Source organism: Oryctolagus cuniculus, unplaced genomic scaffold (assembly GCF_964237555.1).
Source record: "Oryctolagus cuniculus unplaced genomic scaffold, mOryCun1.1 SCAFFOLD_68, whole genome shotgun sequence".
Classification (NCBI taxonomy): domain Eukaryota; kingdom Metazoa; phylum Chordata; class Mammalia; order Lagomorpha; family Leporidae; genus Oryctolagus; species Oryctolagus cuniculus.
Window position 1 is genome coordinate 642,310 of NW_027208392.1, and position 70,075 is coordinate 712,384.

The following is a 70,075-nucleotide window of genomic DNA, read 5'->3' on the forward strand; positions in this document are numbered from 1 at the left end:
CATTATATAAATGCTACTATTCACCAGAGTAATTCAGGCAATATACAATATCAGTAATTGGTTTTTGCTATATAAAATGTGAAAAGGAAAAGGGAAGGAGGATGGCTTTAATATGGTTAAAATTCCTTTTTAAAAGCTCCAATCAACTGAATGTAATTACTTCCTGCTGTTAGTAACCTCAATTAACCCTATTGTTCCACAGTTGAAACCTGAAAAATTTACTTGAGCATTTAACTTGGAAAGCAACGCTAGTCCCAGTGATGGTACTGGACACTAACGTACATGAAGATAATTATATCCTCATTTCAGATTCAGTAAGCACTCTGTTGGAAAAACATCTTTTATTGCTTTATTAACTCTTGTTCCTCACAGTCAATTTTATCAGAGGCCTTTGTGGAAATTTACAATAGATTTTTTTAAAAAATTTTTAAAATTTATTTGACAGATAGTGAGAGAGACAGAAAGGTCTTCCTTCCATTGGTTCACCCCCCAAATGGCCACTATAGTGGGCGCTGTGCCAATCTGAATGAAGCCAGGAGCCAGGTGCTTCTTGTTTCCCATGTGGGTGCAGGGCCCAAGCACTTGGACCATCCTCCACTGCCTTCCTGGGCCACAGCAGAGAGCTGGACTGGAAGAGGAGCAACCAGGACTAGAACTCGGCACCCATATGGGATGCCAGTGCTGCAGGTGGAGGATTAACCAAGTGAGCCATGGTGCTGGCCCCTATGATAGATTTTTTTGAGAGATCAGGGAGCCCCAGGGTCTCTGCTCTACCACTGGGCTGAGGCAGAGCTGAAGCTCCTGCTTTTTCTTTTTCTTTTTTTTCTTTTTTTTTTTTTTTGACAGTCAGAGTGGACAGTGAGAGAGAGACAGAGAGAAAGGTCTTCCTTTGCCGTTGGTTCACCCTCCAATGGCCGCCGCGGCCGGCGCACCGCACTGATCCGATGGCAGGAGCCAGGAGCCAGGTGCTTTTCCTGGTCTCCCATGGGGTGCAGGGCCCAAGCACCTGGGCCATCCTCCACTGCACTCCCTGGCCACAGCAGAGAGCTGGCCTGGAAGAGGGGCAACCGGGACAGAATCCAGCACCCCGACCGGGACTAGAACCCGGTGTGCCGGCGCCGCAAGGTGGAGGATTAGCCTAGTGAAGCTCCTGCTTTTTCTAAATTGACAAGGACTCCTAACCTGTCTCCTTGGGCATCAACAGCCACAGACACAGTTGCTGGAAGGTTTAAGGGATTTAAATGTTTACTCCATCCCATTTACCAGAACTCTCACAAAACCTCTACTGTTAGAAATCCACTGATGCTGTGGCAGATTGGATAAAGCAGCCACCTGCAGTGAGTGCCAGCATCCCATGTGGGTGCCCATTGGGGCTGGTCCTGGGTGCTCCAATTGTGATCCAGGTCTCTGCTGTGGCCTGGGGGAGCAGTGGAGGATGGCTCAGGCCCTTGGGCCCTTGGGCCCTTACATTGGGTGTTGTGGGGGGGGGAACCCAGAGAAAGCTCCTGGCTCCTGGATTCAAACCAGCCCAGCTCTGGCCATTGCAGCCATCTGAGAAGTAAACCAGTAGATGAAGGACCTGATGGAACAAGGAACAAGGACACAAGCCTCAGCCATTCTCCTGCATTGAACAAAAGAGATAAACATTGGAATGTACTCTTTGCCCTAGAAACACAATTGGAGGGCCTGCGCTGTGGCATAGCAGGTAAAGCTGCTGTCTGCAGTGCAGGAATCTCTTATGGGTGCCGGTTTGAGTCCTGGCTGCTCCATTTCTAATCCAGCTCTCTGCTATGCCTGGGAAAGCAGTGGAAGACAGCCCAAGTCCTTGGGGCCCTGCACCCATGTGGGAGACCCAGAAGAAGCTCCTGGCTCCTGGCTTCAGATCGATGTACCTCTCTCTGGCCATTGTGGCCATCTGGGGAGTGAACCAGAGGATGGAAGCCTTCTCTCTCCCTCTCTGCCTCTCCTTCTCTCTCTGCTTAACTCTGACTTTCAAGTCAATAAATAAATCTTTAAAAAAAAAAAAAAAACCTCAATTGGGTCTCACACTCTGCTGTCTTCATACTCCACCCCTTACAGCCACCTGAAAGACCAGTTCCAGGAATTCCCCTCTGCTTGCTGCCCCCTACCTCACCCCCATCCCCAGCCTTCCCTGGGGGTCAGGGCCTTCTGTCAGGTGTTCCATCATGGGTACGTGGACAGTTGCAGTTGGTTACCCATCTCTACGGATTTATTTTCCCTGAATAAATTCGGTCCAGCTATAAATTCATACACTACCTCCTCTCTATTCTGTGCCTCTTTTCCTAACAGGACACCCCCCCCCCACCTCTGCCTCTCTAACTCTGCTTTTCAAATAAAATAAACATTTAAAAATCCCACTTAACAACCACCTTCTCTTAAATTTAACACATATGCAGGCCATGCAATATTACAATAGAACACCATTTTTTTCTTAGTCATAAGATTGTAACTATATCCTGCCCAATCAGCCACGATGCAACTCAAGGTGATTTTGGATGAAAATTAAATTGAACCACTCATATTTCACCCAAGAGGAAGAAATCCTCATACAAACAACCAAATGAGTACTCTTCCAAAAAATATCCAAATTTCCTCACAGGGAGGCTGAAGTAAAAAATCTTAGAATCCATCTCCTACACATCAGTACCACAAAAAATGACCTAAACCAGGTCCAAATGCCATGAGCCCAAAGAGCAGAAACAGAAATTGCAGGTATGCCCCTGGTTCAACTTACCCAGTCTCAGAGCTGTTGACTCTGGACACAAAGGGGAGCCATTGACTCCCCCCAAGGTAGCTAATGTCCAGCAGGAACAGAAAGGAAAGTCCTGGAGAGAAAGTGCTCTCAGAAGCTGCGGGGATGTCCCCAGAGTCCCAGCCAAAATGTTAGCTCAAAAGCAGCTCTGGGGTAGAGGTACAAGTGATCATTGCTGTCCTTACTAATGTGAAAGGGTTAAGCCACTTGAAAAATACATTCCAGGGGCCAGCACTGTGGCTCAGTGGGCTAATGCCCTGGTCTGAAGTGCCAGCATCCCATATGGCCACTGGTTCTAGTCCCGGCTGCTCCTCTTCCCATCCAGCTCTGTGTTATGGCTTGGGAAAGCAGTAGAAGATGGCCCAAGTCCTTGGGCCCCTAACCTGTGTGGGAGAACCTGGAAGAAGCTCCTGGCTCCTGGCTTCAGATTGGTGCAGCTCCAGCTATTATGGCCAATTGAGGAGTGAATCATCGGATGGAAGGCCTCTCCCTCTCTCTCTCTCTCTGCCTCTCCTCTCTGTGTAACTCTGACTTTCCAATAAATAAATACAATCTTTAAACAACAACAACAACAAAAATACATCGCTGACTTCTGGGCTAGCTCACCAGTGTCGTTTCCAGACACATAATCCAGCTCTGGATGCTCACCGCTTCAATTCGCCATAGCTGAGTGCTGGCCAGAGGAAAGGATGTATTTCCAGAAGGCAGCTGCAGTCTTGGGAAAGAAAGTCCTCCCAATCCAAAGAAGCCTTTTTCTACCAAACCGCGCAGCACAGAGGATGTTTAAAGGGACAGGGGTAATTGGAGCACCAGGCTTGAAATAAAACAATGAGTCTATTCAATTGACAATTATGCAGATTTTCAGGCTTTGTTCAGAGGAAGGTCCCACCAGCCAGTCAGGGGAGTCCAGGGTGTCAGGAGGGAGGTGCTTTCTACCTCAGTTGGGGGAGGGTTCTCTGTCAGCTGGGTCAAAAGCCTGCCCTTCCAAATCATCTCCTTTTTTCAGTAGGCTTCCAAAACTCTTCTGCAAATATTACTCACAAGATTAGGGGAAGGTAGGATGCCTTCATTAGGACTACCATGCTGTTGGAGGAGGGTGATCAGGGTTTATAAAGAGGTTGTAATGCAGGGGGTGCTGGTGTAAGGACTAGAATGACCTAATGGGGAGTTCTTGTAAGAGTGGACAAGATGCTTGCTTCTCCCCAGAACCTGTCTATTAGCAAGACAGAAGTGGTGATCCCACTCCCCCAGTTTCTAGTTTCATCATGAGAATAGCAAGGAAGCAATGATCAGCCCTTCTGAGCTTCTAGTTTTATCAGGAGAATAGAAAGAATTTGCCTATCCTACTATTCAGCTGGATTTTTGTTTTAACAAGAACAAGCTAGACAGGATTATTGATGGGTTTTGTCCCCAGCCTCTGACTAATTGTTAGCTGTTACTATTCTGCTCACCCAAATTGTGGTTAAAAAACTCCACTCCATTTTTCAGGTCTCCCTCTCTTGGAGACCCCCTAGTGGCTGCTGTGGCAAGAGGTTTCTCATGTAAATAAATCTTGCTTTGCTCACTGCGTGTCCACATTAAATTCCTTGTGAGACACGCACCCCAGGCACCTTCCTTCATCACCATTTTCCCCCATTACTTTGGTGTGGTGAAGTCATGGAAGAGTTGACAGTCTGGTTTCAGATGTCATGGCTTGTTGCTAGATCAATGACAAGGCTGAAGTTCTCTGATTCCTCCTGGTGGTCAGCATCTGAGTCCTTCAGCTCTGCCTCAGCCTAATGGTAGAACAGAGACCTGAGGCTTCCCTGCTCTCTTAAAAACCTACTGTAAATTTCCACAGATGCCCCTATGAAGTTGATTGTGAGGAGCAGAAGTTAACAATAGGATTGCTTTCTTTCTTTCTTTCTTTCTTTCTTTCTTTCTTTCTTTCTTTCTTTCTTTCTTTCTTTTTGACAAGCAGAGTTAGTGAGAGAGAGAGACTGGGAGAAAAGTCTTCCCTTTTCCATTGGTTCACCCTCCAAGTGGCTACTCCAACTAGCACGTGGTGGCCAGTGCGCTGTGCCAATCCTAAGCCAGGAGCCAGATTCTTCCTCCTGGTCTCCCATGTGGGTGCAGGACCCAAACACTTGGGCCATTCTCCACTGCCTTCCCAGGCCACAGCAGAGAGCTGGACTGGAAGAGGAGCAACTGGGACAGAATCTGGTGTCCCGACTGGGACTAGAACCTGGGGTGCTGGTGCCACAGGTGGAGGATTAGCCTAGTGAGCTGAGGCACTGGTCAATAATGGGATTTCTAAGAGCTGGGTGTCTACTTCTCACTGTTTCTACACACACACACACACACACACTCCTCTCCTAGACAAAATCTTTCCCAGGTACAAAATTAGGTAATGTTATCAGACTCAGTAGCCTTCTTTGCACCAAGTGAACAGTGTTTTCTGGGTGTGTGTTTATTGGAGGGGAAGACTAGAACCACCTATGAAGTTATTGGGATAAGGCAGGACTTTGTAGTATAAAATATTGGGCTGTTTCCCAAGGCCTGCTTCTGTAGGCAGCCCATAAAGAAGTCATCGACAAGTCAAGGTCCGTCTTGGCTTGTGGAATTCCTGGGATAAAAAAGTCACGTGCTCCCATGTTGAAGGAGAATGATCAAACAAGAACATTCTGCTAAAATTAACTATGTTATGACTGTGTTGCAGAAAGCCCGATAAGTTGCTTGTGTATGGTGTTATCCTCTGTGTTGCCTTGACCTATAGCTGCTTATGTATAAATATCACTGAGACACTGGAATAAACGAGCCTTGTCTTGGCTCCGTTCCCTGCACCCTTGTCCCTCTTTTCATTCCCACTGCCCCCTTCAGGTTCTGTTTGACTGGTGCTGCTGGCCTGCACATGCTTCTAAGACTACTGCATAACTTCTGCAGAGCACGTGTTTTGTTTCCCATGGCTGCTTTCACACACATAGGCTAACTTCTATCTTCCTATCTAAAAATATTATTGAAGAACATGAAAGCCTTGGATAGAATACCCTTAGAAACAAAAGCTGAAGGAATTGTCTGATTATATGGGAAAAATTAAACACATTATGGAAATGCCACTGGAGAAGAAGCTAAGGGTCCTTGTATTTGTGCAAGAAAGAACTCAGGTGTGAGACAGAGAGCAGTGGAAAGCAAAGTAGCAAAGTTTATCAGGGTTGGGACGTACGTAAGAACAGATGGGCACCTCTCCAGACAAACCAGAGAGAGTGCCTAGTTCACATTTAGGCTGGGACTTTTAAGGGGCTGGGTCTTGCCTTTCTACCTTTTTGCTGTCTCCTTCTTCTCCAGAACAAAGGACTTCTTGGGTGTAAATACAAAAAATTCCTTTCTGAGTTTCCCACTGAAGTCAGACAGGGGAAGCCTGGCTAGCTTAGCCAAGGGGTTTCTCTCTAGGGTGCCTGCCTTAGAGGAAGGATGCCTGCCTTAGAGGAAGGATGCTTATCAGGCCAGGTAGAAGGGGCAGGGCCCCCTGGAAGGTTATCAGGGTCTGAGGGCAGGACTTTGAAATGCAGATACTGGACAGCACCTGCAATGTTATTGGGTGACTTTGAAATGCGAATGCTGGACTGCTGTAGATGTCCCTTTCCTTAGGCCCTTGTCACACACATAGGTTAATTTCTGACTTCTTACCTAACAAAAAGACAGAAGAATCAAGTTATCCTAGTGAAGTAGGCATAACCTTAGGTTTCTAAATAAAACAGTTTTAATGTCAGGTCACAACAGTCAGAACCAAGGAGGAAGAAATAACTTACAGGAGATGCCTAGAAATTTGACAAAGAAAATCATCAATTAAGTAGAAGCTACTAAAAGGGAAATTGCATTAAAAATAGATTTCAAAATGAAACATTAAGACTTATATGTGTATATATATACATATATGTATATATAAAGTATATATATATGACTTATTACAGATATATATACATACATATACACATATATGTATCTTATTACAGATATATACATATATATATACCTGTAACTAAATAAATTTATTGCTTTAGCATGTTGCCCAAATCCATAGTTCTGTCTTTGTACTTATATAACATGAGAAACTCATAGAAATAATTTCCTTCTAATCTCAGCCAAAGCAACCTCACACAAAGTTATCTGCTACAAATCTGTAACATTCTTATATTCCCTTATATTCCTTAAGTTATTTGTTCTGCTTTGTTCCTCTCTCTCCTTGCCAAACACCAGTTTTATGTCATGTTAGGACAAAGATCACTTGCATTCTTTGTGCAAGGTGTCCAGTGTGTAAGAAATCTTCCTAGCCAAATGAATCAGTTTACAGGTATTTATTGGGATTCCCCTCCTGGGAAAGGTTCACCAGTTCCAACAGAGTGGGGGCCAGGGAAGTCACACTTCAGAGGTTGGGAGGGCTCCTTTTATAGATACAGGGCATGGGGGTTAAAGGTTGAGGTGCCTCTGATCCTCATTGGTTGACCTTTAGGTGCACGTGGGACCTTGGCAAGGACTTTTTGTTCCTGGAAGTGTGGGACTTCTCTCTTGTGGATCCCAAAGCTACCACTTTGTTATTTGGAACACATCTTGGGTGCCAAGACACATTATCATTCTCATTTTTTCTCTTCCCTATCTATTGGTTCCTTAATTTGCATTTTGAAATAATCCTAAAAAGCCTCTAAACTAAGAGCAAAGTATTTTAATAAAAGAACACGTAGAATTTCAAATTATTCTAAAGTAGTCTAAAATGGTTTGTCTTATATCAATGATTTATGTAAACAAAAAAGTCCATTGTCTTTTACAATTTTTAAAAAGCAAACAGTACAGGGGCCGGTGCTGTGGCACAGCAGGTTAATGCCCTGGCCTGAAGCACTGGCATCCCATATGAGCACCGGTTTGAGACCTGGCTGCTCCACTTCTAATCTAGCTCTCTGCCCCAGGGTCAGCTCATACCCAGCAACCACAATATGAGAGCCTCACTCCCTTAGGAAGAGCTGTGGCAAGAGGACTGGGTTGTGGATTTAGTGACCTGTTTCCTAACTGAGGGGAATTACATTATCCAGGAGGAAAAACAAGGGATAGGGGATCCCACAAATCATGGGTTCTCCCCCAAATTTCATGCATGAAATCTGGATTCTCCCTGAGAACCTGTGCATCCTAACCACACAATTTGGAAAAATACAGAGCTCTAGGGCTGAGCCAAAGTCACCATATTCAGGAATGAGAAGATATCCAGTGTCCCATGCCAGATACCATCTTGCAAGCAGGAAGCAGCTAACCCCACAAACTCACCATATTCCAGATTCCAGGCATCCTTCTGATGGTTTTTGTAGTGAGAGAACTTCACAGATGACAAAGAATGAGCCTCGTGGAACCACTATAAGCAGCAGACTGGAGAAGCTGTATTTAGCAGCATGAAGAAAAAGACCCCATGTTGCTCTTCATTGTTGATCCAGTGTGTCTGATTGGACAGTTTGCTAAGCCAATGAGAAGGCATCATGTCAGAGAAGATGCAGCCAATCAGAGTCACACCTACTAGATTTCTGTGACAGTTGGGGAGAAGGGGTGCCATTCATCCAGGCTGTGGCTGGTGGGGGTAGTGAGGGTTGAGTATTGGGCTCAGGTCTGGAGGTGCTCACCCTCCTTGGGCCTCGCTCTCCTAAGAGCAGGGGCTGCTGTCACCTTCATGATGACTCAACCACATGAGAGTGGGGATCTCTCCCACCCTCCAATGTCTGTGATTCTGCTGGGATCTTATGACCTGGAGCTTCCAATAAACTCCTTTACAAGAGATGAAATTTACTCAAAATTTAATGAATTCTGAGGTTTTCATTTTCTTCATTTTTTTGACTTAATTTTGGTTTAGGTCATTTTGCTTTTTTAATGATTTGAAAAATATTTAAATATGCTCTATAGATGTTTTCTAGTCTGTATTTTGTCCTTTAAAATGGCTATTTTTTCCTGCTGCTACATGGAAAGCCACTTGATATATATTGATCTTATATTCACTAATATCACTTAATTCTCTTGTCAGTTTATAGTTTGTTTTGGATTACCTCTGTAGATTGTAGAGTCAACCACATATATTGAAAATTTTGTTGTTTAATTGGGTGTAGAAGGGACATTCCTCAATACAATCAAGGCAATTGATGAAAAACCCACAGGCAGTATCATAGCAAATGGGGAAAGGTTGGAAGCATTTCCACTTGTGAGAGGCCAGAGCCATGCCATGACAGGCTTCTCACAAGGCAAAAAAACTGACTAGGCCCAGGATGCCCCTGGTGTGAGAAGATGAAACCTGACACCGGGCAGTCCTTGGTCCTGTCTGCAGGACAGGTGGAGGCAACCAATAAGGTGGGCCATCCTTGCTCCTGCAGGCCCAGGGGAAGGAAGGAATGCAGATGTAATACTTGTTTGCCTGGGAACTATAAAAGCCCTGAGAACAAAGAGAAGGGGGTCTTGGTCTCCCAGCACTGCATTGCATGGGAGGCTGGGGCCCCAGCATGCTGGACCTACAAATAAAGTCCCTTCATTCTTTGCATTATGGTGAGTCTGACTGGTTCTTTCTATCTGGGCAATCTGGAACACAACACACTGAGATCTGATACCAGACAGCAATGCCCACTCTCACCATTGCTATTCAATATAGTACTGGAAGTTTTTGTCAGAGCCATTTGGCAAGAAAAAGAAATTACAGGGATACCAATTGGGAAGGAAGAACTCAAACTATCCCTCTAGCAGACAATATGATTCTTTATTTAGGGGATCCAAAGAACTCTACTAAGAGACTATTGGAACTCATAGAAGAGTTCGGCAAAGTAGCAGGATATAAAATCAGTGCACAAAAATCAACAGCCTTTGTATACACAGGCAATGCCATGGCTGTGAAAGAACTTCTAAGATCAATCCCATTCACAATAGCTACAAAAACAATCAAATACCTTGGAATAAACTTAACCATGGATGTCAAAGATCTCTATGATGAGAATTACAAAACTTTAAAGAAAGAAATAGGATACCAAAAAATGAAAAAATCTTCCATGTTCATGGATTAGAATAATCAATATCTTCGAAATGTCCATTCTCCCAAAAGCGATTTATACATTCAATATGATGCCAATCAAAATACCAAAGACATTGTTCTCAGATCTGGAAAAAAATGATGCTGAAATTCATATGGGGGCACAGGAGACCTCGAATAGCTAAAGCAATCTTGTACACAAAAACAGAGCTGGAGGCATCACAATACCAGATTTCATGACATACTACAGGGCAGTTGTAATCAAAACAGCATGGTACTGGTATAGGAACACATGGATAGACCAGTGGAACAGAATAGAAACACCAGAAATCAATCCAAACATGTACAGCCAACTTATATTTGATCAAGGAGCTAAAACCAATTCCTGGAGCAAGGACAGTTTGTTCAACAAATTGTGCTAGGAAAACTGGATTTCCACATGCAGAAGTATGAAGCAAAACCACACCTTACACCTTACACAAAAAATCCACTCAACTTAGATTAAAGATCTAACCTTACTACCCGACACCATAAATTATTAGAGAACATGGGAGAAACCCTGCAAGATATAGGCCCAGGCAGACTTCTTGGGAAAAACCCTAGAGACACAGGCAGTCAATGCTAAAATTAACAATTGGGATTACAGCAAATTGAGAAGTTTCTGTACTGCAAAAGAAACAGTCAGAAAATTAAAGAGGCAACAAACAGAATTGGAAAAAATGTTTGCAAATTATGCAACTGATAAAGGTTTAATAACCAGAATCTATAAAGAGATAAAAAAAACTCCACAAAAACAAAACAAACAACCCACTTAAGAGATGGGCTAAGGACCTAAGCAGGCATTTTTCAAAAGAGGAAATCCAAATGGCCAATAAACACATGAAAAAATGTTCAGGATCACTAGCCATCAGGGAAATCAAAACCACAATGAGGTTTCACCTTGCCCCAGTTAGAAAGGTTTTCATCCAGACATCAACGAATAACAGATGCTGGAGAGGATGTGGGGAAAAAGGCACACTAATCTATGGTTGGTGGGAAGGTGAACTGGTTAAGCCATTACGTAAGACAGTTTGGAGATTCCTCAGAAATCTGAATATAGCCCTACCACATGACCCAGCCATCCCACTCCTTGGAATTTACCTAAGGGAAATTAAATTGGTAAATAAAAGAGCTATTTGTACCTCAGTGTTTATTGCAGCTCAATTCACAATAGCTAAGACATGGAATCAACCTAAATGCCCATCAGCAGAAGACTGGATAAATAAATTATGGGATATGCACTCTATAGAATATGGCACAGCAATTTTTTAAAAATCTGATCATTTGCAACAAAATGGAGGAATCTGGAAAACATCATGCTGAGTAAAATAAGCCAGTCCCAAAGGGACAAATATCATATGTTCTCCCTAATCTGTGACAACTAACTGAACACCTAAAAGGAAGCCTGTAGAAGTGAAACTGACATGATGAGAAACAATGACTTGATCAGCCCTTGTCCTAACTGTTGAGGAGTAGCTTACTATTTTATTCTTTTTAGAATTTCCTTTTTCTACTTAATACCATTGGTTGAACTCTTTAATTAACATACAATTATTCTTAGGTGTTTAAATTCAACTGAAAATTGATCCTTGTCAAAAATAAGAGTGGGAATAAGAGAGGGAGGAGAGGTACATTTTGGCACATGCTCACTTGGACTTACCCCTAATGGTAGAGCTAGAAACATGCCATGGGGCTCCAAATCCCATTAAGTTGGCAGGTACCAATGCCATCTTACTAGTTAAAGTGATCAGTTTAAGTTCATAATTGATCATAAAGATAGGATTAATTGTCAAAGGGATCACATAAATAAGATCAGTGCCTGCTAAAAATAATTGAAAAAATTAAAAAGGAGAGAATGATCCAACATGGGAAGCAGGATACACAGCAGACTCATAGAATCACCAATGCCCTAAACAGCACTCTGGCCTCAGAATCAGCCCTTAAGGCATTCAGATCTGGCTAAAAAGCCCATGAGAGTTTCTCAGGCATGGAAAGGCAAGACACTGTGGCAAAAAATGACCTAAATGAACGATCTCTGTGAGTGAGATGCCTGTGGAAAGAGGGGACCATCAAAAAAGGAGGTACCATTCTCTGAAGGGAGGAGGAAACTTCCACTTTGATTATGGCCTTGTCTAAATAAGGTCAGAGTTTGTGAACTCAAGAGATTCCCATAGCCTTGGCAGCTCATGACAAGAGGCTCGGGTGATAACTGACATCATAAATAAGAGTGCCAATTGTTAAATCAACAACAGGAGTCACCCTGCACTTACTTCCCATGTAAGATCTGTGTCCTTGATGTTTTGTACTATGTGAATTAATGGTAAAACTAGTATTCAAACAATACTTTACACTTTGTGTGTCTGTGTGGGTGCAAGCTGTTGAAATCTTTCCTTAGTATATACTAAGTGGACCTTCTGTATATAAATATAATTAAAAATGAATCTTAATGAAGAATGGGATGGGAGAAGGAGTAGGAGATGGGATGTTTTGCAGGTGGGCGGGTGGTGATGGGGAGAAAAACTGCTATAATCCAAAAGTTGTATTTTCAAAATTTGTATTTATTAAATAAAAGTTTTCTAAAAACAAAATAAAATTTTGTTGTTTAAAATTTGATCCATTTATCTAATGTTTCCATTTTGTTGTTTCCTTTTCCTGACTACACTTCTAGTACAATGTTGCAGAAATAGAATGGAAGGAGGTAGCTTTGTCAGGGTAAACTCCCAGGAAAAGAGCTTTCATTGTCTTATCTTAATGATACTGGTTGTTATGGGCTCCTCAGAGACAATTTTGATTATAATAAAAAATTCTAATATTTTACTTCTCTGCTAACAGTTTCTTTAAAGCTTAGATGCTGAATTTAATCAAATGCTTTCTAGCATTAAGCTTAAATATTTATGCATTTTATTCTTTTATTTTTAATGATTTATCTGAAAGGCATATTGATAGAGAACTTTCATCCATTGGTTCACATCTCACATGATGACAACAACCAAGATGGACTTAGCTGAAGCCATCAGACAGGAATACTAACTGGATCTCACACATTAGTGTCAGAGACTCAAGTATTTGGGCCATTTTCTGATGCTTTCCCAGGTGGAACAGCAGAGAACTGGGCAAAATGTCAATCATTCAGAATTTAATCTAGCACTCTGATATGGGACTCCAGCATCACAGCTGGTGGGTTAACCCACTGTGCCACAAGGGTAGCCATTGATTTTGAGTGTTTTTCTTTTCTTTTCTTTTTTTATAGGCAGTAGCTTGATGTAATATATATATATATATATTTACATACATACATATATGTATTTGAAAGGCAGAATTACAAACATACACACAAACACACACACACACAGAATCTATCAGTGATGGCTAGGTCTGGGACAGATTGAAGCAGGAGGCTTCCACAAGCAGGGTCTTCCACAAGGGTGCAGAGGCCCAAAGCTTTGTGTCATCTTTCACTGCATTCTTAGGCCTATTAGCAGGGAACTAGATCAGAAGTGCAGAAGGGGCTGGTGCTGTGGTGTAGCAGGTAAAGCCACCACCTACAGTACCAGCATCCCATATGGATGCCAGTTTGAGTCCTGGCTGCTCCACTTCTGATCCTGCTCTCTGACTGGGAAAACAGTAGAAGATGGCCCAAGTCATCAGGCAGCTACCCTTGAGTGGGAGATCCAGAGAGAGTTCCTAGCTCCTGGCTTTGGATCAGCTCAGCTCCATCCATTACAGCCATCTGGAGAGTGAATCACTGGATGGAAGACCTCTTTTTCTCTGTTTATGCCTCTCTGTATTTCTGCCTTTCAAATAAGTAAATAAATCTTAAAAAAAAGAAAGAAAAAAGTGTAGCAGTTAGTACATGAAGCAGTGCCTATATAGGGTGTCATCATTTCAGACAGGACCCAAGATATATTTTTAATAACTGTAATGCTTGATATCTTGGGGATATTTGAATAGGTAAACACACAGGTAAATGACATACATCCCAGGGTTCATCCTTACCTTTTGGGTAGAGCTAAACATCAATGGCTCCTCAGCACTCCAATTCAGAACCACTCTCAGAGGGCTTATATACTGCACTGATGAGTCAACTAGCTTCAAATGTCCCACAGAGAGAAATTACTGAAATGTGTCAACTGGACTCTCTAGGGAGCAATAGTGACATGCAGTAAAACTCCAAATCCAGTGATTGGTTGGCACCTGTCTGTTGGGTCTTGTGCCTACTCATGTGGGTTAAGGAAGCCACAGGAAGGCTGCAAAGACTGCAGCTGGCAAACCTGTCATTTGGAGGTTCAGAAAAGCAGCAGCAGCACCTTTCTGTAACTTGGGGTCCCAGCAGGGAAATCTTGTGATGTTTCCTCCCAGTAGCACAGAGGCTGCTTCTCTCCTCCAGGGTCAGGCCCCAGATTTCAGGTCTCTACAAAATTGAAATGTTCTTTTGCACCCCCAGACAGTGCTGAAGTGTTCTATAACCCCTTGCTAGCTGACAGCTGCTGTCATCTCAGCATCCCTTGTGACCTGGAGGATGGATGGGCTCTTGTGGCACAGTGTCCTGTTCAGAAACTCAGTCTCAGAGGAAACAGGTTTGGAGGAGTGATGACTCGGTTTCTGAATACAAGGGACACTCACAACATGTTGAGGTACATGTAGAGTCTGACACATACAAACCCCTTGACAAATACTTGCCATCCCAGGAGCACTCTCAAAACATCGTGGGGGGGGCACTGTTGTGGCATGTGGCTTAAGCCACTTCCAGTGATTCTAGCATCCCATGTGGGTACCAGTTTGAGACTTGACTGCTCCATTTCTGATCCAGTTCAATACTAGTGTGCCTTGGAAAGCATCAGAAGATGGCCCAGGGGCCAGTGCTGTGGCATAGCAGGTGAAGCCACAGCCTGCAGTGCTGGCATCCCATATAGGCACCAGTTTGAGTCCTGGAAGCTCCACTTCTGATCCAGCTCTCTGCTATGGCCTGGAAAAGCAGTGGAAAATGACCTAAGTCCTTGGGCTCCTGCACCCACATGGGAAGACCTGCAGGAAGCTCCTGGCTCCTGGCTTCAGATGGGTGCAGCTCCGGTCATTGTGGCCAACTGGGGAGTGAACCAGTGGATGGAAGACCTTTCTCTCTCTCTCTCTGCCTCTCCTTTTCTCTCTGTGTAACCCTGACTTCCAAATAAGCAAAATAAATCTTAAAAAAAGAAGCTGGCCCAAGGACTTGGGCCCCTGCCTGCCATGTGGGAGGCCTGGATGAAGCTCCTGGCTTCTGGCTTCAGCTCGGCTCATCTCTGGATATTGCAGGCATTTGTGGAGTGAACCAGTGGAAGGAAGGTCTCTCTCTCTCTCTCTCTCTCTCTGTCTCTTCTCTATCTCTGTAGCTCTATTTCAAATAAATAGATTTTTAAAAAGACTTAGAAAACAACCTACCAAACATTCTACATGCTGGGCACAGGATCAGTTCCCAGTGTCTGGGTCCCCGTTCATTGTAGTGATGTTATCACACCATTGCATTTGTTGGCTAGATGATTTCAGACACAACCAGGGAGATACTCAAAGATTTATTTTTTAAAAATAGATTTATTTATTTATTTGAAAGGCAGAAGGGCTGGCTTTGAGGGGTAATGGGTAAAGTAAGCACCTGTGATGCTGGCATCTTATATGTTTATGTTCTGGCTGCTCCATTTCCAGTCCAGCTCCCTGCTAATGGCCTGGGAAAAGCAACAGAGGATGGCACAAGTGTTTGAGCTCCAGCCACTCACATGGAGACTGGAAGAATCTCCTGATTCATGGCTTTAGCCTGAACCAACACCAGCCATTGTAGCCATCTGGAGGGAGTGAACAAGCAGATGGAAGATTTCTCCCTCTGTCTCTGTCTCTTCCTCTCTCTGTGCAACTCTGACTTTCAAAAGAAACAAATAAATCTTTAAAATATAGAAGGCTGAGTGACAGAGAAGGAGAAAGATAGATAGTTGAAAGAGAGAGAGAGAGATCTTCCATCTATTAGTCTACTCTCCAAATGGCCACAATAGCTGAGGCTGACCAGAACAAATCCAGGAGCCTGGAACTTCATTCAGGTCTCCCATGTGGGTGTAGGGGCCCAAGTACTTGGGTGATGACTCCACTGCTTTCCAACATGTATTTATAGGGTGTTGGATTGGAAGAGGAGCAGTAAGGACTCAAATGAATGCTCATACAAGATGCTGGCATTGCAGGTTGAGGCCTAATATTTGCACCATAGTGCTGGCCCTGATTTTCACAGATTTCTATTGGTCACGATGGATGTCACATAGAATGCTTATTTTCTTGGAAACAAGCAGTTAGACAGTCACTCCAAAGACACCATGCTAATCTGTCATACAGATCTGGATGTACTAGAAATCTCACATCAAGTATGCCCACTGTCACAGAATTTCAGACAATAGTAACATTTACTATGACACTACAATGGATGTTAAGCAATTTAGAGTGTAAACCAAGCTTTGAAAAGTTGATGAATGTTGGTGAAGGATAAAGATCTGGATAGTAGAAATTCCTGTAATTTTAGTATTTGTCTAAGAAAGATACATGCTTTCAACAGCTTGAATTAAAGCACCTACCTTAGTCTTATCTTTCTGTTGAAAGGATTCTGGGATGCAACAGTGACATAACTGCTGAGGGTTTGTAATATACTTAGATTCTTGATCCACAAATCTGCACATCTCAGCTGACTGGTGTGTGACTTGTCTGTGGGCTTTTTTGTTGGGTCAGTCCATGTTGGGCTGTTTTGTGGCACTGGAGCTTACCCATGTCATGCAAAAGCTGGAAGTGATAAGTGATATCACATGGAGGCTGCTAAGGTGGCATGTGTGGCACTTTTCCTGCACCAAGCCAAAAGCCTATGCCCTCATTTACACAATGAGGAGAGTTAGAGACAGTGGGAGGATGTTAATAGGTGAGGAAACAAGAGCCCTTGGAACAGACAATCCAGAGAGGGGAGCACAAGGAGACCAATATGTGAAAGACCCTGAGACACTGGAACATCTAGAAGAAAAGTCAACCAAAGAAACAACCTGAGATGTGTTAAATATCCTCCAGGAACAAGTCTGAGTGAAACCTACATTTGTTCTCAGGAAAATAAACTTTTCTCTGTCTTCTACTGCAGTTTAGTTCACAGGTTCCAATGCAAAAATGGAATAAGAAATAATCATCAAGAATATAAACATACATAAAACTCAGTTGCTGGGACTGGCATTGTGGTACAGCACATTAAACTATCACTTATGATGCCTGCATCCCCTATCAGAGTGCCAACTTGAATCCTAGCTGTGTTCTTTCTGATCCAATCCTCTAAACCTGTACCTAGGAATTAGCAGATAATGGCTCGATTACTTGACTCCTTGCCACCCACATGAAATACTCAGATGGGGTTCCTGACTGCTAGCTTCAGTCTGGCCCAGGCCCAACTGTTGCAGCCATTTAGGGGAGGGAACCAGTGAATGGAAGTCTCTCTCTCTCTCTCTCTCTCTCTGCACTCCTCCTTCATGTATGTGAATCTCCTTCCCTGTTACTCTGCCTTTCAGCAAAATATAATCTCCCATCATGATCAAGCATTTGGGGATACTACACTTTAGGAGGAAATGGATTGATTTGTTCAGAGTGCTCAAAGCAGCTTTTTTATATCACACACTTATGTTTTTATAGCACTTATTATGGCATCAGTGTGAATTTTCATTCATTTTCTCGTATCTAGTCTGTGACCTATTAAAAAGCAGCCTTCCTGATTGTGTCTTTTTGCTGCTCCATCCCATATACTTAGAATAGTGTCTAGTGCCTGATGTGTAAAGAACATATGCTGAATGAGCAAACTGAGCTATTTACTAAGTGTTATGGGGGAGCTCATGTATAATCAATCCATTTATAAAATAAAGCTCAGCAGACTATGGAATGTTTATATTTTATATAAAATATATATGACTTTGCAGTCTGCCTTTGAACTTGGTCATAAGCATCAGCATCCTGGTCTCCTAAATTTGTTGTGGGCAGTAAGAAGACTTCTGTCTGCTCTGTTTAAAGATCCCCATGGTTCTCAGTGTTCAAAGAGCTTTTCTACTGGTGACCTTCCATGTCCACCTGGTTTCTCTTTGTACCCAAGCCTGGACTTGAGGATTGTGATTGTTGATATGGATCCCAGCTCAAAACTCAAAATAGGAGCTGGTGCTGTGGTGTAGTGGGTAAAGCCACCACCTACACTACTAGCTTTCCATATGGGTACTGGTTCAAGTCCCGGCTGCTCCACTTCTGATCTAGCTCTCTACTGTGGCCTGAGAAAGCAGCAGAAGTTGGCACAAGTTCTTGGACCCCTGCACCCATGTGGGAAATCTAGAAGAAGCTCCTGGCTCCTGGCTCAGGATTGGCTCAGCTCTGGCCATTGTGGCCATCTGGGGAATGACCAGCAGATGGAAGACCTGACTCTCTGCCTCTCCTTCTTTCTCTGTGTAACTCTGCCTTTCAAATAAATAAATAAATCTTTAAAAAAAAACTCAAAATGTACTCACTGAAATATTTTTTATTTCCTTTTTCATTTCTTCTTCAAGCCAATGGCTCTTTGACAGTGTGGATTGAGATCCACGTATGTGTGACTTTTCCAGTTTTTCTCAAATAGATTCCTATTTTTATTCTATTGGGGTTATGAATGACAGTGGTATGACTTCAATTTTCTAAAAATTGTTGACATATTTTTTTTCTGAATTAGATGATCCCACCTGGAGAATTTTTGACAGCTGTTGAGAAGAACACATGTTCTGCTGCTGTCAGGTAGAATGCTCTCTGTGTAACTGTTAGGAAAAGTTGATTTACAGTGTTCAAATCCACCACTCTCTATTGATTTCCCACCTAGATATTCTCTTTTATTTTGAAAGTGGAGTATTGGCCTCTTCTGTTTGTTCCATTGCTGTTTATCCCTTCAGAGCTGTCAACATTTGCTTTACATATTGTAGTGCTCTGTGGTTGAGTATACATGTTGTTCAACCTAGGAAAGTACACAGGTGAACAACTTAATATCAAGAATAATATGGGAACAAAATGAGGAATTCAAAATATACATAGAACCCTGAAGAAGAATCAATAAATTTTCAAGATGTAGAAAATGATGAATAAAAAGAAAAAAAATAAAAACTTCTACTCCAAGGAAACACAACAGAAAAAATATTTTGTTATGCAGAAATGGGGTTGGGCTTGTATGATCCTCAAGCTCTGATGCTTTTCCCTGGCACAAATCCATGACTTCTACTGAGAGCATCATCCCAGGACTTTATCCTACCTGTCAGTGCAAGTGGTAAGTGAGGATAGAACTAGCTCCTGTTGCAGGGGCAAGGGTCATGCTTGTTCTTCCTGCTGTGGCATTGTTGGTGCATGAGGAGTTGGGTCTCAAGTGTGCACATCTTATGAGGGAATGCACAGGCCCCAGGATTTAGCCCTGGCTGTGAACAAATGGTCTCTATGTTCATAACAAGGCACACCTGCTTCCACCTAGTGTAAGATGCCAGGGGTGACCAAATTATGTTTCCCTCAAACACAGCCAGGAGGGAGGGGATCCAGGCCTCACTCACATTGAACATGGCTTCTGCACTCTGTCATCAGTGACCTTAGTGAGAGAAGATGGCATCTGCTGATTCCTATTAAAAAAAATCAACAGAATCAGAATCAGAAATATTATTGTGGAAATGGGCAAATATAAGAGATTTTACAAAATTGGTAAGTATTAACAGCACTTCTGAGAAAGCATAACATGTTAACTTTTATGAGATGTGTATTTGCCTTTTTTACATCAAGAGTTCTTTTTTGTTTTAAAGATTTGTTTTGTTTATTTCAAACACAAAGTTAGAGAGGTAGAGACAGAGAGATCTTCCATCCACTGGTTCACTCCCAAAATGGCCACAATGGCCTGAGTTGGGCCAATCTGAAGCCAAGAGGCAGGGGATTCTTCCAGGTACCCCATGTGTGTGCCAGGGCCAAGTACTTGAGACATTTCCCACTGCTTTCCCAGGCACATTAGTGAAGAGTTGGATGGAAAGTGGAGCACCCAAGACTCAAACTGGCACCCATATAGGATGTAGGCATCACAGGCTGGAGCTGTGCCATAGCTCCAGCCCCTATTTGATCACTTTTTAAATGTACTGTTAGTGTGGTACTGACAAAACAAAGTATAGCTGATGAATTTTATCATTTAAGCATTTCTAAGTGTATGTTGAGCACATTGCTGTATTTGTTGAGCAATGTTGAGGATAAGCACATTGTGGTGTGACCAATATTTAGAATTGTTTTTCTTTATAAGACTGAAACTCTACCCAATGAATGAAAATTTCCTATAATTCCACTATCCCTAACTCCCAGTAACTGCCATTCTACTTGCCATTGCCCAGACTACAGAGTCTTTAGGAGGTACAGTGATTTTTCAGGGTCACATCACTGAGCATTTAGAGGGAACCATGTTGGAACTCAGTTCTGTCTGTGCAAAGCTGGGTCCTGATTGTACCCAGCACTCCCTGGGGTTTTGGGATTCAGCTATGTGATTATGGACATGGCATGAGCCAGAAGGAGGATGAGACTTTGGAGAGGTCTTTTCTGCTGAGGAATCCTATGAAAGTAGATCCCAAGAAATGAAATCAATTTCTTGATGAAAGTCAACAATAGAACCTGGAACTCATTGTGTCAAGCTTTCTTTGCTGAAGACCCACTGGAGAAAGCCATCTGTTCTGCTCTGTCCTGACTTTCCAGGTGCCCAGACTCAAGAAATCCTGCAGATATTGGCTCAGCTCTCACTATTGATACCTCGGACATTTGGGCAGGAAGGACCCCATGGTGACATGGGTTGTCCCAAAGAATTAAACTCTAGGCAAGGTCACCACTCTGATCCCACTTGGGCATTGCAACACTACTTCCCCTTTTGTGTCTGTTTTTTGGGAGCCTCATGTAGTGTGTTCTGTCCCATATAGGAACAATTTATTGGAAGAGTTAAAATATGGGTCAGCCTGATAGGTCTACACTCTAGATCATGGCAGACAGAATGGGAAGAATGATGTGATGGTGCTCATCTTTTATGTGAATCCTAAGCTAGAGAAATGTTCAGACAGAAATCTGTGTTTGGCCTTACTAATAGAAAGTTATCTGGAACAGAAACAGTATTGATAGCCAGATGGAGTTATGATACCACCAGACCTACCATTAGAACCATTGCACAGGGGCCAGCGCTGTGGCACAGAGGGTTAACACCCTGGCCTGAAGTGCTGGCATCCCATATGGATGCTGGCTCAAGTCCTGGCTGCTCCACTTCCCATCCAGCTCTCTGCTATGGCCTGGGAAAGCAGTAGAAGATGGCCAAAGTCCTTGGGCCCCTGCACCTACATGAGAGACCTGGAAGAAGCTCCTGGCTCATGGCTTTGGATCGGTGCAGCTCCAGCCATTGGGGCCAATTGGGGAGTGAACCATTGGATGGAAGACCTCTCTCTCCCTCTCTGCTTCTCCTTTCTCTGTGTAACTCTGACTTTCAAATAAATAAATAAATCTTTTTTTTTAAAAAAGAACCATTGCACGTAGTTGAAAATGTACTTAACAGAGTCATATACTTTTCCCTGGGTGAGGAGCAATTGCACCACATTGACAATGAAGCCCAATGCTGAATCACTTTGAGTGCACATGCAAAGAGATCTTCATAACCATGGCCTGGAAATGGCCAATAAGATCTTCTGCTCCTGTTCTTTAAAAAAAATGAAATACCCAATTGTGTTGGTGAAGATACAAAGATTTTCAGCCACATGTGTGTTGTTTGTGGTAATGTAAAATGGCACAACCACCAAAGAAAACAGTGTCTCTTAATTAAATTAAAAATAGAATTTTTATGTGATCTAATACTCTCACTTCTGAGTATACATCTAAAAGTATTGAAAGTTCAGTATAAGCAACATATAAATATTATTCACCACAGCATAATTCACTGTAGCCAAGATTTCTAGTGTGGCCTGTACTCACAGTGAAAAGTTATGCAGGCACAGAAGAAAAGGAAATCCTGTGACATGGATGAACCTTGAATATATTTTACTAAATGAAATTAGCCATAAGTATCAGTCCACAAAGGAAAAATACTGCAACATTCTAATCATATGAAATAAATAAGGTAGTCAGAGGGACTGGCACTGTGGGGCAGTGGGTTTAAGCTCCTGCCTACAGTGCCAGCATCCCATATGGGTGCTGGTTCTAGTCCTGGCTGCTCCACTTCTGATCCAGAACTCTGATATGGCCTGGGAAAGCAGGAGAAGATGGCCCAAGACCTTGGGCCCCTGCATCTGAGTGGGAAGCCTGGAAGAAACTCCTGGCTCCTGGCTTCAGATTGGCTCAGCTCTGGTTATCTCAGTGTTTTGGGGAGTGAACCAGTGGATGAAAGACCTCTGTCTCTGGCTCTACCACTCTCTGGAACTCTGTCTTTCAAATAAATAATATAAACCTTTAAAATAAGTAAAATAGAATACTAGAAACAGAAAGTAGAAGAGTGGTTATAAATGGTAGGAAGGGTATGCTATTCAGTGGAAGTGGAATTTTTAGATTAAAAAAATCCTAGAGATCTGGTGTGTGTGTATGTGTCTAGACACATGTATATGTCACTTACCTTAGAATGACACCTGCCCTTGTGAGATACAGTACTCAAGCCCTCTTCTACGTGACCCTGGGTAAGAAAAGGGCTCCCTGTTTTGGTCATATGTCACTCTTCAGATGCTTGTGAGTAGGGCTGGTGGCAGGCTATTCCCAAAAGAGTGGAGATTCATGACTGGTGCTATCTAGGAATGTTGGGAAGACTGCAATGATGTCTCCTTTCTCTCTCCAGTTTGGTCTCCTTAGTTATCACACTCTCTTTGGGTGAGAATACAGGAAGATACACCAGTCTCTGCTGAGTTTATGATGATGCAAATGCAGTTCAGTCTGTGATTGGATCCTCCTTTGTAAGAAAATGGACAGCCTCTCATCTTGGCCTGAGACTTTGAAATGCATCCAATAAGTAAAGTTCTAGTTTTATTTTTGTAGGACGTTTGTCCAAGTTTATCAGGCAAGAGGATGATCAATAATATCTTTCCAACATTTACATTAGCATTTCTTTCTCCATGAAGAATTTTCCTACAGAGAAAAAACATGAAAGACTGTGATTTTCTCTTCTATGTCATGGAATTGCTAAGGAAATAATCCCTCATTAACCATTGGAGTGATCGAAGTGAATTTAAGTGAGTGGTGCACGCAGGAGATAGAGCTGAGTGAAGGCAGAAGCTCATAGTGCAGTGGGGAGACAGACACTCCTGCAGGGAGCACAATCAGTGTTAGAGGGACTGGGAGAGGTTGAACAACATTGAGTGAGGGAGAAATGAGAGGGTTGGATAGAAGAGCAAGATGGAGTTATTCATTTGTGTTCACCAATTTAAACTTAAAAAATTTATTGGATGTATAGGAACATTTGGATAAATTCATTTTTTCTCTTTCAACATTTCATTTATTTTATTTGCAGTTTGTATTCAGTGCAAATCAATTCCATAACATGGGGAATTACTATGAATCAAAACATAAGCCCACAAACATATATGCAATCCAAAATAGAGGAACAGCATTAGATATGAAGCAAAAAGTCACGTTCATTCACACACACAGTGGACTCAGATCTGGTCAACCTGGTTGTTTCCAGGCATATTTGTAAAGATGATAAAGTGTGACTGTGGAGAATAAGACTTCTGCCAGAGCACTCTTAGTGAAGACATTTTCTTCCTAGTACACAGAGTGTGACCTCAGGTACTGATTAAGGATAGCTTATGACCTACTAACAAGAAGAGCATTGAGCCCTGTGAGAACGTAGGCTTCACAAGAACATGCAACTGCTTTTTCAGACATGCTTGTTAGGGTTTGCAACCATGACTGGGAACTACAACCAAGACCATGCTGAGCAAAGAAAAAGTTTTAGGGCGAAGAACTGCCAGGAGTATCCTCAGAGGGAGAGGCACTCTGTGCTCAGGTGTAGGGCTGGGGTTTCATAGGGAACTTGTACCAAGGGAGGTGGGAGATAGGTGGGAGGTGGATTGGAGCAGCCAAACAAATGGATGTGGGATGTGGGCTGGAGCAGCTGGAGAAGATACCTGATACCAGGAGGTACAGTATGTCTGCCTGATTTATAACTAGGGGCAGTTGTGGGAACAGTGAGGCACAGAAAGTCTCTCAGGCCTGATTTGTGGGAAAGATGAGGCTCTCCATAAGCACAGCACCTCTGTGCTTTTGCTTTCTGATGCCAAGAAAGAGTGGGGGAGATGCCTCAGGCCAGTGTGGATTCAGGACTCTCACAATGTTTATCTACTATATCTTGCTAAACGTGTTTCAGAGAATCCTTAGTTCTATGAACACATGCATGTGCTCTACAATAGGCTGTTGTAATCCTTATCAGTAAAGAAACCACACCTGGTTAGTCTGTGCACACTTTCTGGAGGAAGGGACCCCATGTCCTGTTTTTCCTTTCATTTGCACACCCCAACATGTAACCTTGGTTATCCAGACTACTGTGACCAAATTAGATATTGGAACATCTAAGCATCAGCATGTGAGTATGCAAACTAAAGATTTCAGGGATGGTCTGGTTTTGAAAAGATTTCTGTGTGTCAAAGTAGTTGTAAAAGATTGGCTGCAGAATAAAATTGACTATTAGGCTTAAAGCTCCCTGTCACTGGTTCACTCCCCAAATATCTACATTGGTCAAGATTGTGCCAATACTTAAGGTGGTGTCAAGAACTATATATAGGTTTCCCAAATGGGTGACAGGAACCCAGTTAGTTGAACCATCACCATTGCTTTCCAGGGTCTGCAGTAACAGGAAACTTGAGTATGGTTCTGGGTGAAGATATCAAACTTATGCACTGTAATGTAGGATTCAGGCACCTAACTACTAGACCTGCCTGCTTCTCTTATCCATATTTTTAAAATACATATAATATATGAAGAGTAATTTTATTTACTTTTAGCTGTGGATTTAAAAGTAAATAAAATTACTCTTCATATATTATATGTATTTTAAAAATAATTATTTATTTATTTGAAAGAGTTACACAGAGAAAAAAGAGAGAGAAAAAGAGAGAGAGAAAGAGCAAGAGATCTTCTTTCCACTGTTTCATGCCTCAAATGGCCACAATGCTCTGGCTGGAACCAGGAGTCAGGAGTTTCTTTCAGATCCCTCACATGGGTACAGGGGCCCAAGCACGTGGACCATCCTCTACTGTATTTCTGGGCATATTAGCAGGGAGATGAATTGCAATTAGGGCAGCTAGGTCTTGAACCAGCACCCATAAGGGATGATGGTGTCACAGGCAGTTTCTTTACCCACTATGCTACAATGCTGGCCCCCTAGCTGTAGATTTAAAATGCATGTAACAATAAAAAATAATGCTAAATGACAATTTTTCTAATGACTGTTGAGATGACATTAAATTGGAAATATTCTGTTTCCCATTTAGCAGATAGACTGGATTAAGAGACAAGGAGATGGGACAGGCACTATGGTATAGGAAGCTAATCCTCCTCCTGTGGTACTCATATGGGCACTGGTTGGTCTCCTGGTTGCTCCACTTCTAATCCAGCTCCATGATAATGGCCTGTAAAAGCAGTGGAAGATGGCTCAGGTGCATGGGCCCCTGCACTCACATGGGAAACCCAGAAGAGATCCTGGCTCCTGGCTTGGGATTGGCCCAGCTCTGGCCATTGTGGCCATTTGGGTAATGGACCAGATTATGGAAGAGGCCCCTCTCTCTTCTCTCTGTCTAAAACTCTGCCTCTCAAATAAGTAAATAATAATAGTAACAGATAGAAGGAAAATGATAACTGATGATTGGAAACCCCAGAGAAGAGAGAAGTGAGTCCTCACCACAAAAGAAATCAGGCTAAGACCATCATATTGCAGCAATTCAGGAATCTGAGCCTGTCCGGAACTGCTTCTTATTTGTGGCAGTGAACACAGTGGAGATAGAGGTGAAAGAGCTGCACCTGCTGAACCCCAGGTTTTGTATTTCTACTGTTCAATCTGAATAGTGCTGGTCACTGTTTCATCATCCTCTCCACCTTAACACAAACAGACATAAATCCCATTTATTATTTGCTACATAAGCAACACCATATACTTTAGCTCTTCCAATGTTCAGTCATTTTGTGGAGTAACCTAAGGTTCATATAAGAGAATAGTTCACTCATGGTCATAGTTGATACGTCAGAATTAATTCATGTTTTGCTGCCACATAATGAGTTAGGAGATGCATTTGAAGCTGATAAGGAAATAGTTTTGTATTCTTAAGTTCAAAAATTTATAATCATGTATAATTTCCCACTTTACTCAGACATCTACAGGTTATTTCATAGCATAGCTGTGACACTCCCATATATTGAAATTACTGACTGTTCAGATTGTGTACCTATCCCAGTAATTGTGTGGGAAAGACATGTGGAAGGCCAGCACAGGGAAATACTTGAGGGTAATCCCAACCATGGTTTAAATTTTCTATCCATAGAGCCACTCCCTTGGTACAGTTATGACCTTCTCTCCTAGACGTTGGTACAGATGGCCTTGGCTGAGCAAAGATGTCCATATTTTAGGAGTCACATTCAAGGATATGATTATGGATGTCACCAATGAAGTTCAGGCCCTGCTTGAGACATCTGAGGGAAAGCTGTAGAGGATGTGATTCTGAAGAACATCTGCTTCATGAGTACTAAGACATATGGATTCTAATTCAACAAAGACTTTTTAGGAAAAAAATGTAGCATTCACTTATCTAACATTTTAACCCTCAGGTATTCACCTGTGGTAGTGAAAATACATATTATAAAACATTTTCCCAAATCTGCCAGTAGGCAAGGAGACAAGACCAGAGAGTCCTGGATTATATAAAGCAAAAGGTCATAAATGAGATTAAAATAAAATCAGAGAGATGTTTTTCAGATGCAGAATAGGATTGCAAATTGGGAGACAGATTCAGTTTAAAGTGAACCACGGTTCTTCTGAGGTGGAGCAGGACTGAGGCTTTTATAATAAGGAAAGGGAGGGGATGTCCAGCTTTGCATTCTTTGAATATATACAGGGTAGGGTGAGTGCACTGGTTTGAATTGATGCAGGGACTAGCATGTGATTCAATAAGTTAAGCTGCTCTTCTGACATTGGCATCTCATACTGGAGTGCAGCTTTGAGTCCTGGCAACTCCTCTCCCAATCTAGATTCTTGCTAGTTTGTCTGAGATAGCAGTGGATAATGGCCCAAGCATTTCTGTCAACCATATGGAAGGCCTGGATGAAGCTCCTGACTCCTGTCTTTCATCTAACTCAGTCCTGATTGTGGTGGGCATTGTGTAGTAAGCCAACAGATGAGTGATTTCTGCTGCTTGTCTTTATCAATCTCTCTGATTCCCAAATAAAAATTAATTTAAAAATGAAGGAGTGGCCATTTGACATAGTGGTGTGACCACTGCTTGGGATGCCTGCATCCCATGTCAGAGAGCCTGGGAAAAGTCCCAGCTCTGCTTCTGACTCCAGCTTCATGTTGGTGTGCATTCTGAGAGACGGTGATGAAGGTTAAAGGAGTTGAGTCTGTGCCACCCTTGTAGAGACCCAGATTGTGTTTCAGGTTGCTGGTTTGGGCTTGGTCCTGCCCCAGTTGTGGCATGAAGTTGGGGAGTGAACCAACAGATTTGAGATACACCCCATCTCTACTTTTCAAGTACAAAAATAAAATAATTATTTTTAAAGAGCAACAGGGTTTTCAAACCTTTAAAATAGAAAGATCAAGCTGTTTACAAATTATCACAAATATATTCACAAAAAAATGTATTGTGAATATTATTCTATTTTTTGTGCAGTCTCCACACATGTAGATGCTTAGAAGGGGACAAGTTTTACAACTTCGGCCTAATAGTAATTGGGTAAGGTTTAGCCTTTATAGTATTTGATGCTGTCCCTGCTTTACTAACATGATATGGATATTGACATCTTTTTAAGAGTATTGACATCATTTTAAGAGTAGTTAATTTTGAAATTATTTCAAACTTACAGAAATACCATGAGTGAGTCCCATTCATTGAGAATGCCCAGTTATTATACTTTTAGCACTTTTGCCTCTGACCCACCTCAAGCTGGGCCCCTCCAGTGTTCCTTTCTGAGAAAATGTAGGCCCTGTGTTCTCATCAGAAGCACTATGGTTCAACGCTGGGCTCTGCTCAGTCTCCCATCCACTCTATGATGGGTGCTATCAACTTGGTACTTAGTGAATTTCTGCCAGATTGATTCGCACTCAACCTTTTAAGGATTTATTTAGGTGTGTTCTCATGTGAAGGGAAGGAGTGTTGGGGATCCAGAGTCTCAAGGTTGAGACATTTTCGGCCCCAAAGAGGAAGAATCCGCTTTTGCCACTGCACCGGCCCATGCCAGCCCTTCCTCCCTACATCCAGCCTGGCCTCGCAGCGCCACCTCTTCCTAGTCTCCCTCCTTGGCTCTCCCTGCATGTTGCGGGGTCACCAGGCACCTGGGCTGTGGCAAGGAGCCTGCCGGAGGCCGGTCGGGCGGGGCAGGTGGCGCGGGCAACATCCTGAAGTTTACATTAAACTTCTCTGAGTGGAACCCATGACTTCTGATGAGAACGCTAAAGTTGTGGCTGAACTGCAGGCACAGCGAGGCCAAGAGGGCAAGGACAGCTCTCATCTGATGAATGGTCCTGTATCTCAAACCACTTCTCAAATTCCATCCCAGCTTTGAGTCAGGTACCAACAACTAAGGTTTCAGAGCTAAACCCTAATGCGAAAGTGTGGGGGACTCATGTTACATTTGGAAGCAAGTAGTGCAGCTGTCGGTTTGAGTGCTACATGGGAGGAGACAGCTGGCCATGGTGCAGACTGCAGCCCGCAGGGATTGGATGTCAATGGTGATGGTGACAAAAGTCATGAGAATGCAGCATTACCAGATTTACCTGAGTCAAAACAGACACGAACGCTTTGGCTCTGGATCATGCAGAATACGAATCTCTACCTGAAAATAGTGAAACAGGAGGAAATGAATCTCAACCAGAAAGCCAGGAAGACTCTCAAGAAGTACTTAAAAAAATTGGAATTCTGTTTATCTAGGGAGACTCTTGCTAGTGCCGTGTATCTTACCTCACAGATGGACAGTGAGCAGTATGCTCTAATTACAATGGTAGCTACCCTTGACTATATCAAGAAACTCAGTACTAGTGTGGATTCGATTGTTGATGAGCTAAGATCTTTACCTTTAGTCCAGGTGGGTGAGAAGGGAGAAAAAGTAAGGCCAAATCAAAATTGTTGCATAGTAATATTGTGAGAAATATCTGAATCTACCCCTGGGGAAGAAGTAGAACCACTATTCAAAGGAAATAATTTACTGAAATTTATTAACTGTGAATTTGCCCATAATGATAATTGATTTATTATATTTGAAGCAGAAGCTGATGCACAACAGGCTTACAAATACCCGTGAAAAGTCAAAACTTTTCAAGGAAAACCAATTAAGGTGCAGCTAAAAGAAAGGCAATAGCTATAAACCCATTTCTGCCAAAGAATGGATTTAGGTCTCTCGACATGAACCTTTATACACAGCAGTGTTACACATCATTTATTTACCTCCAGTATACAGTCCCCAACAACAGTTTCCTCTGCACAGCCTGACTGCTCCCAGACATTGTCAACAATGTGTAGCTATTTCGATCCACCCTTGGTAACTCTATTTCCAAATACTGGATTTATACATGGGTTCAGGTCTCCAACCTTCAAGCCTGCAGCCTCTCCTCTGACTTCACTCAGACAGTATCCTCCCAGAAGCAGGAAAAATTCCTTTGGCTATAGGAAGAAAATACAAGCAGCCAAACTCAGTCTCCAACACGACCAAAGCCTCCATCACAAACTTTGAACTGGGGCTGTCCAACTTCCCCCCATTACCTGGAGCTGCAGGCAATTTGATGACAGGACTTGTTTGAAAACAGGCCATCTAGCTCGGTAATAGGATTATCAAAGGAAAGGAGCCTCCATGCAGATGCAAGTAGGAACGCTATTCCTGTAGTGGTCCCCAGAGAGCCCTCACTGCTGGCTTCTTGTGCTGTATCAGCAACATATGAATGATCCCCCCCCACCAGCCCATTTACCTGAGGATCCCAAGGTGGTAGAAAAGCAGAAGGAAACCCATAGTGTGGACACTCTCCCTGTCCTTACTACAACTGTGTGTAAATCGGTGCAGGTGAATGGAGCTGCCAAAGAATTGCGAAAGCCCAGCTACGTGGAGATTTGTCAGAGAACGAGTAAAGAGCCACCTTCTTCCCCACTGCAACCCCCAAAAGAACAAAAGTCAAACCCCCGCAGTTGTAGGAAGGAGGAAGAGAAGCTCACTGCACCTGTGGAGAAATAGAGGGAGCCCCCTGCCCTCAAGTCCACTCCCAGAGTCTCCAAAGACAAGGGAAGGCAGCCTGGGCACTGGCTCTCACCCCCAGCTGTTGGAAAGTGTCTTCACAGAGGACAGGACACTCCCCCCAAGTCTCCTCAGTGAAAATCCTATGTCTGGGAGGGGTTGCATAGAGCTGTATTAGCCACAAGTGAAACACTTCCCACTCAGTATGAGAATGAGCCACTGGTTAGGCACTTGCAGTGTCTGTGAGCCCCATGGAATGCCTGCAAGTTATTTTTTCTTCTGTGAGTCAGATTCTCCCCCTCTAAAAAAAATTGTTTTTCAGGATTTAATTAAATAAACCTTATTTTTGGTTGGTGCTTAACTGGAGGTGATGTGTAAGTCTGATTTTTTCATATAGAAAATGCATTTATCCCAACAGATTCATGTTTTTTATTAAGCCTCTGTGTGGTTCTGAATGCAAGCTATATATAGTAAATTTTTCTAAATTAAGGGAACTATGCTGCTTTATTTTTTAAAATAATATTGATCTACAAGTGCATATCTCAGATGCTCCAGCAGATGGCAACCTTGGCCTCAAGCTGGAAGGGGGTTGGCAGTGTCAGGTCGCTGACACACTGGCATAGGAGCTGTGCTTTCATCTAAACTGTTAACAAGTGAGTCCAGCATTTAAAAATACATATAAATGTACATATAGACCTTTTTGGATCCAGCGGGCAGAAAGAACCTGCAGAGCGCACCCTAGAGAAACCTGAAAGCTTTGAGCTTTGACATTCTGCCAGCAAGTACCCAGCTTCTCCCCTCAATTGCAAGTGGCTATTAACTAAAATCAATTCAAAACATGTGAATAGAACCTAAATGAAAATATACTTTTTTGGCCACTGACATGTTGCCAGTATGTTGTATCATGATATGGTTTTGATCCCTGTGAGCTGGCTGCTTTGGCTCTTGGCCTAGTGCACCTGTTCCATGCACATTTCTGTCCATGTTCCCCCACCCTCAGGCACTCTCTCAGAAGAGTCCTCATCTTAACTCCACGGGGATGTCTTCCTGAACCTCTGCATCAGCACATGGATTTAAGTTATGTAATGGTGAGAGAATGGTGTTTGTGGTTTTATTCCCCTCTTTGGCTGGTGGAGGACAAAAATTGTTGCTCTTTTTACCTCCAAGATGAGGGTCTCATTGATTCACTTCTAGAAGTGTTGTACTTCTGAAGAACAATATAAATTATTTTGTTTTAAAATGCCTAAAAGTATTCTCTTTCATTTATTTGACAGATAGAGGTATACAGTGAGAGAGAGACAGAGAGAAACATCTTCCTTCCATTGGTTCACCCACCAAATGGCCACCATGACCAGAGCTATGCCAATCTGAAGCCAGGAGCCAGGTGCTTCCTCCTGGTCTCCCATGCAGGTGCAGGGGCCCTAGCACCTGGGCCATCCTTCACTGCCTTCCTGTGCCACAGCAGAGAGCAGGACTGGAAGAGGAGCAACCGGGACTAGAACCCGGTGCCCATATGGGGTGCCATTGCTGCAGGTGGAGGATTAACCAAGTGAGCCATGGTGCTGGCCCCCAACATTTTTCTTTAATTATTCTAAGCAACAGACATTAAAATATTTCCTGCTACAAGTAACCATACAGTTTATTCCATGAAATGTTATTTAACAAGATTGAGTTTTTTTAAAAAAAAAATTATTTCCATCCAATATTTAAAGGCCTAAATTGCATTTAAACTTGAAAATGACTTTGCCTTAACTTTTGTATAAGACAGCTTAGAGTTCATGGAGACACCCCAGGTTGGCATGAGTGGATCAGAATTACTCAGTTACTGTGTGGATATTTTGTTGCTAGTTTTACCGAGTAAGCATACCATAATATAAGAACTAGCAGTAGTTTTTGTAATGTACCTTAAGGATCTTAAACAGTTGATCTTTTTTCTGATTGTTTAAAAATCCTGTAAATGCAAATAGTTGATACTGTATTAAATATGTGCACTTTGGGAGTGTGCTTTGCTTGTACAGTTGTAAATAATCAGAACATATTAATAAAGGTTCCCTACAGAGAAAATCTGATAAAAATCACAGATATATTATAAATGTTGATGTTGAGCTGGATGTAGATATACTTAATGCTGTGATTTGAATATTATTTTAATTTGTTGAGTTTTTCTCCCCCTCTCATACTGGTGTGTTGAACTGATTTTGTCTCTTTGCTGCAAAAGGGAAATGGAAAGTTTTATTAAAAGCTGTGAGATGTTTTTATACTCTCTTTCAAAATATGGAAATGCATATTAGTCATATTTAATGTGAAAGAGTTCTGAAGTACAATGTAGTGAGCAGAAACTGGTAGGATCTTTAAGTCAAAATGGAAAATGATCTACTAATTCAAATCATATATTACTAAATGTGATTTACCCTACCAGAGAAAACCTGCCTGGTGTCTCTCACTGTTTCCTTCAGAGAAGTAGTCATTATTCAAAGATGTAGAAATACACATATTGCTAATAAGTTTCAAATGCCTGATTAAGGAATGAGAGAATTAATTTCTTTGTAGCTGTCAGATCGCTGGACCGAAAACCCAGAAATAATTGACCTCTTCAAACCAAATCAAGAGATGCTGTAAACACTCAAAGGGCAAGCTTTGAGATCTGGGGCCCTTTGTGTCACTTCTTAGGAGCAGGTGCCAGGGTGTGCTCAGCCATCCCCATCCCCACACACCAGTGGGCTTGTAATAGTAAGTCCTTTCTCAAACATGTGGTATTTGCAGCATGATGTGTGTGTGTGTGATTAGAGCCAACTGTGGTTGGTTGGTTGCAAACTAAAAGGCTAGAGCTGAAGAGCAGCATGCAGGAGAGCAGTGGGCACGTGGAGTGGTGTCAGCACAGAAAAGGGGCTGTTCTGGTGGGTTCTGCTGCCATCTGGACAAGGTCAGTGCACTGTAATTACTGCTTAGCCAGTGACCATCTGTTGCATCCAGAGCCAAAACCTTGCTCAGATGTGATTTTTATAGTAAAGGTTATATGCCAAATAACTTTTTAAAAAATATTTATTTATTCAAAACTCAGACTAACACAGAGAGAGGAGAGGCAGAGAGAGAGAGGTCTTCCATCTGATGGTTCACTCCCCAATTGGCTGTAACAGCCGGAGCTGTGCCAGTCGGAAGCCAAGAGCCAGGAGCTTCTTCTGTGTCTCACTTGTGGGTGCAGGGGTCCAAGGACTTGGGCCATCTTCTACTGCTTTCCCTGGCCATAGCAGAGAGCTGAATCACAAATGGAGCAGCCAGGTCTTGAAGTGGTGCACATAAGTGATGCTGGCACTTCAGGCCAGGGTGTTAACCCACTGCCTGATATTAAAATAGTGCACTCAGAGAATTTCATCATGACAGCCTCCATTTTGGACTACACCTTCAGCACTGTAAGTTTCTACAGTACCACCAGCAGTGTGGGCCATTAAGGATTCTTGCTGGGAGAGATAAGAGGAAACTTTCAGCATCAGTGATCCATGCAATAGCAAGACAGAATTTCTGCAAATAATTTAAATCCATAACCATCAGCTTTGTTCAAAACTTTGTTTTCCATAACTGTGAAAGTGAAATTAAGGGAGAGATTTGAGACAGAATTCTTAAAGATACGTGAAAGAAGGTTACTGAGTGGTACATAAAAATTGGCAAACCCACAGCAGCAGGTTTTATATAAGGAACAGATCACCCATAAACAGCTCACTCACACCATCAGAGTACCCAATCTTGTCTTCCTTCTCATCAGCTTCACCTCCACTATCAGCAATTTTATTCCTGCTTTAGAATTTAGTCTCTCTTTAGTTCAATTTGAAGGTATAATCAGAGGATATCACTACTCCCAATCTAGGTAATACTAGCAAGCAAAAACACAGTGTCTTCAGTGTCAAACACCGTTCAGTATTATGCCAAACTTATTAATGAACATGATACAGGAATTTTTACAATGATGAAATAATAAAAATCATTAGAGCAATTTATCAGGTTTATAGTACACACAAAAATTAAGTGTTGTCAGTCTGTTAAATGCAGAGCACAGTGTGCAAATTGTTGAATATTGTCAGGGAGAAGTGAGAAAATTAAGACAAATCATGCTGGGTAAAAGTATATGGGAACAAGATTTCAGCAGGCAATGTTAAGCAGAGAAGCACCAAATAGAAGTATGGAATCATTGTATATTCAATGGATGCCCTAGTCTGGGTTCGCAGCTGGGAGGTAGAAATACACTTGGAGATGCAGAGGTCCCTGATCCTCTTCATGATGACTTTTATCCAATCAAGACAGTATTCTTAGTCATTCTCACATGGAAGCAAGTGTCTTTTTGCCTTTATCTCAGCTGTGGGCTCTTTCAATTATGCTTCCGCCAGTGCTGGACTTAAGTATCCTGCAAGTGAAGCAGATTTTCTTCCCCAGCAGAGCAGCTGGAGACAACAGTGGGGAATCAGATGTCAATGATAGTGAAAATGTAATTGACCCTACAGAGCCCTCTAGTGGTGAATAGTCACATTCACATGATTCATGACCCATTATTATATCCCAATGAGGACCCCAGCAACACTCAGACCTCCCAGAGTCAATTAAACTAAAGATTATCTCCAGTTAGCACACCTTCTCTCACTTGTTATTGAGAGAGGCGCTTGAGGACTTAATCTAGGAGAGCTTCCTTGTCAGATGCTTTGACCCCCAAGAGGAGAGTTCTTGCACAGAGTAATCATAAGCCTCTATCCCTGGTCCATGTCCTTGGATGCAATGTGCAAAAATCATGACACAGAAAAATTAACAGGAAGAAAAAGAAAAAAAGAAAGAAAAATAATGAAGAAAACAAAAAGAAATAAATTGGAAGAAGAAAAAAGAAAGAAGAAAAAGAGAGAAAAAAGAGAAAGGAAGGAAGAATGAAAGAAAGAAGAAAGAAAAAGGGAGAAAAGGATAGGCAGGAAGGCAGGCAGGCAGGTAGGAAGGCAGGCAGGCAGGTAGGAAGGCAGGAAGGCAGGTAGGCAGACAGGAAGGCAGGCAGGCAGGAAGGAAGGCAGGCAGGCAGGAAGGAAGGCAGGCAGGCAGGCAGGAAGGCAGGCAGGCAGGAAGGCAGGCAGGCAGGCAGGAAGGAAGGCAGGTAGGCAGGCAGGAAGGCAGGCAGGCAGGAAGGAAGGAAGGCAGGCAGGCAGGAAGGAAGGCAGGCAGGAAGGCAGGCAGGCAGGCAGGCAGGAAGGCAGGTAGGCAGGCAGGAAGGCAGGCAGGCAGGAAGGAAGGCAGGCAGGAAGGAAGGCAGGCAGGCAGGCAGGAAGGAAGGCAGGTGCTGGGTCTTAGTCCACCCAAAGGAGGATGGACTGGGTCCAAAGAAAGGTAAGTGCGCCGCTCGCCCGTTCCCCAGCCTCCCGATCCCGGAGACAGTAAGACGCAGTGGTGAGTCAAGTCAAGCAAGCAAGAACTCCATTTATTGGCACATGGCAAAGCCTTTTAAAGCACAAGACCACATGATTACTGGGGCAGGGCATAAGGGCCAACCAATTACTTAAAAGGTCATTTTACAGGGCAACTTTTTACAGGACCAGCCATATGTCTGTATACATCATCAGTTGTCACCTCCCCTGATGCTGCGCGGCCAATCAGCTTTGGTGGTAAATGACTTTGGGCACCATCTTTGAATTGCCACATGTGCCTAATTTCCCTTCAGCCACCATCTTTGAATTGTCTCCTGTGCCTAATTTCCCCACAGGCAGGAAGGAAGGAAGGCAGGTAGGCAGGCAGGCAGGAAGGAAGGCAGGCAGGCAGGAAGGCAGGCAGGGAAGGCAGGCAGGGAAGGCAGGCAGGAAGGCAGGCAGGCAGGCAGGCAGGTGGGCAGGCGGGCAGGAGGGCAGGAGGGAAGGAGGGAAGGAGGGAAGGAAGAAAAAATTGTGTTGTGATGCGACTCATGGGTTTACCATAAATTTAGATAAAGTGGGGGCCGGTGCGTGCCACAGTCATTAAACCTCTGCCTGTGGCTCTGCTATCCCATACAGGTGCCAGTTCATGTCTTGGCTGCTCCATTTCCAATCCAGCTCTGTGCTAATGACCTGGAAAAGCAGTGGATGGTGGCCCAAGTGCTTGGACCCCTGCACCCATGTGGGAGACCCAGAAAAATCTCCTGGCTCCTGGCCTTGGATTGGCCCAGCTCTGACCATTGTGGCCATTGGGGAGTGAACCAGCAAAGGGAAGACCTCTCTGTCTCTCTCCTGACTTTCTGTCAAATAAGTAAATATTTAAAAAAAATAGATAAAGTGAAATTTTTTCTATATAAGTTCTGTTCTATAAAGTAAATCAGAAATTAGAAGACTAAGCATCATTGGTTTTCCAATGTTCTATAAAACAAAAATTTACCTCTTGTAGATTCATGCAGTAAAATTTACTTTTTCAAAGAGGGACAATTTTAACAAGAGCCTTCAAAGAATTTTCTATGATGAGCCAAATTCACTATTGTCAGAAAATAATTAGTGAATTTTAGGAAGACCTATTAGAATAAATCAGATATGCCTTCTATTCACATGACTTTGTGAGATTGAGAGTGTTTTGTTTCAACCTTTTTTTTTTTTGACAGGCAGAGTTAGAGAGAGACAGAGAGAAGCATCTTCCTTCCATTGGTTAACCCCCAAATGGCTGCTATAGCTGGCGTTGCTCTGATCCAAACCAGGAGCCAAGTGCTTCCTCCTGGTCTCCCACGCAGGTGCAGGGCCCAAGCACTTGGGCCATCCTCCACTGCCTTCCCGGGCCACAGCAGAAAGCTGGACTGGAAGAGGAGCAACTGGGACAGAACCAGTGCCCCAACCAGGACTAGAACCCAAAGTGCCAGCTCCACAGGTGGAGGATTAGCTTAGTGAGCTGTGGCGCTGACCTGTTTCAACCTTTTTCTACTAGGCTGATGAATATTGTCACTTGAAATGTTTTCATTTAAAACTAAATTCTAATTACCAATAATCAATCATTCAAATTAGTACATGATAATACACATTATTTTTCTTTTAGTACATCATAGTGACAAAACTGCAGTAGTACCACATTTATAGCCTGTTCTGGAGTCCTTATTAAAATATTTATTTTTTTCTTGAATCTGTTCTGCTTTCTTAGTTTTTTTTTTTAATTATTGATTTACTTATCTGAAAGTCAGACTTTTCAGGAGAGAGGGAGAAGGAGAGAGAGGGAGTCAGGGAGAGTATAAAGTACTGTTTGAACATTACTTTTACAGTTAATTCTCATAGTACAACACTTTAAGGACAGAGGTCCTACATGGGGAGCAAGTGCACAATGACTCCTGTTGTTGATTTAACAATTGACATTCTCATTTATGATGTCAGTAATCACCTGAGGCTCTTGTTATGAGCTGCCAAGGCTATGGAAGTCTCTTGAGTTCACAAACTCTGACCTTATTTAGACAAGGCCATAATCAAAGTGGAAGTTCTCTCTTCCCTTCAGAGAAAGGTACCTCCTTCTTTGATGGCCTGTTCTTTCCACCGGGATCTCACTCACAGAGATTTTTCATTTAGGTCATTTTTTTCCCACAGTGTCTTGGCTTTCCATGCCTGAGAAACTCTCATGGGCTTTTTAGCCAGATCTGAATGTCTTAAGGGCTGATTCTGAGGCCAGAGTGCTGTTTAGGGCATTGGTGATTCTATGAGTCTGCTGTGTATCCTACTTCCCATGTTGGATCATTCTCTGCTTTTTAATTCTATCAATTATTATTAGCAGGCACGGATCTTTTTTATATAAGCCCTTTGACACTTAATCCTATAATCAATTATGAACTTAAACTGATCACTTTAACTAGCAAAATGGCATTGGTAAATGTCAACTTAATAGGATTTGGAGTCACATGACCTATGGCAAGAGAACAAGTTTTTCAAATGCTGTTTAATTAAAAGCATATCCATGGGGTCTTGTATATTTTTTCTTATTTAATCTTTGAAGTACACCTCTACTTATGGATTGAATTCTTAATTCCATGTGAGGAGAAATGTAGGTCAAAGTTTTAGTAATACAACAAAATTGCCTTGCAAAATATAAATGGCAAGAATTTGCATTCATGTGTACTTCTTTTCAAAGCTCAGAATCCTAAACATGTACATCTTTAGGGGTACATATCAGATGCAATTTTTTTTTTACAGGCAGAGTGGACAGTGAGAGAGACAGAGAGAAAAGTCTTCCTTTTCCATTGGTTCACCCCCTAATGGCCACTGCAGCTGGCGTGCTATGGCTGGCGCACCACACTGATCCGAAGCCAGGAGCTCGGTGCTTCTCCTGGTCTCCCATGTGGGTGCAGGGCCCAAGCACTTGGGCCATCCTCCATTGCACTCCTGGGCCACAGCGGAGAGCTGGATGGGAAGAGGAGCAACCGGGACAGAATCTGTTGCCCCAACCGGGACTAGAACCCGGTGTGCCGGCGCCACAGGTGGAGGATTAGCCTATTGAGCTATGGTGGCACCCAGATGCAAATTTTATCTGGAATATCACCTTCTAGATTATTCACACTATTGTTCTATATGACTCATTTGTAGTACTGCAAGGGGATTCCCCCTCTATTGGACCCACTTCCAATAACACCAACCTCTTATTCATATTTTCCAGTTCACTGTAGATATTCATTTAATCATACATTGAAAAAGACTCTAAATTCTCATTCACCATGTCTTCTGGTTAAGGATGTAAACTTGGTAACTCCAAACATTTGCAGATCCTGTGGCTGCATCTGACAGAGCATATGACTAGTGTATTTATATTGGTCTAATTAAACTCATCTTTACAAAATCACTTAATATGTGTATCTGTCTATATCTAAAAGTTACACAATTTTTTGTCCATGAATACTTCATATCATCATGCATAGATTGAATATTTTCACATATTCACATCACCATTCCCTGTTCATGTGGAATGGATAATATGACATAATGTCTCTACTGATGTCATAAGATTTATACATAGGGGCTGGCACTGTGGCATAGTGGGTAAATCCACTGCCTGCAGTGCCAGCATCCCATATGGGAACCAGTTCAAGTCCTGGCTACTCCACTTCCAATTCATTTCAATAATAATTTTATTTTGCACATTGGAATCGAAGGGTGAACCCAACCACCACTCTCTCCATTCATCTTCTCTTCCAGTTATGATCATAAGGACATCTATATATTTCCAAGATCAAAGAAAATTAATTTTTCTCCAGTAAGGTGATTAGTTAATTATTCTTCAGCTTATTTTCAGTTTTCTCTTATTTTTAATTCAACTTTCTGCAAACTTTTTGAAGTATGCTTCTTATGTTGGTTGCTAAATAATATGAGCCTGGCACTGTGGCATAGTGGGTAAAGCCATTGCCTGCAGTGCTGGAATCCCATATAGATGCTGGTTCAAGTCCTGCCTGCTTCACTTCCCACTCAGCTTTCTGCTATGGCCTTGGAAAGCAGTGGAAGATGTCCCTAGTCCTTGAGACCCTGCAATCACGTGGGAGGCCCAGGAGAAGCTCTGGATCCTGGTTTCAGATTTTCTCAGCTCTGGCTGTTCGTAGCCATTTGGGCAGTGAACAAGTGGATGGAAGACTTCTCTCTCCCTCCCTCTCCTTCTGCTTCTCTGTAAATCTGCCTTTCAAATAAAAAAATAAATATTAAGAAAATCCTTCCCTATTCTCATTAGAGAACAGACATGAACTAAATTAAAAAAAAAAAAATGGGGCCGGTACTGTGGCACAACTGGTAAGCCTGTTGCTGGCAGTGCTGGCATCCATATGGGCACCGGTTCAAGTCCCAGCTTGAACTTCCAATTCAGCTCTCTCTATGGCCCAGGAAAGCAATAGAAGATGGCCCAAGACCTTGAGCTCCTGCACCTGCTTGGGAAACCTGGAAGAAGCTCCTGGCTCCTGGCTTCAAATCAGTGCAGCTCCAGCTGTTGCAGCCAGATGGGGAGTGAACTAGCCTGTAGAAGACCCCTCTCTCTCTGCCACTCCTTCTTTCTCTGTGTAACTCTGACTTTCATATAAATAAATAAATCTTTAAAAAATTTTAAAAATAAAAACTCAATAGTCTCATGGCTTTCTAAAGTTCTGTGCATTTTCCTTCTCTTTTTTAAAATTAATATGATATCCTCCAGAAGCTAGTGTTCTGTTTTGTTTTAAAGATTTATTTATTTAATAGGCAGTATTGCAGAGAGAGGGGAAGAGACAAGGAGGGGGGGAATAGAGAGAGAGGGAGAGAGAGAGAGAGAGAGAGAGAGAGAGAAAATATTCCATCCATTGGTTCACTCACCAATGGCTGCTATGTCCAGGGCTGGGTCAAGCTGAAGCCAGAAGTCAGGATCTTCATCCAATTCTCCACATGAGTACACACTCTCAAGTACTTAGGGCATCTTTTGTTGCTTTTCCAGGCATATTAATAAGGAGTTATCAGAAGTAAAGCAAGCCAAGCCGGCGCCGCGGCTCACTAGGCTAATCCTCTGCCTAGCGGCGCCGGCACAACGGGTTCTAGTCCCGGTTGGGGCGCCGGATTCTGTCCCGGTTGCCCCTCTTCCAAGCCAGCTCTCTGCTGTGGCCAGGGAGTGCAGTGGAGGATGGCCCAGGTGCCTGCACCCCATGGGAGACCAGGAAAAGCACCTGGCTCCTGGCTCCTGCCATCGGATGAGCGCGGTGCACCGGCCGCAGCGTGCCGGCCGCGGTGGCCATTGGAGGGTGAACCAATGGCAAAGGAAGACCTTTCTCTCTGTCTCTCTCTCACTGTCCACTCTGCCTGTCAAAAAAAAAAAAAGAAGTAAAGCAAGCCAGGACTAGAATCAATGCCCAAATAGGATGCCAGCACTCCAGGCAGCAGTTTAACCTGCTAAGCCACATGCTGGCTCTCCATTTTCCTTCTCTCTTTCCTAAAGAGGAGAAAATATGTATTGATCTATTTTCAGTCTTAGTCTATTTTGTGTTGTTACAAAACCAGTGTACAACGTGTAATTTATAAAGAAAAAGTGTATCTTACAGTCATATGAGAAGTCCATGATCAAGAGGCCCCATCAGGAGACGGCCATATTCCTGTAACTTAACTTGGCAGAAGTCATTACATGGTGAGAGAGAATGTAAGAGATAAAACTTATCACCTCAAGGTCCTTTCAAAATTGGTGTCAATCTATTCCTGAGGGTTGAAACTATTGTCTTGGGGATTTTTTTTAAGATTTTGTTTATTTGAGAGGTAGAGCTACAGACAGAGAGAGGGAAAGACAGAGAGAAAGGTCTTCCATCTGATGGTTCACTCCTCAAATGGCGACAATGGCTGGAGCTTGGCCAGTCTGAACCTAGGAGCTAGGAGCTTCCTCCAGGTCTCCTATATCAAGGTAGGGGTCAAAGCACTTGGGTCATTCTCCACTGCTTTCTCAGGTGGCAGAGAGCTAGATTGGAAGAGGATCAGCCAGGACATGAACTGGTAACATATGGGATGCTAGCACCACAGGCAGAGGCTCAGCCCTCAGTGCCACAGCACCAGTCCCAGGTATTATTAGGTTTTCAATACATCATCTGGGATGATACATGTTAAAGTCAGACCATTTTTAAAATTATATTGCATTTTTATTACTATTCCAATTTATTTGGCCTACAAGTAGAATTTTTTATTGTAGTTATTCTATTTCACATCTATTGAAATTAAATGTCAGTTTTTAATTTTTTTAATTTAAGGTAAACAGATTTCATGTATTTCATATATACAGATTTAGGAACATAGTGATACTTCCCACCTTATCCTCTCTCCCACCCACACATCCCCTCTCATCCTTTCTCTCTAATTCCCTGTCTTATTTTTCCTTAAAGATCTATTCATTTTTTATTTGAAAGGCAAAGTTACAAAGACAAAGGAAGGAAGAGACAGAGATCTTCCATCCATTGGTTTACTCCCCACATGGCTGCGATGGCTGGAGATGGGCTGGTCCAAAGCCAGGAGCCAGGAGCTTCTTCCCAGTTTCCCACGTGGTTGCAGGGGCCCAAGCCCCTGAGTGATCTGATCTTTTCCAGGCACATTAGCAGGGAGCTGGATTGGAAGTGGAGCCTCTGGGACTGAAACTGGGCACAGTTCTCCCCACTACACCACAGTGTCAGCCCTACTTCTCTTACTTTCTACACTGATCTACTTTCAGTGGACTTTTTACTCTTAAGATTCACCCTATACTAAGTAAAGAGTACAGCACTGTTGTTCAGAAGTAGAGACAAGGGCTGTAAACAATCATAAAATCTCAAAATATCAATTTCACTCCTATACATTCCATTTTTTGCTGCTCTATTAGTTACCACAGATCAAGGAGAACATAGGAATTTGTCTATTTGGGATTGGCTTATTTCAATAAATTTAATGGTTTTCAATTGTATTCATTGTGTTGCAAAACAAAGGATTTCATTATATTTTATAGCTGAGTAGTTGTTTATTTTATATACATATATATGTATGTACATATATATATATATGTATCACATTTTTTATCCAGTCATCAGTTGATGGACATCTAGGTTGAATCCATATCTTAGCTATTGTTAATTGAGCTGCAATGAACATGAGGATACAGATAGCTCTTTCATATGCCTATTTCTTTTTTTAAGATTTAATTTATTTGAAATACAGTTACAGAGAGAGGTAGAGACAGAGAGAGAGGTCTTCTACCCACTGGTTCATTCCCCAGATGACTGCAATGGCCAGGAGCTTCCTTCAGGTCTCCCATGTGGTGCAGGGGCCCAAGAACTTGGGCCATCTTCCACTGCTATCCCAGGCTACAGCAGAGAGCTGGATCAGAAGAGGAGCAGGCAAGACTAGAACTGGTGCTCATATGGGATGCCAGCATTTCAGGCCAGGGCATTAACCTACTGCACCACAGTGCTGGCCCCTCATGTGCCTATTTCATTTCACTTAGATTAATTCCCAGGATTAAGATTGCTGAGTCATATGGTATATCTACGTTCAAGTTTCTGAGGTGTCTCCATACATCTTCCACAATAGCTGTGCTAGTTTATTTTCCCACCAATAGTGGATTAAGATGCCTTTTCCCCACATTCTGGCCAGCATTTGTTGATTGTTGATTTCTGTTTGAGAGCCACTCTGACAGGGGTGAGGTCAAACCTCATTGTGATTGTGATTTGCATTTCTCTGGTGACTAGTGATAGTGAGCATTTTTCACTTGCCTGTGGTTTTTAAAATTTTCTCTTTTGATAAGTGCCTGTAGAGCAGCTCACATTGGTTGCCCAGAGAACCAGCTATATCCTGTGCCTTCTTATGCAGTCACAGAATTTCCACAGTCTCAGCACACAGGGCTCCCACTGTCAAGGGTTGCAGAGGATTTGCTCCACCTTGCTAGACTGTCTCATTCACAGAGAGGCAGACATTCCCAGAGCCTCGACAGTTTGAGCACTGGAGCCTGTGACATGTTGAGAGATTGGGGGAACCTCAGTAGTATGTGGGTGCACAGACTCTAGTCAATTTGCCCAGCCAGACTCAAAGTCAGTGGGAAACATGGAGTTTTCCTTCTGTTAGAATCTCTGGATCTCACACATGCACAATAGCCACCAACCAAATGCTTCCTTCTCCCCACCAGTTCCAAGTTGCATGTATTCAAGCTGCTGCCACTGGTACTGGTAGTAGATGGCATCTTGTCTCAGCCAGGTGCTGAGCACGTGCACAAGAACTTCTGCATCTTCTGTTTCTGTCCAAAATGGTGTCCACCTTCTCTCAACTGATACTGGGCACCATTGCTTAGTGAATGTAGTGAGAGAAACATGCCCCCTTGTTTTTTTACTGGGTCAGTGGGTACACTTTCCCCCTCAGAGCTCCAGGCCAGGCTCATGTCAAAGTCTCCCTCTGTCTGTATCACCAGTGGTATGGGTTGCTGCAGTCTGATCTCACCTCACTCTCCAAAGCTGGTGCTTTCTCCTTTGGCTGCTGGCATCATGTTGTGTCTGTGTTCATGCTGCATGTCTGCATCTTCCACACAGATCCATGGCGTTCTCTCCTGTAGAATTTCCACCACAGTTTTCTCTAACTCTTCCCCAATAATGTACTTCCAACATTTTTTGAAACTAGTTACCACTAGTATATGTGCTTCCCTATTCCACCATCTTGGAATCCTCCAACATGCATGCTTTTTATGGAATTTTAGGTATATAAAATCTGGAGATACTCTATTGAAACATGCTAACGTGGCATCCCAAGGGGATACCTGTATTAAGAGGAACATAGTTAATATCATTGATTTATTTTTCCACTGTTCAGTAGTTAGTGACACATGATCTTTCTTTGAAATTCTGTAATTAATTTGGGTAATAATTCTTAAAATTATATTATCTTTACTAACTTAAATTTTTTAAAAAATCAGTAGCAAATGAATGTCTTCATGAAACTAAGTTGTGTTTAATCTTTACCAATTAATAAATTGTGTGTCCTTTCAAGAATGTCTTTCCAGCCTGTAATCATGGGTAAAAGACTATTCTTGCAGAGGAAGGTTTATTGTTTTTGTTCTTCCAGCTTATATATCTGTTATTCTGTATACATTTCTATCATAATCTTGTTTTGCACAGTAGAATGTAGGTACAATCCTGACCAGTTCTCTCACTACCACCTTCTTTCATTTTCTCTTCCAGGTATAGATCTATTGACTTCTACATGTCTAGATGTTTCTAAGACCAGAGAAATTAATATATCTCAGTAACTTGCTTACTTCATCATTCCTCAGCTCATTTTACATTGTGCTTTAGGACCTTTATGAAAATTTGTTAATTAAAATGGAAAGGCAAACACAACATTCATCATTAGAGAATGCACATGAACAAGATAAAGTTGGCATGGTTATAAGACAATAGAGCCATGTAAGCTGAGAGCAAATTAGTATCTTGTCTTTCTCCCATCCATGCAGTAACCAGGCCTGACCCATCTTAGTTTCCAAGATCAGATGAGATTGGGGGTGGGAGGTTCAGGGTTGTATGGCTTTAGACAGTCTCTTGTCTTTCTGATGCTATAGCAAAAAGACATATTTGTTACATTTCAAATTAAAAATTAAGAGGAAATTTGCTAAATACCTATGAGATGTATTCTGAAACAGAACCTTTATGAGTCATAAAGATGATGTTGTGCATAGTGTTTTAGTTCAAGGCTGGAAATAAACACTCAATATGCTGCAGAGCCAAGAATTACCTAGTGTTAAAACATAAACAGGGGTCAGTGCCATGGCTTAGTTGGTTAATCCTCCACCTGTGGTGCCAGTATCTCATATGGGCACTAGAACCCATATGGTTCTAGTCCTGGTTTCTTCTCTTACAGTCCAGCTTTCTGCTGTGGCCCAGGAAGGCAGTGGAGGGTGGCCCAAGTGCTTGGGCCCCTGCACCTGCATGGGAGACCAGGAGGAATCAGCTGGCTCCTGGTTTCAGATCAGCACAGTGCTGTCCGTAGCTGCCACTTGGGGGCTTAACCAACAAACAGAAGGAAGACCTCTCTCTCACTGTCTAACTCTACTTGTCAAATTAAAAAAAAAAGCATAAACCGGTTATTTAGGTTATTTTGGAATTGCTAAAACAGTATGATCTTTGAGAGCTTTTTGGAGCCTGTACTTATATATAGATAAGACCAGGAATGTGTGGAGGACAGAATCTATTGTGTGGCCTTAAATAATTCTCCATTCATTTCTCTCAGTCTATTAATGTAGGTTGCACAGACACTTTTTAATGTTATATTTTCAGGCAAATCATTCTATTATACATTTGAATTTTAACCTACTCAAATTACTGAAATGTGATCCCTGTTGAACATGGTGGTGAGAATGGGAGAGGGAAGAGATGTATAATTTGGGACATGCTCAGGCTGACTTGCCCCAAGTGGTGGAGTTGGAAGCATACCAGGGGATTCCAATTCAATCCCATCGAGGTGGCATGTACCAAAGCCATCTCACTGTTCCAGGTGATCAGTTTCAGTTCACAGTTGGTCATGGTGGAGGGACTGGGAGTCAAAGGGAGCACATAGACAAGTCTAGTACCTGCTAACACTAACTGACAGAATAAATAAAGGGGAGAGTGATCCAACATGGGAAGTGAGATACTCAGCAGACTCATAGAATGGCGGATGTCCTAAATAGCACTCTGGCCTCAGAATCAGCCCTAAAGGCATTCGGATCTGGCTGAAAAGCCCATGAGAGTATTTCAGGCATGGAAAGCCAAGACACTCTGGCAAAAGATCTCTGCGAGTGAGATCCCAGTGGAAAGAACAGGTCATCAAAGAAGGAGGTACCTTTCTCTGAAGGGAGGAGAGAACCTCCACTTTGACTATGACCTTGTCTAAACAAGATAAGAGTCGGAGAACTCAGAGGGCTTCCATGGCCTTGGAAACTCATGACTGGAGCATAGGGAGATTACTGATGCCATAGACAGGAGTGTCAATTGGTAAAGTCAACAACAGGAGTCACTGTGCACTTACTCCTCATGTAGGATCTCTATCCTTAATGTGCTGTACAATGAGATTTAATGCTATAACGAGTACTCAAACAATATATTTCACTTTGTGTTTCTATGGGGGTGCAAACTGTTGAAATCCTTACTTAATGCATACTAAACTGATCCTCTGTAAAAAAAAAATTATCAATTCCCAACTTGACTCTCACTGGGATTAAACATGACAATAGGTCTGCTCTGATTTCATCATCATTTAAAAAAATCATCTATTATTTTTCACTTTATGTTTCTGTGTGGGAGCAAACTGTTGAAATCCATACTGGATGTATACTAAGCTGATCTTCTGTATATTAGGATAATCAAAAATGAATCTTGATGTGAATGGAAGGGGAGAGGGAGTGGGAAAGGGGAGGGTTGTGGGTGGGAGGGACGGTATGGGGGGGAAGCCATTGTAATCCATAAGTCGTACTTTGGAAATTTATATGCATTAAATAAAAGTTAAAAAAAATCGAAGCCCTGAAACCCTTACCAGTAACATAAATTATAGTCAGAGCCAAAGTCTATTCTCTAATCATTGCATTGATTGAACCTTTTGTCATGTCTAAAAAATATTTTTATCTTCAAGAGAAAGGGAGCTAGAAAGAATGAGACATATAGGTAGAGAGAACACTTTTTTGCATTAATTCATTCCTCAACACCCACAGCAGCCAGACCTGGGCCAAGACTGAATACAAGAGCCAGAAATGTTGTCCCAGTCTCTCAGAGGTGTGATAGAAGCCTAGTTAATTGATTCTGGAAGTCATATCTAGGCACTCTAAAGTAGAACTAGGGTATCTTAATAGGCATCATATGTTGGTGCTGTGGCTCACTAGGCTAATCCTCAGCCTGCGGCAACAGTACTCTAGGTTCTAGTCCTGGTTGGGGTGCCAGTTCTGTCCTGGTTGCTCCTCTTCCAGTCCAGCTCTCTGCTGTGGCCTGGGAAGGCAGTGGATGATGGCTCAAGTGCTTGGGCCCCTGTACCTACATGGGAGACCAGGAGGAAGCACCTAGCTCCTGGCTTCAGATTGGCACAGTGCGACAGCCGTAGTGGCCATTTGGGGGTGAACCAATGGGAGGAAGACCTTTCTCTCTGTCTCTCTCTCTCTCACTGTTTAACTCTGCCTGTCAAAAAAAAAAAAGGCATCATAATGACTACACTAAATGCATAATGCCCATTTAAATGTTTTTCTTTGTCATATTTGAGAGTACTATACATGATTTTCCCCTGGTAATTCCTCTCTGTTTCTATCATAACTCTACTGTTGGTTTCTTGTATTTTCCTTCTGAAGCCATCTGCATTCACCTTAACATTACCCACCTAGGTATTCCCTCTAATCTCCCATTCATCCCAATCTCTGATTCTGCCTGACTGATTTTGCCATCTGTAATCAGACACTTCTCTTTCCAGTATGAATGTCTTCCATGACCTTTAGACTATAGTTCCTTCTCCATCTTGAATGCTTCTTTGTAGCTGTTCAAATAATACCTCACATTTGATGAATCTCAAATGAAACCTGCAGCATTCATTCTTCTTTTTTATTTGTATATGGTATTAGTACAGGCCAGCCATGTCTTAAATCAACATAATGGGATTTTTGTTGGACTCCTCATTTTCTATCAGGTCTAATTTCAGATCTTTCTGTTTCTTTGCCTTTAAATTTGTAAACTAATTTTTTTCATTACTTGATTTTATTTTTACACTAGGTGGACAGAAAGCAATCCTTCTTAATAAAGTTGACAATTAGCTTCACTCAGAACATTTTTAGCAATGCACGTTAAAAATTCATCTTACAAACTGTTCTGCAATCCAAATATACAACTTGAAAAATGATGTTTAGAAAATAAAAGCCAATGTAAAAAGACATATTAAAGGCTATGGAGATGTACCTGGACTCAAATTGAGTTTTGTCCAAAAATTGCTGTATGTTGTCATCTTGCTTACGCCTGGTCCCCATGACAGTCTGGTTTGTGTAATCTCTGAACTGCAATTCTTCCTGTTCCTTCATGGGTCTGAAGACTCTCATTTCCTCCTTGAATGACTTTGCATCCCTGTCTTCTGCCGAGAGTTGGGACAATGTTGGATTGCTGGTGGAACCAAGCCCACCACAAACTATAAATACACTCTTCCTGACCAATGACTTGACTGAGCAGGTGATGGAGGAGGCTCTGCATAAGAAGGCAGATCTCATCTTTTCCTGCCTTCCACCTATCTTCCTACACATAAAGCATATTACCTGGATGTCCTGAAAGGAGCGCCCAGTGTTCTGGGCTTTGGAGAACAGAGTTGGCATCTACTCTCTTCACACAGCCTATGATGCTGCACCCCAGGGATTGAAAAACTGGTTTTCCAAAGGGCTTGGAGCCTGCACATCCAGGCATATATATCCTTCCAAAGCTCATGGCTATCCTATAGAGGGAACCACTGAGTGCAATTCAACATTAAGCATACCCAAGATATGGACAAAGTTGTGTCTGCAGTGAAAGTTGAAGGTGCTCCTGTCACTTCTTTTTCTGCTAGGATTGATGAGGAGAAAAACAAGGATCAGCCTGAATTGTACTGAGAAGTCTTTGATACAGGTGGTGGCTCAGCTCTCTCAAAACAGATAACTTTACCAGAGAACTGAAATTGTGTCACTGCAGAAGCCTTTGCTCTGCATACTGGAATAGGTCGATCATGCACCCTGGATGAATCTGTTGCCCTGGCAACCATGATTGAGCAAATCAAAAGACACCTCAAACTAACTCATATTAGTTCTTGGGGTAGGAAGGACCTTAGCATCGTGAGTCAAAGCTGTGGCTCTGTGTGCTGGTTCTGGGAGCAGCATCCTGCAGGATGTGGAAGCAGACCTGTACTTCATGGGTGGGATGTCCCATTATGATGGTCTGGATGCTACTTCCTAAGGAATAAATGCCATCCTCTGTGAACACAGTAACACTGAATGAGGCTTTCTTTCTGACCTTTGTGATATTCTGGGTGCCCACTTGGAGAATAAGATTAATATTATCTTGTCAGAGACAGACAGGGATCTTCTTTGTGTGGTATAAGGCATACAGAAACATCAAGATGATACAACCTACAGATTGCATCTCCACTCATGTGGATATGTAACATGAGTCAGTGGAGTTGATGTATCATTCTGGAAGAGTATCTTAAGATGTATGAGGATGCTTCAAAAAGTTCATGGAAATGTTTATTTTGAGAAAACTGCATAGATTAAAAAATTCACAAAATAAACAAATTTTAACTCCATTTTCTGCAAACCTTTTGAACTGCCCTTATATTATCTTTTCTAGTTTATCTGGTTCAACAAATGTTTTCTAGTTCATAAGGAAATAACTGAACTACCATAATGAAGAGCAAATATTAAGAAAGATCAACTAAAATCAGTTTACTAAAGATTCTTGGGAAGTAACCAAGTAATTCTCTCCTTAGTTTAATAATAGTTGGGATATGTTAACCTAGATGTCTCTGCCATTTGTTAGTTTTAAAATGTCCTTTAAAACTTGTAATTGAACACCAATTTTTAGGCAGTAGCCAGTTTGGGATGATATGGTCTGTCTCTGTGTCCAGTTCTGTAGATCCACCTAAATTCCAGTCTTTCACCTCAGTTTTAGAATCAATATGATATTTATTAGGAGGAATTTTTAAAAATATGATTGCTATTCATATTACTATGTCTTTATTGCTTTTCATTTTATAAAAATAAACCAAATTAATAACATTAGTCCAAGCCCTAATTCTTACCCTGGTGTGGGGAGCAATCCGGACTAGACTAAGTTACTCGAATTAAGACTTATTCTATGCATCTGCTCTCCCACAATGTGGCGTTGGGAGAGAAGTAAACAGCTTCTACACAGGTGCCTCCAGTTCAGCCAATAAACTGTAGGACTTGCTCCTGATTGGAGGAGAGCAGCGTACTCGGCGTGTGGGCAGCCGAGTTGGGATTGGCAGAGGAGGACTATAAAGGAGGAGAGAGACGGCATGCACCGGGAACATCTATGGGGAACATCTATGGGGAACATCTATGGGGAACATCTAAGGGAACCTGTGCAGCCCCCGAGAAAGCCGGCCGGCGGTGTGCCGCTCCCCTGCGGAAGTGGGGAATGCGGCCAGGGGGAACTGCCCTTCCACGGAGGTGGAAGGGATAGTAGCCAACCCGGGAAGAACCAGCAGAAAACCCGGGGAGGGCCGAGCAGATGAAAGAACAGCGCAGGGTCCTGTGTCGTTCCTCCACGAAGAGGGGGAGCGACATAATGGTGCCGTGACTCGGATAGGAAACCTAGGACGGATAGGAAACTTAGGAGGGAAGAAATGACTCGGATAGGAAACCTAGCTCGGATAGGAAACCTGACTCGGATAGGAAACCTAGCTTGGATAGGAAACCTAGGTCGGATAGCAAACTTAAGAGGGAAGAAACGGGAAGAACTGGGAAAAATACCGGAGAGAGAGACTAGCAAAGAGCCTAGGTGCCGGAAGAAGCTATTGAAAGCCTAGGCAGAGACTCGGATATGGACTGTGGGAAAGAAGTTAGGATTTAAAGTGAAAGCAAGAAGAAACTTAGATACGGACTGCAGGTTAAAAGTGAAAGTGAAACCTAGAGGAAACTTGGACTCGGATACGGACTGTGGGGAGAAGCCAGGAGAAATGAGAGGAATATTGTTGGAAGAAAACTTAAGGAAACATACCGGGTAGAGAAAAATGTTAGGGAGGATGAAGCCGCGAGTGCAGGCCAAGGCGGAGACATAAGCCACCTTGGAATTCTTCAAATCACCCCGGGGAGCAAGAGGCGAAGATCTGGAACCAGAGGCAGAGACGTGGGCCGCCAGGTTGGAATTCGCCAGGTTAGTCCGGGGAACTTGGACTAAATGCCGGTGGTGGCGGAAACATTCGCGGAAGCCGCCGCGTGCAGAGAGAGCGTGCGGGGCATAAGTAGATAGGGAACGGGGCTGGCGCGAGGCCGTGGTGCAGACGCGAAGGGCGTGGAGACCGCGGAGCGCGCGAAGCCAAGCCGCGCAAAGCCGAGGCGCGGGCTGAAGCGGCTCAGAGCCGGCGGGGCGAGGCGCCGGGAAGCTGCGCGGAGCCGTGAAGCTGCCGGCAGGGCGAGGCGCCGGGAAGCTGCGGGGAGAAACAGAAGTTTGGAAGTGGAGTGAGAGAAATGGGAATGTTGGCAGACAGAAGTAAAATGGGAGAAATAGGAATGCCCGGAGATAGAGAAATAGAGAAATAGAAAGGCCTCCCCTCAACATGGCAACGAGAAAGTTTGGATTCGGTCTGCCTGATTAAGTGAGGCGATGAGCACGATGAGCACCTGCGGGCAGCTAGCAGCTTATGCGCCGCAGATCACCGAAGACAGGCACGAATTAACATCAGTAAGGCTTCCCCACAACGCAACAATTAGAAAGCTTGGATTCGGTCTGCCTAATTAAGGCGGTAAGCGCCAGCAAGCAGCTCGACCAGAGTATGAGCTGCAGGTCACCGAAGATAGGCACGAACCAACACTAATAAGTCTCCCCCACAAAAAGGCAATGAGAAGGCTTGGATTCGGTTTGCCTGATAGAGCTTGTAAGCCCCTGCAGGCAGAGCAAAGCATGCGCTGCAGGGCACCGAACACAGGCATGCATCAGTGCCTAAAAACCTCCTCACAACATGGCGAAGAGAGGACCCGGATTCGGTTTGCCTGATAGGACTTGTAAGAGCCTGTGGCAACTCTAGCAAGTAGAGCAGAGTGTGTGCCGCGGGACACCGAAGACAGGCGCGTATCAACGCTAAAAAATAAAAAGAAAGGGGGATCTGTGGGGAGCAATCCGGACTAGACTAAGTTACTCGAATTAAGACTTATTCTATGCATCTGCTCTCCCACAATGTGGCGTTGGGAGAGAAGTAAACAGCTTCTACACAGGTGCCTCCAGTTCAGCCAATAAACTGTAGGACTTGCTCCTGATTGGAGGAGAGCAGCATACTCGGCGTGTGGGCAGCCGAGTTGGGATTGGCAGAGGAGGACTATAAAGGAGGAGAGAGACGGCATGCACCGGGAACATCTATGGGGAACATCTATGGGGAACATCTATGGGGAACATCTAAGGGAACCCGTGCAGCCCCCGAGAAAGCCGGCCGGCGGTGTGCCGCTCCCCTGCGGAAGTGGGGAATGCGGCCAGGGGGAGCTGCCCTTCCACGGAGGTGGAAGGGATAGTAGCCAACCCGGGAAGAACCAGCAGAAAACCCGGGGAGGGCCGAGCAGACGAAAGAACAGCGCAGGGTCCTGTGTTGCTCCTCCATGAAGAGGGGGAGCGACACCCTGGCCCTAGCCCTAGCCTTTGTCCTAACCCTAACCCTAAACCTAATCCTAGATCTAAACCAATTCTGAAGCCTAATACTAGGTCTATCCCTAGACAAAGCATTAACCCTAAATTTGGCCCTCATCTTAACCATAACCTTACCTTCACTCTATACTTAGCCAAAATCCTAATTGTATCCCAACATGGTGCTTTAACCTGATCTAAACTCTAATCCTATCCCTAACTTTAGCCTTAATAACTCAAGTATCAACCTTAATCCTAATATGAGCCCCAACTCTAACCCTAACACTAATACCAAAACTTAAACCTAACCCTGCCTTAACCCTAACCCTAACCCTAACCCTAACCCTAACCCTGGCCTAAAACCTATCCATAGTCCTAACTTTAACTATCACACGAGCTCTAACCATATTCCTAACTCTGGCTCTAACTCTAAAATTTACCATAGAACTAAATATAACCCTAATCTTAACCTAATTTTAAATCTCTCCCCAACACTAATCCTATCCTTCTGCTTAGGCCTAACCCTAAAACAAACTAGCATTCAGTGTGAACTTGAGCATAGTCCTGAAGCTAGTTTTAATGCTATATCTAACACCAGCCTTAAACTAACCATCATGCTAACCAAAGACTAAGCTTCATCCTAGTGATGATGACCCTAACTTCAACTATAACTGTATATTATATATAACCACAGCTCTCTCTATATATTATATATAGATATATAACCATATATATTTATAACCATATATAAAATATATTATATATATATAATGTATATAAAACCACAGCTCTAACTCTATCCCTAGCCCTACACCTAAACTTATCCCTAATCCTAGCTCTATGCCTAGGCCTAACAATAGTCTTAACCCTATCTATAACTCTAATCACAAATCTAATCCTAAATATAACACTAGTCCTAAACCTAATCCTTATTCTAACCCTAAAGCTAAACATAACTCTATGTGTAGCCCTAACCATAACCCTAACCATGGCTTTTAATCTAACCTAGACCTAAGCCTAAACTTAACAGAACCCTAATCCTAAAACTAGCCCCGACTCTTGCCATAAGCCTAATACTAACACCGACACTAAACATAAACCTAGCTCTAAATCTTACCCTAACCCCAACCCTAACAATAGCCTTAATAATAGCACTCATTCTAAACCTTAACACCAATCCTAGCTCTCACCCTAGTCCTAATACTAACCCTAACACTCATTCTATATCTAGCCCTACACTTACTTCTAACCCTAAATGGCAGAATTTGCATTCACATGAACTGTCAGGGTTTATATACACTTGAGTAACTGAAATGGTCAGAGAAACAGAAAGAGAGCCCAAGCCCTTTTGTGTTTGAATGGTGCCATCCTTAGTCACCAATTCTGAAAACACCCCATTTTCAAGCAAATTGTTGTTAAACTTCTAGGTGTCACTGTGGTGATACATATGGGAAGGCTTGTGGCTTAGGATGAGGAAAAACTGCAACTTGGCAAAAAAATTCAGAAAACATCAGTCAGTTATTGAAGTCTAATAGAGGCTTTATGAATAACTGCCATGGATTGGCTCTCCAGTCCTAGTGTAAAATTTGTACAGGAGGAAAGCAAACAAAATGCTGAAAATGTATCATTTGAAACATATTAAGTGGAAAAATCAAATATAGAAGGCAGATTAAATGAATTTTATTGTCTACAGATAAAAAAATGAGCTGAATGCCAACAGTGGATGTGCTCTATGATGAAAGATAATATCTGAGTAGTGCTTGTGAAAATAAACTGCACCTTCTCAGGGAGGCCTGGAAAAGTGATGCTCACAGTCAAGCATTTAGATGTAATGGCTAAAACACTCCACAGAAAAAGAAAACCTTGAATTTGATCCCAAGTCCAGCTCTAAATGGCCGCCGTGGCTGGTGCGCTGCAGCCAGTGCACCACACTGATCCGATGGCAGGAGCCAGGTGCTTCTCCTGGTCTCCCATGGGGTGCAGGGCCCAAGGACTTGGGTCATCCTCCACTGCATTCCTGGGCCACAGCAGAGAGCTGGCCTGGAAGAGGGCCAACCAGGACAGAATCCAGTGCCCCGACCGGGACTAGAATCTGGTGTGCCTGTGCTGCAAGGTGGAGGATTAGCCTAGTGAGCCACAGCACCAGCCCTAAATAACTCTTCAAACCACAAAAGAGAAAACAGGCATTTTGCATTTTTCCCCATCAGAATAGCAGCAAAATATGCAGTCATGGGTGCAGAGAGGAAAGGTAGGACTGAGAAACAATGAGCAAACCTAAATCTGTTTGTGATTTAATGGTGCTGTGACTTTGCACCTGTTCTCAAAACTGCCCATTTTAAAATAACTTTTATCTTTTTATCTTCTTGTGGTGCATTGGCTTTGGGAAGTGGGTTGGCATGGGGGCACAGGAAGTCACCTGGACCATTGGCCACCTTGTGGGCTGCCTTAGATGCTGGAACTGAAGGCATCAAGATCAGCAATGGGGTCCAGCTCTGAGATTAGACCCGAGAACTCTGGGGCTGGCCGAGGTATCTCAGCTTCCAAGCAGGTCCTGGAGGCTGAGGGTGCCTCATCTTGCCAGGCTCTGCCAGATTTCCCCAGGTGCCAAAGTCTGTGCTGCAGGACAGGGTGCTGATGTGTCCCTGCCCCCACTCCTGGCTTGCTCCCACCACTTGCCTCATAGCAAGCAGCCCTGGTTTTTTGAATGGATTCAATATTGTGTACATGGCAGCTTAATTTTCTGACTTTGTGTTGACTCTGAAACCAGATGCTATGGAATTATAGAGATTTACTGTATTTACCCAGAGTAACTGAAATGCTGTTTGTAAAAATTCACCTGAGTATTTATTTTAAATACATAATTCAAGGTTTAGATGGTTTCATTTTTAGATGCTTAATTTTGGTAGAAACCACAATATTTTGACAAAACTTTTGTAGAGAGTTCTTTCAACCATGAATTCATATAATATAAAATGGGTGTTGTGACTGATGTTATCATTTGCTGCTGACACTGTAAGCTCATGAAAACTGAGGAACTCAATAGCAAAACCTGCCCAGTTCAGTAAGAGGTGGAGCTCGCTTGTGCTTTTCATTCCTTTCCAGCAGATGTCTCCCAGATTTGTTTCCATTACAGAAAAGATTCCTTTTTTGCAACATTTTATGTTTTCAGGTGGGAATGCTGCTTTCATTTTATAACCACAATGCTCTTCACAAGTGCCAGTAATGGGAGGATTGAATAAATGCTGAGATCCCTTTCAATGCCAGCTCAGTAAAGTAGAATAAACAGGAAATCAGATGTCATTTAAGGAATTTTTTCCCAAATGTACAAGGTTTTATATATATAATATATTTTATTATATTTATAGAATTATATTATATTATATTCATTATATTATTATATTAATATATTTTGTAATATTTATTTTATTATATATATAATAAAAGAACAAGCACTTGCCAAAAACAAATACAGTGCCAATCTTAAGTGATTTGGAGTGCTAGTTTATTGTGTTTTATATCTCAGCATATCAATTATATTCTTTTGTATGCATCAAATATTACATAAGAATGTATAATAGTCTTTACAAAAGAGAAGTAAATATAAGAAAAGTAAATATTACTAATATGCAGCAGTACATATTTATTATTTGCAAATGGTTCAAAGATTACAAGGCCCATTATTAATAACAACACATGTGAATCATGACTTAGCAACATAGAGTGTAAAGGAAGTTACATATTTATATTAAAATACACATGCAAATGCATTCCAGTCTCTCTCAAACAGTCACCACACACTGCTTCAGAAGCAGGAGGCATGAAGCTGTAACAATTTGAATATACACAGCATACTGAAATCTCTCAAGCCTGAAAACTGTACCTAATTTGCCATAATAGTTTCTTTCTTCAAGTATTTGGATCTGAACTCAAGGAAAGAAAATAATGAACACCAATGATTTTTATACTATGAAAATATAAACAGGTTAACAGTTGTAAAAATCTTGAGAAATATGGAGCTTATGAGAATGAGAAATGCATTTCATAAAAAAGGCCATAGTGGATCTATTTCATTGGGGCTGTATTTTTTTTTTTTAATTTAAGATCTCTGTCTCTTTTTCTTCCCCCTCCCTCTTTGTAACTCTGCCTTTCAATTAAGTAAGTAAACCAATCTTTAAAAAAAAGAGGGACAGATATGGCTGCACTTACCCAAAGGAATAGATACACAAAGGGAGAACGTTGGATACATGTAGTCTCCAAGTGCAGGATTTGACTGATACTGAACAATCAGTGGTAGGATGACAGCTGCACTGCAGTTATTTTCAGATCAGTGGCAACCCTCAATTCCACAATCCAACTTGAAAAAGTTAGAATTTAAAACTCTCTTTTCCCACTCAAGGATTACCTGAGCCACATGTACTGAAAAGGAACTAAGAGGGAGGATCTTCAAGCACATGTAGTCATCATTCAATTTCAAAGTCAAAGCTTTAAATGCTAAGGTTAGTCTGAAAGATATCAGGCCCTTTTAGCTTCTTAGGGAACACACACTATATCTTTATTTTTTAAGAAAGCTTTTATTTAAGAAATATAAATTTCATAGGTACAACTTTTGGAATATAGCAATTCTTCCCCCCATACCCACCCTCCCAACCCTAGGTCATCCCACCTCCTACTGCCTCTCCCATCCCATTCATCATTAAAATTAATTTTTAATTATCTTTATATACAGAAGATCAACTTCATACTAAGTAAAGATTTCAACAGTTTGCACCCCCACAGACACACAAAGTACAAAGTAATGTTTGAAGACAAGTTTTACTATTAATTCTCATAGTACAATTCATTAAGGACAGAGGTTCTACATGTGCAGCAAGTGCACAGTGACTCCTGTTGTTGATTGAACAATTGACACTCTTATTTATGATGTCAGTGATCACCTGAGGCTCTTGTCATGCGCTGCCAAGGCTATGGAAGCATTTTGAGTCCACAAACTCCATCAGTATTTAGACAAGGCCATAAGCAAAGTGGAAGTTCTCTCCTCCCTTAAGAGAAAAGTACATCCTTCTTTGATGGCCCCTTCTTTCTACTGGGATCTCACTCACAGAGATTCTTCATGTAGATCTTTTTTTTTTTTTTTGCCACAGTGTCTTTGCTTTCCATGCCTGAAATGCTCTCATTGGGTTTTCAGCAGCTCTATGTTTTTAAGAATTATAATTCTTGGGTCAGCGCTGTGGTGCAGTGGGTTAATGCCCTGGCCTGAAACGCCAGCATCCCATATGAGTGCTGATTCAGGTCTCGGCTGCTCCACTTCCTATCCAGCTCTCTGCTGTGGCCTGGGAAAACAGTAGAAGATGGCCCAAGTCCTTGGGTTCCCACACCCATTGGCAGACCAGAGGAAGCTCCTGGCTCCTGGCTTCAGATCGGCACAGCTCCAGCTGCAGTGGCCATCTAGGGGGTGAACCAGTGGATGGAAGACCTTTCCTCTCTGTTTCTCCTTCTCACTGTCTGTAACTCTAACTCTCAAATAAATAAAATCTTTTAAAAAATGAATTATAATTCTCTATACAAAGCTGCAAGTAAAGCTAGAACAAGCCTGTGACAACATCTGAGAACATTTGTACTATGAGGTTCCTGAGATAAAGGGATTTAAGTAAATAGATGTGGTTGATTTCCAATGAATCTTTATTTACAAAAAGAGGTGAATCTTGTTTTTTTCAGAATATCTTGCATGCATGTTATTACCCATTTTATGGATACCAATGTGTGCCATACCACATTTTTCAAGTGAAACTTCAAATAAAACTTTCAAATCTTTAATTACAAAATAAGGTTTCTTTTTGCCTTTTTTCTTTTATTTTTAGGTAATTCAAAATTTAAATATGATTAAGAAATTTTATATTTGACTAGGGTAGAATTACCAAGTCTTTAAGAATTTCAAACATTTTATGGTATCTACAAATCTAAGCAAGATGATAAATAGTATACATAATATATATTTGGGAATTTTGAAGAAGTCATTTTATTCTTTAGTTTTAGATGTGTATCAATTAGTACCTTGATCTGCCTGTTACTGCTATATATTCATTTCATAGTTTAAAAGATTTGAAGTATTGCCAATATAATTTGTAACTGTTATTTAAGGATTAGAAAACTCAGATAAAGTAAAATTAGATTGTGTATGATTATGTCACTCAGCAATAATGACTGTGAAAGGACTGTCTTTACGCATTGTCTCAAATATCCTTTTCCTTTACTCCTGAACTGATTCCAGTAATTTCCACTCCCCTGACCATTCAAAATTTGTTCTCTCCAGGTTGACAGTTATTTTTATAAAATTAGAGGTCATTTCTTCAATGTCATTTAATATAACCTGTCAGTAGTATTGTTCTCAACAGAAAACTCTTCTCCAAAATAGCTTCCTCATTTGTCTTCCAAAATATTTGCATCTAGGGAGTGATTTTAGCTCATTTGTCAAATGTTAGTTGGTTGTCAATGTGTGTGTTCATTTCTGGGGGTTCTATTCTGTCCCATTTGTTTACATGTCTATTTTTGTTCCAGTACTAGGCTGTTTTGATTACAGCAGACCTTGACTATGTCTTGGAATCTGGTATTCTGATGCCTCCAGTTTCATTTCTGCTTAAAATTGAGTAATTGGGGTCTTCTTTTTTTCCATATGAACTTTAAAATCAGTTTTTTCTGTAATCGTGAAGAATGTCATTGGTATTTTGATTAGGATTGCTTTGACTCAATCAATTACTTGGGGTAGTATGGACATTTTGATGATATTACTTTTTCCGTTATATGAACATGAGAGATTTTTCCCATTTTTATGTCTTTTGTTCTTTAATTAAGGTTTTATAATTTTCATTGTAGAGATCTTTCACATTCTTGATTAAATTTATCCCAAGGTTTTTTTTGCTTTTTTTTTTTTTTTTTTTTTTTGCTACTGTGAATGGGCCTAATCTTACAGTTCTTTCTCAGGCAGAGAATTGTTCATGTACAAGAATGACACTGGCTTTTTGTGTGTTGATCTTACATCCTGAAAATTTTCTTAATTCTATTGTGAGTTCTAATAGTCTCTTAATGGAGTCTTTTGGTTCCTGTTATATAAAGGATTATATTATTTGCAAACAGGGATAATTGGAATTCCTCCTTTCCAACTTGTATCACTTTGTTTTTTTTGTTTGTTTGTTTGTTTGTTTGTTTTGCTTGATACCTGACTAAAACTTTCAGAAGTCTACTGAAAAAATAATAATGAAAATGGTCATCTTTGGTTCCAGACTTAGTGAAATTTCTCACAGCTTTTCCTCATTCAATATGATGCTGCCTGTGCTTTAGTCATATATTGCTTTGTATCAATGTATGCTTCTTCTATCCCGAATTTTAAGAGTTTTTATTATGAAAGGATGTCATTTTATCAAATGGTTCTCTGCATCTATCGAGAAAATCAAATGACTTTATCTCTCATTTTATTGATTTTAAATAACATATTTATTTATTTGCATATGTTGAACTACACCTGAATCCCTTGAATAAATTCTACTTGGGGTCTTATTGATATATTATTGATGATTTTATTGGTGTATTTCATACCATTTTGTTGAGGATTTTGAATCTATGTCCATTATGGATATTGGTATGTATTTCTTATTTATTGCATCTCTGTGCTTTTGTAATTGAGCTAATTCTTGTCTCAAAGAATAGATTTGGATTGATTTTATCCCTTTCAATTGTTTTGAATAATTTAAGAATGGGGAATCAGTTCTTCCTTCAAAGTTTGATAAAATTCAGCTGCTTCTGGGCTGGCTCTGGGGCATAGAATGTCAAGCTTCCACCTGCAGTTTCTGCATCCCATCTGGGTGCTGGTTCAAGCCTCAGCTGCTCCATTTCCAATCCACCTTTGTTCTAATGCACCTTGGGTCCCTGCGCCCATGTGAGAGACCCAGAAGGAGCTCTGTGCTTCTGGATTTTACCTGGCCCAGCCCTGACCATTGCAGCCATTTGGGGAGAGAACCAGCAGACTGAAAATCTCTTTCTCTGTCTCTCTATCTCTCCCCACCCCGTATCTCTGTCTTTTAAATAAATAAATAAATATTTTAGAAATGAATTCTGTCTCTTCTATAAATGATGTTTGGAAAGTTGGATTTCCACTGCTGTAGGTCAAAATCAAACCTATATCTTACTCCCTATACAAGAATCACAATGGATCAAGGATCTAAACCCAATACCTGAAACCATCACATTATTGATGAACAACATATGGGAAAGGCTATTGGCCTAAGCAATGAATTCTTGAATAAGATAGCAGAAGCGCAAGTAACAAAACAAACACCAATAGACTAATGTGATTACATCAATCTAAGAAATTGTTTCACAAAAAAGAAAATAATTAATAAAGTGAAGAGGTAATCAAAACAATGAGAGAAAATATTTAAAAACTATGCATCCAATAAAGGATTAATATCAAGAATATATAAGGAGTTCCAGAAACTCAACAACAACAACATAATCCAGTTAAAAATGTGCCAAGGCAGGAACCAGCACTTTCAAAGGATGAAAAAAAAGGGCCAACATAGGGCCAGTACTGTGGCATAGCAGGTAAAGCCACCGCCTGCAATACCTGTATTCCATATGGGTGCTGGTTCAAGTCCTGGCTGCTCCACTTCTGATCTGGCTCTCTGCTATGGCCCAGGAAAGCAGTAGAAGATGGCCCAAGTCCTTGGGCCCCTGCACCCACATGGGAGACCCAGAAGAAGCTCCTGGCTCCTGGCTCCAGACTGGTTCAGCTCTGGCCATTGCAGCCATTTGGGGAGTGAACCAGTGGGTGGAAGCCTCCCCCCCTTCTCTCTGTGTGTAACTCTGACTTTGAAATAAATAAATAAATCTTAAAAAAATAAAAGGCCAACAGACAGATGAAAAAACTCCAGGATCACTGCCATCAGGGAAATGCAAATACAAATTACAATGTGAGTCCCCTCACCCCAGTTAGAACAGCTGTCATTCAAAAATTAAAAATGGAAAATGCTGGTCATTATCACTCATAAACATTCTGAAATAAGCATTAAAACTATCACTCACCTAGTTTTCCTATTGCTTTTCTAGTGTATCCATAATAGCCTGTTTCTTTTGATTTTTTCTCATCTCCTTTTTAAACAGAAATGCTGTAGAGCTCAATCTTTGATATTCTTTCTAATGACTTTTACATCCTTGTTTGTACTAATGGTTTCCAAATTTGTATCTCCAGCCCAGGAACCCCTCCTTAATTTCAGATCGGTATATCACACTGCCTACTTGAGACCTCTCTTTGATTATCTATTGTTTATTTAAATCCCAACAGGTCCAAAATATTATTAATGTTATTCTTTCTCATACCTGTCCCTTAGGTAGTTTTCCCTATGTGAGTTAATGGCAACTTCTGCAGTTGCTGTGCTGAGATCCACAGTGCAATTACTTATTTATTTATTTATTTATTTGCCAGGCAGAGTAGACAGTGAGAGAGAGAGAGACAGAGAGAGAGAGATATAGACAGTGTGAGAGAGAGAGACAGAGAGAAAGGTCTTCCTTCCATTGGTTCACCCCCCCAAATGGCCCCTATGGCTGGCGTGCAGTGCTGATCCAAAGCCAGGAGCCAGGTGCTTCCTCCTGGTCTCCCATGCAGATGCAGGACCCAAGCACTTGGGCCATCCTCCACTGCACTCCTGGGCCACAGCGAAGAGCTGGACTGGAAGAGGGGCAACCGGGACAGAATCCGGCACCCCAACTGGGACTAGAACCTGGGTTGCTAGCGCTGCAGGTGGAGGATTACCCTAGTGAGCCACAGCACTGGCCCACAGTGCAATTCTTGATTAATCTCTCTTTCACAACTCCTCTCTTGTCTGTAAACAAATCCTATCAAGTTTACCTCAAAAATGTTTCCAGAGGCGAGAAATATCTACCTTTAGTTCACCAACAGATGCAGTCTATATTAGTAGGCTAATTGCTTTTCTTCATTGTTTTTTTAAATGAAATACTCAGTTAATTGATTTTAATACAGGAGTCTGCTACAAGTGAATGATGAAAACTGTTTATGTGATCAGGATAAAAAAAGGTAAACTAAATCCATCATTTTCTTTTGCAAAAATGTTAGCAGTGATAACTTTTCTGGAAATAAAACAGGATTGTATCTTCCCTGGGTCATAGCAAGAAAATATTTCACTATATCAATGACCTTGAATGCTTTACAGGTAGCTGATAATTGAATTTGTTAAGGAACCATTTCAATAGATGGTTGCTATAGAATTTTGACTGATATGGTTAAGTTCAGAGAACTTAAAACATTTTTACTAAGAAAGGCAATAGAAAAGTGGGTGATAATTGAGGAATGTGGAATTCTAAGTTTTCTTTTAAAAATTAATCAATTACAATATGTTTTTACAGTGCTTTAAGTGATCTGGTAGAGAAGGCTGTGTCTATTCTATATACTTTTGTTTGCATGTGTAGGCAGTACAAGTCTTGATACATATTTTATAAATTTACTGTGACAAAATATACATATGTTAGCAAAATTGAGATTTTAAAATGTGCATATTGTTTACTGCCCTTGTCTATACTCTTGAAGAACAGTGGTTTTCTTACTTGATATCTATTGAATTCTTTACTTAGTGGAGTTTTAAAAGTATGTCATTGTAAAAATTAAAAGAAAAATTAAGAAGAGAAGGAAGAGGGAAGATGGGAGCAAGGGCAAGAGTGAGAGTTGGTGGGAAGTATTACTATGCTCCTAAATCTGTACATATGAAATGCATGGGATTTGTTCACCTTATGTAAATAAAAAATTAAAAAAGAATTCTGTTTAGAACTTCAATTGCTTTATAGTTCATGGTTAGATGTGATTCTTTATTAAATGGCTCAGAAATAGAATTACTGTCATTTTTTAAATTTGGAAGGCATAGAGACAAAGAGATAGGAATGTAATGAGAGAGCTAAACTCTTCATGTCCACTCCATGAGTGCCTAAACACTTGGGGTTAGGTCAGCAGAAAAGGCACTCAATCAAGGTCTCCTAGGTGAGTAGCAAGAGCAGTCATCTGTCTCCCAGGGTCTGGATTATCAGGAAGCTTGAGCCAGGTTCTAGAGCCAGAAATGAAACCCAGGTACTCTGACATGGGATGCAGGTATCTTAACTGCTAGGTTACATACCTGCTCCACAAATGAAATATTCTAGCACAACTGAACACTGAAATGCTGAACTGAAAGTTGACCTATCATAAATTTATGTGATAATAAACAGAAACACTAAGGACATTCTGAATATAATTTAGCCATTTCTTTCCCTCCCTAGGACTCCTGGAAAAGGATGACATGAGGCAGCTGTGGGAATCTCTTCGGTGTAGACACTTGAAAATTATTTTTTTTTATTGGAAAGACAGTACTGGGTTATGCTGCAAATTTGGGCTTTAGGTTTTGTAATTCACTTTCATGAAATTAATTTTATTTTCTGTTTAGAGTTCTGATGGTTTCTTGTAGTAATAATTATTCCTTTTTATGCAGAAGTGTAAGTTTACTTACTTAGAGCTTTCAATGTAGTAAATAATCCAAAGGAGATAGCTGCTGTTGAGAGCACTGCATTTCTAGTAATAATGTCTATTACTGTATGAGTGTCTCTAGAGTAGTTGCTACAGACTTGGTGTTCTTTTCCTTTTGAGGATTACCCTAACAGTTGCCTTGGAAACCCCAGGAGGCCAATGAAGTGATTCTAACCACCCCCAAACTTAGAGAAAGCAAATGAGGACATTGATTACATCCTGGAAGGTCTTTATTTGTGGTGAAGAAATAAGCAGAACTCATCATACATTTTGGTTATTAACATCAGTTTTGTTTAGATAATTCTGATTTCCTAAGCTGGGAATTTGTACAACTGTTGCATGTGCATGTGTATTTTGCTGCATCAAAGTAGCTGCTATGTGTTATTCAGATTTGACTTTTTTATATTCTCAGAGTTATACTGTAGGATTTGTGTCTAGTAAAATCTGATTCTTGCATCACATGCATTTGGGATTGTCTTTTAATAAAGAAATAAGAATTTTAATTACTGTTTTCTGAAGGCCAACTTCATATGTATTTAAATTTCATAGTAGCTCTGCAAAGTCGGTGTTTTATCTCTGCAGATGAGGAGACAGATGCTGAGGAGCAAGATAATTGGCTCAAAGTCTTGTTACAGACTAACATGTTGTAGGACCTGGATTGGAACCAAGACTGGTGAGTTAAGTACATGTTGTCTCTACTACTCAAACCTGAATTACACACTTCTCCATATTTCTTTTTATTGTGCCTTGTCTTCACTCGAGTTTGGCTTACCAGTCTCTCTGGTCCATCCAGCTACAGAAGCTGGGGATGTTGAAGTAGGGCTTGGGGATAGGGTATAGGCTTCAGTGCTGCTGACCAGGGTAGGGGCCAGCCAATGAATGATGATGGCTACAGTTCAGCTAGGGGGGAAGTACGGCATCTGTTTGATGGCTGACATTACCAAGAAGGCACCAGACCCCGGACAGATGCTTCATGAGGTGGAGAACATACTTCAAGCATCATGTTGAAAAATGTGTTTCTCTTCTTGTCTCATTGGAGTCAGCCTAACTGGATTCTTTAGCTGTCTTTTCTTCCTGGGGCATCTCAGTTTCTGGGAAGCTTGTTTCTGAATTTTGGAAAGCAAGAACTTTTGGTGTGGACCATCACTCTTTCAGCTAGGGTTGGCTTTTGCTGGTTCAGAGCTTGCACTCTTGTCCAAACTCTTTTGTTCCTCAAACTGCCAGCTGCCTCCATGAAAAAAGGAAAAAATAGCAGCACCCCAAGTTCATTTTCTTATTCATTCCATGATGCTATGTTATCTCTTTGTCCTAATGTAGTAAGTAGCTGATCTAATAATCGAACAAATTTTAATTGGCTAACACAAATGTGTTAGAGGAAGACCTGACCTTTTTTTTTAATAGGGAACTCTATGCTGTCTGTCTTGATCCAACTCCTTGGTGACATTAGCCATGAGAATTTTAATCTACAGGCTCTGGGAAGACACAAAACTCATGAAGTGTGGGATTGTTCTTGTCTTTTTTTTTAGTGCCTGTTTGTTGAAGGACGTAACAGTGACTGTTGAATGACAGAGTGGCTGTTTTTGGAGGTAGAAGCACACAAGTGTCTGAAAAACAGCATCTAAACAGGAGATGAAGTGATTTGCTCTTCACATTAGTTGGCAGGTGCATTCTTTTTCAGAGAGAGAAGATGATGCAGAATCCAAGTTAGAGAGGGCAGTGTGTGAGGGAGGGAGGTGCGGTCGGGAAAATGAGCTTAGGGTGAAGACTTTCTAGTAGTATTCTCACAAGCATGCATCCAATAAAAGCAATTTGAAAGATGAAATGTAGCCATTCCTTAGCGTTATATATATGACAGTGTCATTGACCCTGTTATCATAAATGGCTATGATTTTTCAGGGTGCTGTATAATAGTTATTTATACTCTAGAGAAAATGAGAAGACTTGGTATATGTACTTTAGAAAATAAAATATTGGCAATCTATCACAGATTATCATTTTTATTATAAAATTTTAAAATTTAAAAGCCATGTTTCTTTCCACTGTGACTATTACGGACATTCATTGGTTGTTCAATAAGTATTTGTTGAACCCAATAATAAACAATTGAACAGATGAGTAAAAGCCTATTGATGAATTTCTTGAGAAAAAATAAATCAAGGATTGGATTAAGATGGAGGAATAGAGGGAGCTTACTGTTGTAGAAGATAGTATGAAAAAAGTGGAGAGCCCGGCGCCGTAACTCAATAGGCTAATCCTCCACCTAGCGGCGCCGGCACAACGGGTTCTAGTCCCAGTCGGGGCACCAGATTCTGTCCCGGTTGCTCCTCTTCTAGTGCAGCTCTCTGCTGTGGCGAGGGAGTGCAGTGGAGGATGGCCCAAGTGCTTGGGCCCTGCACCACAGGGGAGACCAGGAGAAGCACCTGGCTCCTGCCTTCGGATCAGATCAGTGCACCGGCTGCAGCGCGCCGGCCGTGGTGGCCATTGGAGGGTGAACCAGTGGCAAAAGGAAAAAAAGTGGAGAGAGTACAGTCTCAAGGAAGAGTTAGGGAAAAAATGGCAGAGGAAACTCCACACAAATTAGAGGGACACTGTGGACCATGTGCAGGGTGTGGACATGCACAACTCAGAAACCCAGCAGCCAAGAACCTCAGCAGCAGCTCAGGAAGTGAGACCAGACTGGAGCAACCCAAGCCACTGGTGATAAAGTTGCAGAAAGATCCTGGGGGAAATCCAGCTAGGAGCCCTAGGTAGGACAGTGTACCTGCCATGTTTCTGTCTCCCTGACCACCCTGAAACTGGCATTCTGTAACAAGCTGATAGAGAGCAGGCATCATTTTGGACATATGTAATAGAAGCACCAGTGTCTGCACACCCAGCAAACAGCAGAGCAGAGAAACTTGAATTTGGTGGGGAGAACTGATGGGGGGCTGGGTGCTCATGACTGTGGGAGGCTTGTGTGCTGGGACTGTAAGAACACTGATGCTGTGTGGGAGGGCTCAGGGTGTGGCTGGGACTTTGGGCAGTCACTGTGGGAAGTTGCATGTACTCAGGGCTCGCTGATAACCTGGTGAGGATCACTGCATATCAGTCTCCCACATATGTGCCATGGGGTCAGAATATGTGTGGAATCCACTGCTGCTTTCCCAGGAGCATTGCTATAACTGGTTTGGAAGTATAGCAGCCAGAATTCAAATCAGCACTCATATAGAATCCCAGTATTGTAGGAGATGGCTCAAACCCATTATTAAACAACAGCTCCCTCTCCTGTCTTCTGTGGTGAACTATTTCTAACATGCTTACTATTTTAGAATTAAGGGTTGTTTTGTTGGCATCTTATGTATTGCACTATAAAATTTAATTTATCAGGTACATTTTTCCTTTTTCTTTTTTTAAAAAAGATTTATTTATTTACTTGAAAGTCAGAGTTACACAGAGAGAGAAGGAGAAGCAGAGAGAGATAGGTCTTCCAACTGCTAATTCACTCCCCAGTTGGCCACAATGGCCAGAACTGTGCCTATCCAAAGCCAGGAGCCAAGCATTTCCTCCAGATCTCCCATGAGGGTGCAGGAACCCAAGGATTTGGGTCATCTACTACTGTTTTCCCAGGCTATAGCAGAGAGCTGAATCAGAAGTTGAGTAACTGGTACTCAAACCAGTGCACATATGGGATGCTGGTACTCTAGGCAGAAGCTTTACCCACAATGCCACAGAGCTGGTGTCAGTATATTTTTCAAGGTTTTTTTGCTTTGACTTTCATTCTTTAAACAGTATTTTGAAAAGAAGTTTTTGGGGCCATGCTATGGCATAGTGGGTAAAGCTGCTGCCTGCAGTGCCAGCATTCCATATGGGTAAGACTTTGAGTCCTGGCTGCTCCACTTCTGATCAAGCTCACTGTTATAGCCAGGGAAGCAGTAGAAGATGGCCCAAGTGCTTGGGTTCCTGCACCCACATGGGAAATCCAGAAGAATCTATTGGCTCCTGATTTCAGATCAGCCCAGCTCTGGTCATTGTGGCCATCTGGGGAGTGAGCCAGCAGATGGACAATCTCTCTCTCTCTCTGTGTCTGCCACTCTGTAATTCTGCCTTTCAAATAAATAAATAAGTCTTGAAGAAAAGAAGTTTTAGACTTTGATTAAGTGTAAATTATCCCTGTACTCAATTATAGATTTTAATTTTTTCTTGTATCTAGGTAATCTTTGCCTAAGTTAAAGTGAAAAAAAACTTTCTTCTATGATTTTTTTTCTGGAAGTATTGTAGTTTTCAGTACTACAGTTAGATCTGTGGCATATTTTCTTTTCAGTTTTGTAAATAGAAGCTATTTTATTGGAAATTAGTATCTCATTGTGCTAACACCATGTGTTGAAAAGGCTATACTTTCTCCCCTGCACTGCAATAGTGCCTCTGTAGAAAACCTGTTCACTGTTTGTGTTTGGATCTTCTCTGGAACCTCTTTTGTGTTCCCAGTCATCTGGCTTTCTGTATGACAACAGCACACTTTAGATTAGTATAAATTTATAACACTTAAAAATCATCCCTTTGATTTTATTATTTTTTCAGAGTTATTTTGGCTATCCTAGATTCTTTGCATTTTCATATGCACTTATATCAGCTTGTTACTTTAAAAATAACCAGGTTGCTAAATGAAAGATCTCTGTGAGTGAGATCCCATCAAAGGAGATACCATTCTCTGAAGGGAGGAGAGAACTTCCACTTTGATTATGGCTTTATCTAAATAAGGTCAGAATTTGTGAACTCAAGAGCTTCCATAGCCTTGGCAGCTCAAGATAAGAGCCTTGGGTGATTACTGACATCATAAATAAGACTGTCAATTGTTAAATCAACAATGGGAATCACTGTACACCTGCTTCCCATGTAGGATCTCTGTCCTGAATGTGTTGTACTATGTGAATTAATGGTAAAACTACTACTCAGGCTGGCCACCGTGGCTCACTGGGCTGATCCTCTGCCTGTGGCACCAGCACACTGGGTTCTAGTTCCAGGTGGGGGGCTGGTTCTGTCCCAGTTGCTCATCTTCCAGTCCAGCTCTCTGCTGTGGCCTGGGAAAGCAGTGGAGGATGCCCAAGTGCTTGGGCCCTGCACCCGCAAGGGAGACCAGGAGGAAGCACCTGGCTCCTGGCTTTGAATTGGAGCAGTGGGCCAGACATATTGGTCATTTGGGGGGTGAACCCATGAAGGAAGTCCTTTCTCTCTGTCTCTCTCTCTCTCTCACTAACTCTGCCTCTCCAAAAAAAAAAAAAATCAGGCAGACTTTATCTTTTCTTTTTAAAGATTTTATTTATTTATTTGACAGGTAAAGTTACAGAGGAAAGAGAGAGAGAGAAAGATCTTCCATCTGCTGATCACTCCCCAAATGGCCAGAGCTGGGCCAATCCAAAGCCAGGAGCTTCTTCTGGGTCTCCCACATGGGTGCAGGGGCCCAAGGACTTGGGCCATCTTTGACTGCTTTCCCAGGCCAAAGGAGAGAGCTGGATGAGAAGTGCA

At 42.0% G+C, this 70,075-nt stretch overlaps 2 pseudogenes; both read left to right on the forward strand.

Moving 5' to 3' along the window:
- The first annotated feature begins 28,475 nt into the window (after positions 1 to 28,475).
- Positions 28,476 to 30,401, forward strand: LOC100341493 (la-related protein 4B pseudogene; annotated as a pseudogene).
- Positions 30,402 to 48,632: 18,231 nt separating this feature from the next.
- On the forward strand, positions 48,633 to 49,761 carry LOC100358829 (NIF3-like protein 1 pseudogene; annotated as a pseudogene).
- Positions 49,762 to 70,075: the final 20,314 nt, after the last annotated feature.